Source organism: Nicotiana tomentosiformis, chromosome 2 (assembly GCF_000390325.3).
Source record: "Nicotiana tomentosiformis chromosome 2, ASM39032v3, whole genome shotgun sequence".
In the NCBI taxonomy this organism is placed as follows: domain Eukaryota; kingdom Viridiplantae; phylum Streptophyta; class Magnoliopsida; order Solanales; family Solanaceae; genus Nicotiana; species Nicotiana tomentosiformis.
The window spans coordinates 130,875,692-130,947,780 of NC_090813.1; the positions used below are offsets into that span (position 1 = coordinate 130,875,692).

The 72,089-nt window shown below is 38.4% G+C and overlaps 3 protein-coding genes across 4 annotated transcripts; 2 read left to right on the forward strand and 1 right to left on the reverse strand.

Moving 5' to 3' along the window:
• The first annotated feature begins 721 nt into the window (after positions 1-721).
• On the forward strand, positions 722-1,567 carry LOC138905617 (uncharacterized). The gene has a single exon (XM_070194137.1). The coding sequence runs from the start codon at positions 722-724 to the stop codon at positions 1,565-1,567; it is 846 nt and encodes a 281-aa protein (XP_070050238.1).
• Positions 1,568-17,274: 15,707 nt separating this feature from the next.
• LOC104087060 (phosphoglycerate mutase-like protein 4) lies at positions 17,275-23,425 on the forward strand. 2 transcript variants are annotated; one of them, XM_009591453.4, is made up of 7 exons: positions 17,275-17,518; positions 17,768-17,900; positions 20,549-20,599; positions 21,143-21,253; positions 22,171-22,302; positions 22,694-22,769; positions 22,856-23,425. In XM_009591453.4, the coding sequence occupies exons 1-7, from the start codon at positions 17,301-17,303 to the stop codon at positions 23,077-23,079; spliced, it is 945 nt and encodes a 314-aa protein (XP_009589748.4). In that variant the 5' UTR covers positions 17,275-17,300; the 3' UTR covers positions 23,080-23,425. The 2 variants fall into 2 exon arrangements, with proteins under 2 accessions (XP_009589748.4, XP_009589749.4); XM_009591454.4 differs by having other exon boundaries at positions 17,780-17,900.
• Positions 23,426-44,329: 20,904 nt separating this feature from the next.
• LOC104087059 (short-chain dehydrogenase/reductase ARMGADRAFT_1018421-like) lies at positions 44,330-46,961 on the reverse strand. Its single transcript, XM_009591452.3, has 5 exons — positions 46,568-46,961; positions 45,993-46,252; positions 45,579-45,672; positions 45,364-45,475; positions 44,330-44,797 (listed from the first exon to the last, which is right to left on the reverse strand). Exons 1-5 carry the CDS (start codon positions 46,704-46,706, stop codon positions 44,602-44,604), a joined length of 801 nt encoding a protein of 266 aa, XP_009589747.1. The 5' UTR covers positions 46,707-46,961; the 3' UTR covers positions 44,330-44,601.
• Between the last annotated feature and the right edge of the window lie 25,128 nt (positions 46,962-72,089).

Sequence of the window (72,089 nt, forward strand, 5' to 3'; positions counted from 1 at the left end):
GAATGATCCAGCTACTTCATGCGAATGGACAGTTTATGGGTCTTCCACATGAGGATCCACAACAGCATATCCTTAACTTCTTGGAGATTAGTGATACTTATATCACTAACGGGGTCACTCCAGACTATGTGAGGCTCACACTTTTTCCATTCTCTCTGTTGGGCGAAGCAAAGCGATGGCTAAAGGCAGAACCAGCTAATTCTATTACATCATGGAATGATTTGGCAAGGAAATTTCTGGCAAGGTTATTCCCTTCAGGCAAAACTGCAAAGATCAGAAGTGAGATAGTTGCCTTCAAATAGAAAGCGGGAGAGTCTTTATACTCAGCTTGAGAGAGGTTCAAGGGGCTACTCAGAGACAGTCCTCATCTCAATCAGACAAACGAAGTGTTAGCCCATACTTTCATAGAAGGGCTACATACTGAAACAAAAATTGTGGTAGATGCTACAGCTAGAGGTCAAGTGTTGGAGAAAAGCTTTGACGAGATATATGCATTATTGAACAAATTCTTCAAAAGCAATCCGGATTGGCAAGGAGAAATGGGCAGACACACGGTGCAAAAATCTACAGGGTTCTCGAGTTAGATGTCGTCTCGGCATTATCAGCGCAGATTTCTACACTAACCAACCAAGTCAATCAGATGACCATGGTTATTAACAAGCAACAAGCTCAACCAGTGCGACAGGTTCAAGTGTTTTGTGAAATATGTTGAGAGAGTCACATGAGCGACTTATGCCCAGTTAATCCAGAGTTTGTCTGCTTTGTGGGTAATGCAAATAAGGGTCAGAAAAACCAATATGGGAACACTTATAATCCCAACTGGAGGAACCACCCAAACTTCTCTTGGGGTGGAAATCAAGGTGCTCAAAATCAATACAAATCACAAGCACCTCAACAACAATATAGACCACCTCATACTGAACAACAGGTAATCTCAACAAGTCACATTGAGGAAATGATAAAGAAATTGATGGCTGACCAGCAAGCCCACACCGCAAAGATGATAAAGAAAGTGATGGTTGACCAGCAGGCCCAAGCCACAATAATGAGAAATTTGGAGCGCCAAGTGGGACAACTTGCCAGTGCCCAAAATACTAGACCAGTTGGAGCTCTTCCAAGTGACACTGAAGCTAATCCTAAGGTATTCATTAATGCCATGTCATTGAGGAATGGGAGACAATTAGAAGAAGTCCAGTCGAAAAAGAGAAAACATGTGACTTTTAATGAGAGGCCAGCCACTATAGAGTCAGAATCAGAAAAATCAAAGGAATCTGAGAAGCCAGCTGAAGAGGCGGTGGCTAAGCAACCTCCACCGTTGGTTGCGAGGCCACCACCTCCGTTCTCTCAAAGATTGCAGAAGGTGAAGGATAATGCCGCGTATAAAAAGTTTCTTGATATTTTGAAGCAGGTGCAAATTAATATTCCTTTGGTAGACATCTTGCAAGAAGTGCCCAAATATGCAAAATACATCAAGGATATAGTGGCAAATAAAAGGAGGTTGACCGAGTTCGAGACTGTGGCACTCACTGAGGAATGTATCTCAAGAATTCAAAGTAAGCTACCTTAGAAATTGAAGGATCCGGGTAGTTTCACTATCCAAATCTCGATTGGTAAGCGTACAGTCGGGCGAGCCTTATGTGATCTTAGAGTGAGCATTAATTTGATGTCGCCATCAATGTTCAGACAGTTGGGGTCAGGTGAGCCACGCCAAACAACGGTAATCATACAGTTGGTTGATCGCTCCCTTGCTTATCCTGAAGGAGTGATTGAAGTTGTGTTAGTTCAAGTGGGTTCATTCATATTCCCTGCTGATTTCATTATCTTGGACTACGAGCTTGATCAAGAAGTCCCATTTATTTTGGGGCGTCCATTTTTAGCCACGGGCCGAGCTACTATTGATGTTTGCGAAGGAAAGATGACGATGAGAGTAGGCGATCGAGTGGAGGTATTCAATGTATATAAAGCACTCAGACTGCCAGCCCACTATGAAGAGTTATCCATGATTTCTATGGTGGAAAGTGATACTACATCATTAGTGCCTTATATGAGCCCTATAGATCCTCTTGAACGAGCTTTGATTGGTGATGAAGAAGACAGTGAAGATGAAATGATGAGAGAAATTGAGCAAGTATTTAATATGTCCTGCAGTTATGTCCATGAGTTTGGAAAATTTGAGGAGTTGGACAGGCCTGTCACTCTGACCCCTCCTAAGCCATCTATTGAAGAAACTCTGAAGCTAGAACTTAAGCCCCTACCAGCGCATATGCGCTATGCTTATTTGGGGAACTCTGAGACATTGCCCGTGATTATCTCATCCAGCTTGACTAACACACAAGAAGAAAAATTACTCAAAGTCCTTCGCGAGCATAAAAAGGCTATTGGGTGGACAATTGTTGACATCAAAGGAATCAGTCCATCGTTTTGCATACATAAAATCTTCTTGGAAGATGGACACTGCCCTAGTGTTGAGCAGCAAAGGAGGTTAAATCCCATTATGAAAGAGGTCGTGAAGAAGGAAGTAATCAAGTTACTCGATGCAGGTATCATCTTTTCTATTTCTGACAGCAACTGGGTAAGCCCAATTCAATGTGTGCCCCAAAAGGGGGGATGACTGTAATTGAGAATGAGAAAAATGAGCTAATTCCTACTCGCACTGTGACGGGGTGGAGAGTCTGCATTGATTATAGAAGGCTCAACAAAGCAACCCGCAAGAACCACGTTCCACTTCCATTCATTGACCAAATGTTGGATAGATTAGCGGGGCATGAATATTATTGCTTCCTTGATGGTTATTCGGGATACAATCAGATTGTAATATGCCCACAGAATCAGGAGAAGACCACTTTTACTTATCCTTATGGCACTTTTGCCTTCAAGCGAATGTCGTTTGGCCTTTGTAATGAACCAGCTACTTTCCAGAGGTGCATGATGGCTATTTTCACCGATATGGTGGAAAGATTTGTAAAAGTTTTTATGGATGATTTTTCAGTCTTTGGGTCTTCTTATGATGATTGTTTGAAGAATTTGAGCAAGGTGTTAGCCCATTGTGAAGAAACAAATCTGGTATTGAATTGGGAGAAGTGTCACTTTGTAATGCACTTCTATTGAATAGGCGGTTGAAAAATTACCTTCACCTATTAAAGATTTTTCTAAAATTGCTACTCCTTTGTGCAGGTTGCTTGAAAAAAATGTAACTTTCAATTTTGATGATGCCTGCCTTATAGCGTTTGAAGAACTCAAAAACAAGTTGGTGGTTGCTCCCATTATTGTGGCATCAGATTGGTCCTTACCATTTGAACTTATGTGTGATGTGAGTGACCATGCTATTGGGGCAGTGCTAGGCCAGAGGAAAGACAATATGTTTTATTCCATCTACTATGCTAGTAAGACTCTTGATGATGCACAGCTGAATTACACCACCACTGAAAAGGAGTTGTTAGCCGTTGTGTGGGCCTTTGAGAAATTCCGGGCATACTTGGTGGGAACAAAAATCATAGTCCATACCGATCATACAACAATCAGGTATTTATTAACAAAAAAAGAATCCAAGGCTAGATTGATGCACTGGGTTTTGTTGTTGCGGGAATTTGATATAGAAATACAAGATCGAAAGGGCACAGAGAACCAAGTAGCTGACCATCTATCAAGGCTGGAAAATCATGACCACGTGGAGGAGGGTGGCCAAATTAAAGAAGTATTTCCTGACGAGCAACTTTTTGCTATCACCCAAGACCCTCCCCCATGATACGCAGACTATGTAAATTATCTTGTGAGTGGGGTACTTCCTCCTGAAATTGAATTTGAAGCTAGAAAGAGGTTTCTACATGATGTGAACTTCTACTATTGGGATGAGCCATATTTGTACAAGCAATGTGCTGATCAGTTGATGAGGAGATGCATTCCAGAAAAGGAGGCAGAATTAGTATTGTATGCTTGTCATGCATCACCTTATGGGGGCCATCATGGAGGGGATAGAACAGCTGCAAAGGTATTACAATCCGGTTTCTTTTGGCCAACTTTATTCAAGAATGCCAATGCATTTGTTAAGAAGTGTGACCAATGTCAGAGAATAGGAACAATCACTATGAGGCATGAGATGCCTTTGAATAACATCCTGGAGGTTGAGATTTTTGATGTATGGGGGATAGATTTTATGGGACCATTCCCATTGTCCAGAGGAAACAAATACATTTTGCTAGTAGTTCACTACGTGTCAAAATGGGTAGAGGCGATCGCATTGTCAATAAATAATGCCATGGTGGTAGCTGCGTTTGTGAAAAAGAACATATTTTCGAGATTTGGGACTCCATTTGCATTGATAAGTGATGAAGGGACGCATTTTTGCAATCGATTGTTGAATAACCTTCTAGCTAAATATGGGGTCCGCCATAGAGTTATGACAGCGTATCATCCTCAAACGAGTAGACAAGCTGAGGTGTCGAACAGAGAAATAAAGCAAATTTTAGAGAAGACAGTGAGTGCGAATAGGAAGGATTGGGCTGCAAAGTTAGATGATGCCTTGTGGGCATATAGAACTGCATACAAAATGCCAATTGGGGCGTCGTCGTATAAGCTTGTTCATGGAAAGGCATGTCACTTGCATGTTGAACTTGAACACAAAGCATACTGGGCCATTAAAAAGTTAAATATGGACCTTGACGTCGCGGGTGAGAAAAGACTCCTGTAGTTGAATGAATTAGATGAGTTCAGGCTGCACTCTTATAAAAATGCTAAGCTATATAAAGAGAAGACTAAAAGAAGGCATGACAAGCGTATCAAGCCACGTCACTTCGAGCCAGGCCAACAGGTATTATTGTTCAATTCTAGACTAAGGCTATTTTTTGGGAAGTTAAAATCGAGATGGTCAGGCCCTTTTGAGGTGGTGAGAGTCACTCCTTATGGTGCAATTGAGCTGCGAGCTTTAAATGGTGAAAGAAAATTTATGGTGAATGGACAAAGAGTCAAGCACTATTGGAGAGGAAACATTGATCGTGCGAAGACCAAAGTTGTACTCGCAGATGAGTAAGCGAGGCCCTGTGTCGTGCCGCGACGTTAAATCAAGCGCTTGTTGGGAGGCAACCCAATTTTTATTGTTTTTATAGTTTAGTTTCTTAAAGTTTTTTAGTTAGAGTAAAGTAGAGTTGCATTTTCTTTGTAGGCATAGAAATTATAAGTAGAATAGTGTAGGACATGTAAATTAGGTATATAAAAGGCTCGGGGAATCGGGATGTTATATAAAAATAAAAATAAAAAAAGAAAAATTTCTCGAAAATAGCACTCAGGCCAGCGCCTAGCGCTGCCTAGGGCGCTACAAGCAGAATGTGCAAGATCCCCCAACGCCAGGCATAGCGCTGAGCGCTGGGCTGGGGGGTGTCCGATATTTTTTTATTATTATTTATTTTCGTTTTTGTTTACTAAATAACCCAAATCCATTTAACCCAACCCAAATACCCATCTACACTAACATTATAACCCATCTTACTACCCATACCCATCCCCAACTTAACTTAAACCATAACCCAATTAAACACAAAAACCCAAATTCAAAATCAGAAACAAAAACGAACGCTCTCTCTCTCTCTGTTCTGCCACGACGTCTTCTTCTCTTTTCTCAAGTTTTCTCAAGTTTGTCTCTTGCTCTCATCCTAAACTCTACAGGTATGTTTTTCTTCTTCTTCTTCTTCCTCTTTTTTTTTTGTGTTTTAATTGGTAGATAACAATGTACATCCCATCTCTCAAGTACACTAATCCTCAAATTTTCCCCTATGTAGTTCTTAAGAAATTTTTATGGTGGGTGGTCCACATTGGTCGAAAATTATTTGGTTGTCTTGTATACGGAGTAGTAAACTAAAATTCCCTCTACTTTATTGAAATCTGGGAGGGCCACCATGTTCCACCATTGTTGAACTAGAATGCACACACTTTATGCTCACAAGATGTTTGTTAAAATGTTTGAATGAAGATTTTGGTGTACCAGTAAAGTCTGAGTAACCGAGTATATTTGTGTATGCATTTGGGCTAAGTGTGGGGTGTGTGGGGATGCGTTTACATGCTAGGGAGCTTGACTTCGATGCAAACATGTTCCTATACCATGTATCTTATATAATGTATGTTGTAGAATTTTGTAAATTTAGCTAATTTAGTGTAGTTGTAGTAGTGGTAAGAAGGGAAGTAACATATGCCTCTTGCTTACATTAAGGTGAATTCACTAAGCCATGATCAATCACTTGCATGTATGGCATTGATTAGTGCCTTTTAACTATTATGTGGCATGGGGAAGTCTTGAGTACCCATAGCTTTGGAGTGCAACACTTGAGCATTTTAGACCAAAGTTGTGAAGTATTGTACATTGCGCCTTCGGTTGTAAGTGTGGGGTCAGTGATGACTTGCGCGATAACCTTAGGCATACTTCTTGATGAGTTCTCACATTCATGCTTATTTGTGTGCAGGATATTATGGCTTGTGATAATACTTACAAAGGCAAGGGAATAGGAAAGTCCTACACTACTGCCCCCGCGTCGAAAAACCGCAAGCAGGGAGAAGGCTCTTCGCGGCAAGCAAAAGGGAAACAGGTTGTTGAGGCATCACAGCATGCTCAATTGCCACCAAGGCCTCGGTTGAAACTGGTATCTGATGCAGCTATTGCATGGCACAGTGATTTCGTGCCATATGGGTGGTATGTCTCCGAGATGGGGATAAATGTCAAAGCTTTAGAACGAAACTTCGCGGATGTCCTTGGCTGATTACGCGCATTAAATATGGACAAACTCCTAGAATGCCCTGGGCATATAAATTTGAGCATGGTTCGGGAGTTGTACGCTAACTGGGATTACAAATCGTCTATGTCATATGTACGTGGGAAGGATATGCCATTGGATAGGAGGGCCTTATGTAAGTTTTTAGGGGTTGAGAATGCTGACCCGAGGAGACTCCAGAAATTTGTGAGAAGCCCAAAATACACATTGATACATCACACTCTGTGTGGCGTGGATTCAAATGCCAAGTGAACCAAGAAGTAAGGTGAGATTCACAATCACTTGGTTTGCTCTGATTTTAACAAGACTGCCAAAGTGTGGCAGAATTTTGTGCAAGCCAGACTCATGCCAATGGAGCACATCAGCGACTGCACTTGAGCTAGAGTGTGTGTCATATTCTTTTTGATGAATGTCAAACCCACTAATTTGGGTGAGATTATGCTCGGTGAGATGGACCGCACGAGATTTAGGCGGCAGATTAAGAGGTTCTTCTTCGGCAACGTACTAATACAATACATGCTCTCCCGGGAAGTACCGGAATATCCAGGCTATGATGAGGTGGTGGAGGCACCTACAGGGTTATTGGACATCACATCATTGTTGGAGACGTCATCTAAGCTCACTCCGGCAGCAAGGAATGAACGAGACGAGAACTTCAACAGGTACCTCTATAACTCTTTGAATTTACTCATGAGCAGGGCTGGTATCACAGACGAGGAGCGTATGCACTTACGCAATGACCTGTCAAGTTCGTCCAAGGAGATGTTGGGGATTAAACCTGGCATCCCCGTTCATTCGTCGGAGGATGTAAACACTATCAAAGGCTCAGACACAGAGGACGAGGTTGATAATGATGCTACGGGACCCATGGCTTTGGTATCTCTAGGACCGGATGATGATTTGCACGGATCTGCTGATGGAGGGCACGCAGAGGAGGAGGACTCCGACTGACAGGGAGTTTTCTTTCTACCCTACTCTGTTTTACATTTTTATATGCATCGAGGACTATGCATAGACTAAGTGTGGGGTGGGAGGAATACTACATGTGATGTAGTTATATATCTTATATCAATTTATTTTAATTTGTTTATTTTATTAGTACTACTGAGTCTAGTGTTAGTTTAGTTTGTTTTAGAAAAAAAAAACAAAAGAAAAAAATATATATAAAAATACAAAAAAAATGAGAAAAAGCGAGGACTTTTCCCAACGATGGATCTTTTGAACAATTTTCTTGAGGGATAAAGTCCGAGAAAAAACATCAAAAAGTTTTTTTTTTAGGAGAGTTTGGTAGTATCCCTTGGTTTTTCTTTGGGCGCCGGTTCTTTTCCAAGGGTGTAGCTCAAACCGGGTACTTTATTTTTTTTTAGGAGTAGTATAGGAAGAAACTGAGTTGCTCGGAGCTACCTAGTGACATGTTTGGTGCTGGCACATTAGGCTATGACATACATTCTATCGTTCCGTGTATTTGTTTTGAATTGTGATGTCTAAGTAAAGTAAATAGCCTATTTTGTGACGCCTTGTCACAGTTGTTTAACTTGTATGCCACATAGTATAATATTGTTTAATTTTTCTCAATTATGTGTGCTTGCTTGACTTGAGAGTTGAACAAAATCGTCGTGATTGAGTCATGTGCAATGTGTGTGTGAGGATTTGTGATATTCTGTGCTATCTTGTGTAGTCTATAACTTGCCCCGTGTGTTAATCAAAGCGAAATTGTAAGTTGTGCCAATCTAGGAGATGACGTACGCATTTTCTTGCTTGATCATAGATGTGCTTGTCACATAAAAATAAAATTTTCCGTTGTTAGCCCCTTTGAGCTTATAGACCTTTTTTTTGGCACCCACATTACAAGCCATACCCATATTTTGTTCTTAATTTGAGATTGTTGAACCTTTACCTCCTAAGGAACTTAGTCGCTAAAAGAAGTAAGGTTAGAGATTAGGAAGGAGCTTTTGAGTGGAACCATGGAAGGGCCTTTTGGTGCACAAAAATTGATATCAAAAGTCACTAGCCAATGAACTTTAATGCATGGAGTGTGTGTAGAAAAAAAAAAAGAGAGAAAGAAAAAAAGAAAAATTGTAAGAAAATAAAAAAATGATAGTTAAAGTATGAAGAAAAATACACACCTCAAATTCTTATTAATTTGTGCTAGTGGGAGTATAGAAGTGCTTAATAAAAGTAAGGGCTATGTTGCATATAGTTTGTGGCAAGTGATTTGATTGAGGAGAATATGTGTTTGAATTGTGAGTGTAGTGTATTAAAGTGCTTAGAAGGGTTAGTCATTATTTCTGAATGTATCATACCCGTCCCTTAGCCTACATTACAAACTTAAAGTCCTAATTGGTCCTAGATTTGGCTAGCTTAAATTAGTAGAGATATATATTACGGGCAAGCTTATGGTACGACCACGGGATGCATACGAATTCTTTGTGAGAGTGAGCGAATTTTTGCTCAATTGTGTGATGTCCTTTATCTATATTCAAAAGCACATTTGAATGTGTGGACTAGTCTATTTTCACTCTTTTGTTTGTTGGTGAGTTCACATGATCTCATGAATGATTGGTAATGTTGTAAACTTTCTCGTTGGGCGGTACTCTAGTGGTAAGCACCATCCACTTCCAACCAAGAGGTTGTGAGTTTAAGTCACCCCAAGAGTAAGGTGGAGAGTTCTTGGAGGGAGGGAGCCGGGGGTCTATCGAAAACAGCCTCTCTACCCTAGGGTAGGGGTAAGGTCTGCATACACACTACCCTCCCCAGACCCCACTAGTGGGATTATACTGGGTTGTTGTTGTTGTTGTTGTTATTGTTGTTTCTCGTTGGGCGTGTATGTGAGTTGAGGGTGCTTAGTGGTTACAAGTCGGCTTTTGAGGTTGGGTAGTGACAAATAGGTTGTTGGAATTGATTGAATTGAAATGTTATACTTGGGCATGCTTAAACGGGAAGAATGTGAAATTTTGTATGTTCATGCTTGTGTGCCGGTATTGATCATAGTCAAGGGTAGAGTGTATGGGAGACTTGTACGTAGTTGGAGGGTTATTTAATTGTCCCATTTCTCGAGGACGAGAAAGAGTCTAAGTGTAGGGTGTTGATGTTTGGCTTAAAGTATATATATTTATATGTATATCGCCTCATCTTTTACTTTTGTTTCGTGTATTTAGGATGTAAAATGTGTTGATTTATATTAATTTGAGGTGTTTTTATGTGTAAGAATGATCCGGGAGCAATTGGGGGCGAAAGGTGCGAGATTAGAGCCAAAACGGACGAAAAAACAAAAAAAGAGAATTTCTAGCGCCACAGACAGTGCCTAGCGCTGCCTATGGCGCCAGAGGCAGTATACTCCAATTTGCTAGCGCCAGCGACAGCGCCTAGTGCTGGGCTGGGTGCTGGTGGCATGAATCCTGTCCAATTTTGCTTGGCACAGGGTTATTTTGGCCCTAGATCTACCCAACACATATAAAAGCAAGACTAAGCTTATTTTTAGGGGGACAACACTTTGAAGGGAGAATACACTCGAGAAACATCCGGGAGCGAAGAGATCTCAATTTTCTTCATCTTTTCTTAGTATTTTCAATTATCCAACACTTATGAAATTGTTTGTTATTATCATGAGTGGCTAAAAACCCATAGTTCTGGGGTTCTGATTTAGCCATGAATATTGTTGTTTAATGTTAACTTAACCTTGATTATAATTCACTAATATATGGTTGTTTCTTCAATTCTGTGATTAATTGCTTAATTGTCTGGCCAGCATTTAGGTTCTATTTACTATCTATTCTATGATTGGGAAAGCCATGTTTAGATTAGAGAAGAATTGAAGAGAGCATGATCTTAACTCTTAGGGGGCAGATTTGTGGTTAGGATAGGAATATACCTAGTCACCGTGTTTAATTAAATATCGTAATCTTAATGTGTTCTTGATAGATTGATTCCATAGGAATATAGGTGTTAATCTATCTTGAATAGGCGAGTAGTTTTTCGGGAGAAGGCTATGAGATCAATTATCGATTAATTAGCAACCATGAGTGAATTGTATGAAAGGGAGAATTAACTAGAACACAATAGGATTGGTGAATCGATCACAACCCTGGAATATTTGTCTCTACTGAATACACAACAACCATTTTACTGCTTGATAATTTAGTTAGTATATAGAAGTATAGTTTAATATAATCACATTCTTGAACTCGCATTTGGCTTGACTGAATAACAATCTTGGTGAATCTAGTGGGTAGTTGATACAAGTCTCTGTGGGTTCGACAATCGACTTATCATTTTATTACTTGTACGACCACGTATACTTGCGTGTGCGTTTGGGAGCAACAGACCTCAGTCTTTACCCGGCCCCGGCCTCTAGCGGCTCTAGCAGGAGGCGCGGGTGCCTAGTCATCAGATCCTTCGGTACGGGTCCTCACAATCTGTGAAAAATAATAGAATGCAGAAGTTTAGAATTTTTGATGTCAAAAAATTTCGTACGACAAGGAATCAAAGAAGTATAATTTTTCCTAATAGTTCCATAGCCTCCCGAAGATAAGTACAGACGTCTTCGTACCGATCCGCGGGACTATAATAAACCGGCTTGTGACTCACGATACCTATGAACCTAAAGCTCTGATACCAACTTCTCACGACCTAAATATCCCTCCGAGACATGTCGTGACGACACCTAGTCTCTACGACTAGATAAGCCTAACAGATTGCAGAAATATCAATAATGGAAGCAAAACTAAACAGCTAAATATATTAGATACTGAATAACCAATAACAATGTCGCTCGGCATATACAATAACCAAAACACTAGACATACATAGTTTTCCAAACCCCGGAATATCGTGAATCACAAACTACAGAAGGAAACCTAGTATCTTTATACATCAGAGTCTAACAAAAGAAATACAGAAGATAATGGATATGGGGAAGAGTAGAAAGGGACTCCGAGGTCAGCAGACGCGGCAGGTGTACCTTGAAGTCTCTGTACAACAGCAAGCACTCTCAGCTAGTAGCGGGGCTGATAAGAAGTACCTGGATCTACACACAAAAATATGTGTAGAAGAGTAGCATGAGTACACCACAATGGTACCCAGTAAGTGCCAAGCCTAACCTCGGTCGAATAGTGACGAGGTCAGGTCAGGCCCACTGGTATATAATAAATAAAGTAAGAGAATATACAGTATAATAAGAGACTAGAATTTAACAAAAGGAAACACAACAAGGCAACAGTGCAACACACAGGGGTAAACAGAAGGGGATCTCATGAGATACTGTCTCGTAATCCCAAAATAAATATGCAGGAAGAACTCCCAAGGTACCGCCTCGTAGTCTCAAAAGTAAATATACAAGGAGAACTCCCAAGGTACCGCCTCGTAGTCTCAAAAGTAAATATACAAAGAGAACTCCCAAGGTACCGCCTCGTAGTGTCAAAAGTAAATGTATAGGGAGAACTTCCGAGGAACTGCCTCGTAGTCTCCAAAGTAAATGTGCAGGAAGAACTCCCGAGGAACCGCCTCGTAGTCTCAAAAGTAAATGTGTAGGGAGAATTCCCGAGGAACCACCTCGTAGTCTCAAAAGTAAACACACAGCTCAAATCGATAAATACAACAGTTAATAGCAAGATTCCTATAGTTATACTAATAAAGAACAAGGAAAAATAGGAAATCAACTAGGCATGCTTCACAAAGTTCAAATAAGTAGTTAAAGCACGTAGACATGCGATATTAGACTAAAGAGGATAACAACACATATGTATATTTCATCATGTTTTACTTTTATTTCGTGTATTTAGGATGTAAAATGTGTTGATTTATAATAATTTAAGGTGTTTTTATGTTTCGGAATGATCCGGGAGCAATTGGGGGAGAAAGGTGCGAGATTAGAGCTAAAGCGGAAAAAAAACAAAAAAAAAAAAGGAATTTCCAGTGCCACAGACAGCGCCTGGAGCTGCCTGTGGCGCCAGAGGCAGTATACTCCAATTTGCTAGGGCAAAGGGACAGCGCCTAGCACTGGGCTGGGTACTGGTGGCATAAATCCTGTCCAATTTTGCCTGGGACAAGGTTATTTCATCCCTAGACCTACCCAACACATATAAAAGCAAGACTACGCTTATTTTTAGAGGGGGACAACACTTTGAAGGGAGAATACACACGAGAAACATCCGAGAGCGAAGAGATCTCAATTTTCTTCATCTTTGAACCTAGAGCTCTGATACCAACTTGTCACAACCCAAATATCCCTCCGAGACATGTCGTAACAGCACCTAGTCTCTACGACTAGGTAAGCCTAACAGATTGCGAAAATATCAATAATGGAAGCAAAACTAAACAGCTAACTACATTAGATACTGAATAACCAATAATAATGCTGCTCGGCATATACAATAACCAAAACACTAGACGTACACAGTTTCCCAAAACCTGGAACATCGTAAATCACAAACTACAGAAGGAAACCTAATATCTCTATACATCAGAGTCTAACAAAAGAAATACAGAAGATAATGGACATGGGAAAGAGTAGAAAGGGACTCCGAGGTCTGCGGACGCGGCAGGTGTACCTTGAAGTCTCTGTACAACAGCAAGCACTCTCAGCTAGTAGCGGGGCTGATAAGAAGTACCTGGATCTGCACACGAAAACATGTGTAGAAGAGTAGCATGAGTACACTACAACGGTACCCAATAAGTGTCAAGCCTAACCTCGGTCGAGTAGTGACGAGGTCAGGTCAGGCCCACTGGTATATAATAAATAAAGTAGGAGAATATACAGTATAATAAGAGACTAGAATTTAACAAAAGAAAACACAGCAAGGCAACAGTGCAACACATAGGGGTAAACAGAAGGGGATCTCCCAAGATACCGTCTCGTAATCCCAAAATAAATATGTAGGGAGAACTCCCGAGGTACGACCTCGTAGTCTCAAAAGTAAATATACAAGGAGAACTCCCAAGATACCGCCTCGTAGTCTCAAAAGTAAATGTGCAGGAAGAACTCCCGAGGAACCGCCTCGTAGTCTCAAAAGTAAATGTGTAGGGAGAACTCACGAGGAACCGCCTCGTAGTCTCAAAAGTAAACACACAGCTCAAATCGATAAATACAACAGTTAACAGCATGATTCCTACAGTTATACTAATAAAGAACAAGGAAAAATAGAAAATCAACTAGGCATGCTTCACAAAGTTCAAATAAGTAGTTAAAGCACGTAGACATGCGATATTACACTAAACATGATAACTACACATATTGGAATAGCTCAATTAAAAATGAAAACAGACTAATACTCATTTAAACGGTATAACTCAAATTAAAGAAAAACAGGTTGCTACTCAGTAAAATAAATCGGGTTCTACAATAAATAGCCTGCTCGTCACCTCACGTACACGACGCTCACATATCACAACAGTACCAAATCGTAAGGGAATTTCCCCCACACAAGGTTAGGCAAGCCACTTACCTCGAACCAAGCTCAATCAATCGGTAACAATACCTTTTCCACGAATATCCGACTCCGAATAACCCAAATCTAGCCAAAATCAATTACATACCATAAATACAACTATAAAAAACTAATCTAATTAATAAAATCAAAGCTAAAGCAAGAAATTAGAAAATCGCCCCAAAAGCCTCCCCGGGCCCACGTCTTAGAATCGGGTAAAAGTCACAAAATATGAACACTCATTCACTCACGAGTCCAACCATATAAGAATTACTTGAATCCGACCTCAGATCGCCATTCAAAACTCGAAATTTTAACTGAAGAACTTCTTCCCATTTTCCTCAATTTTTCAACCCCAAAATCGAAATTAAAGAATTAATTAATGATAGATTAGTGAGATATAACCAAAATAGAATGTAGAATCATTATCCAATCGATATATCTGAAAATCTCTCAAAATCTCGTCCAAATCCGAGCTCCCAAACTCAAGTTTTGATAAAAATGGCCAAACCCTCGTTTCGAAATGATATAAGTCTGCACAGTGATTCCTTAATCGCGATCGCGGAAATAGCCTCGCGATCACGAAAAACAACTTCGCTGCCCCAGGATTTAACCCTATGCGAACGCGCAAAACATCAAGCGAACACGATGTGCTGGCTCTCAGACTTACGCGATCGCAAACGTCCTCACACGTTCGCGATGAGCAAAGTGCGTGGCCTAACTTTAGCCTCCTTAACTCTACGTGAACGCGACCTTGGCCATGCGTTCGCGAAGCACCACTTCACACCACTACGCGTTCGCATCCGTATGCCCGCGAACGCGAAGAACAAAACTTCCTCTGCCTAGCTGAGCCTACGCGATCGTGGCCCCTCTCTTGCGATCGCGTATAAGGAAACCAGATGCACTAAATCATAGAACTTTACCCATTTCTCTAAGTCCAAAACGCATCCGATAATGATCCGAAACACACCCGAGGTCCCCCGAGACCTCAACCAATGATACCAACAAGTCCTAAAATACCATACGAACTTAGTCGAGCCCTCGAATCACATCAAACAACGATTAAAACACGAATCACCCTCTGATTCAAATTTAATGAACTTGAAACTTTTAGTTTCTACAACCGATGCCGAAACCTATCAAACCACGTCCGATTGACCCTAAATTTTGCACACAAGTCATATTCAACCCTACGGACCTACTCCAACTTCCGAAATCCGAATTCGACCCCGATATCAAAAAGTCCACTACCGGTCAAAATCTCCAAAAATTTGACTTTCGCCATTTCAAGCTTAAATGAGCTTCAGACCTCCAAAACACAATCCGGATATGCCCCTAAGTCCAAAATTACCCAATGGAACTAACGCAATAGACGAAACTCCATTCCGGAGCCGTCTTCACACAGTTCCGACTACGGTCAAAATCCTAAGGCTTAAGCTTCCGTTTAGGGATTAAGTGTCCCAAAACACTCCGAAATCAAAAACAAAACCTCCCGGCAAGTCACATAAGCAGAAAAAGATAAGGGAAAAGCAGTTAATAGGGGATCGGAGCTAATACACTCAATTCGACCAGCCGGGTCGTTACAATTTTGAGCTTGCACTTTTAAAAAAAAATTTATTTTATAACTCATGCACATATTTTAACAATGTACATGTAATTTTTTTTTAACTATTTGATATGAGATATATGTGTGATGCACGTTTGACAAATACAAAATATAGTTTTATTAAATATACTTGACAAAAGACAACATGTGTTTGCACATAAGTCTGGAAGTTTTAAATGTAATCCTTTTAATTTCTAGAACTAATAATACCTGCTAGTACTAAATATTAGAAAAATAATTAAATTACGATTTTGTCTAATATGAAGTTTATTTTTAAAAGGCATAAATGACGGATGACATTTCACCCAAGATTTTCGTGCTTTTAATATAGTATAGATAGATAGATAGATTTAAATTGTAAACAGTTGAATTAGACCAAAGAAAAGGTTGCTTGGCATTACGTGCGATACTTTTATAATGTTATAAATATAAAAAGAATGATTTAAGTGATACTAAAACATACAGACCCAAAAATGATTCCCGGAAAAACAAAAGCAAAGCTAATATTATATAAAACAAAAAATCAAATACAAAACACTAAATTCCTTCATCATTGGAAAAAAAATCAGAAATAACATGATTTACATCCGCTAATTGAAAATTAGTTATAGTTTCAAAAGTAATTAAAATTTAGTTATTTTTTCATGTGAAAATAAAATTTGAACAAAAACATCATTAAAAGTTCGGAAAAATTCCAGCACAATATATTAGAATTCGAATTTTTCTACATATGAGATTCTAGCATAATGCGCTGGAATTCATAATGTATTCGAGTTCCAACATAATATGCTGAAAGTTTATACGCAAGAGTTCCATAATCCAACATATTATGCTGGAACTTTTTGTGTTATAGCTAGGGTGCTTCCGCCTTAAATAGTGGCTACGTTTCAATAAATTTGCAAAAAACTAGCTATTTTTCAATAACCACCCGTAAATATGACAATGCCACGCTATTTGTAAAAATAGCACGGGCTAGCCAGTTTTCGGACTGGTAATTCAAAAATAGCCAGCGTTTGCAAAGTTATTGAAAAATAGTCATTATTTTGCTGCAACACGGACCGGTCCAGCATAATATACTGGAGATTGGTTCACCTGTATATGAACTTCCAGCATATTATGCTGTATCTCCAACACGCGAAAAGTTCTAGCATAATATACTGGAGATTGGAGCACCTATGTATGAACTTCCAGCATATTATGCTGGACCGGTATATTATACTGGAACTCCAATATATTATGCTGGAATATTTTCCGAATTTTGAACAGTGTTTTCGTTCAGATTTATCTTTACATAAAAAGTGGCTAAATTTTGATTATTTTTGAAACCGTGGTTATTTTTCAATTACCACTTGTAAATCTGGCTATTTTTGAATTTCGACTTCATTATTGAACATTGACTAATTTTCAGCCCATCACAAGTTTTGGAGCAATTTACTGATATTTGGCTGGCCCAAATCAGTAAGCCCATCCAATTTTGCTATTTTCAGGAATAACAGGAATACAAATCCTCTACGGATGGAAATGACCTCATTACGCACATTGCCTAATGGAGGATCACTAAAACCTGACAATCTCCGCCATTCTCAGATCGGTAAGCCCGTGAATTTTTGTTACTCAAAATATTTACAAAGTGCTGCAATTTCCAAGCATATACTCAGACCAGCTTTGAGATTCAATTCGGTCCGTCATCTCACTCACATTTCCAGTACTCCTATGGCTGATTCTACTTCTAGGTCTGCAATTACATTGTTTACCTTTCTTTTTGTTTTACTTTGTTATACATCTGTATATAAGCAGTTGATGCACTTGCACCTAGTGTCTCGTGCTCAAAATACAAATAAGCAATTGATGCGCGTGCTCCTACTTTCGGAATATATATGTTTAGAGGAAATTTAAAGATTTAAATATATATATATATATTTATCGTCGCGTGTTGTTTGTTTATCTTCTAGCTTTTTTCTGATTGAAATTGATTCTGCAAGTGTCTTAAGCAGGGTTGTACCGCAGCCTGAGTGTGGCGGACATGCTAAATCTGACAATGTGAGTCCTAATTTGACTGAAATTATAGTAATCCGTCATGGTGAAACGGAATGGAATGCCGATGGCAGAATTCAGGTCATTTCCTGCCTCGTTTTAGCTTTCTGCTGTCTTTTCTTTGCTAATGTGTCTGACTTTTTCTATCTGGAATTGTATTTTCTTAAAATTTTGGGGATCTATGCACAACAAAAGTGACATGCAAAACGTTATATTCCCTCCCTCCCATTTTATAAGGCCTTGTTTGACTGGTAACGGGTATAAAACAAGCCATGGGCATATGTGTAGCTATAAATTACCTCATTAAAGGTAAAATGAGAACTTTAAAGTTAATTGTTTCTAAATATAAAAATGTGTCGGTCTTTTTGGAACATACTAAAATGAAAAGTCTGCTACATAAAGTGTGATAGGGGAAGTATCTTGATTTTGGAGTATTTCTAATCTAGAAAACTCCTTTCACGCTAGCATTCCATCTAGTTTGTTACAATTGTCATAGCAAAATAGAGTGCTTAATCTAATGTTACCTTATTAAAAAAAAAAAAAAAATGTTTAGTCTCCATTGTCATTATTGCTCGTATTTAGTCCATCATCTATATTTTGGAATCAATTGAGGAATTCTGACTACCAAAATTTATGTTCGCCAGAAAATGTTTACCGAAAACATGTGAATGTATGCAAATAAAAAGACATCTCAAAATATTGAAAAGGTTTCATATGCATTCCATTGTTTGTAAATGTAATCTAAAAAAGCAACTTGTACCTCTATGGCTCTTTGTATACAGTTCGAAAGAACCCCTTGCTGCATCCCTGATGCAGTCCATTATTTGTAAATGTAATCTAAAAAATCCATTATTTTAGATTACAACCCATTATTTGACAAGAGTGGGTTGCTCTAGTTGTGAGCACCCTCCACTTCCAACCAAGAGGTTGTGAGTTCGAGTCAGCCCAAGAGCAAGGTGGGGGAGTTCTTGGAGGGAGGGAGCCGAGGGTCTATCGGAAACAGCCTCTCTACCCCAGGGTAGGGGTAAGGGCTGCGTATGCACTACCCTCCCCAGACCCCACTAGTGGGATTATACTGGGTGGTTGTTGTTCTAATCTAAAAAATCAACTTGTACCTCTATGGCTCTTTGTATAGTTTTGCTCATATCTAGTCTTTCACCTCTGTACCTCATTTCTCAATTGCAATAGTTAATACGTTTAGGTATCATTTTCCATCACCAGAGATTGGTAAGGATTTGCATCAGGGATGCAGCAAGGGGTTCTTTCGAACTGTTAAAATACTGACTTCATCCTCATTTACATTCATGTGACGATTACATGGTCTTTGGAGAATGAGCTCCTATTGTTAGATCACCTCAGAATTGGTTGGGAAAAGATAGATGAAATACTATGCAATTGCTCTTATTAATAAACATAAGGGACTAAATGTGTATATTTTTCTTTTCGTAAATGTGACCAAGTTTTTCATTACTTATATATTGACATCATATTATAGTTTTTCGGCAAAACAATTGAATTCCAGTGATTGGAATTCTTCATATTGCAAAAAATACGTGAGGCGATAAATTTTAGCAAAATTATCTACCATGTGCTCTTGTTTTAACATTTTTAAAATTTCTTCTCGCTAATTTTGAGCTGCCTCGTTTCTTCTCCTCTAACTCATATATAAGACTTAAATGTCCTAGTTCGCTGGGAATGATAACCGGTTTATTGAAAACCTCATTGAGATTGTTACATTGTACATGAAGGATCAGATCTAAACATAGAGGATATATTAGTTTCATTTTACATAAACCCATAAATAAAGCAATTTGCTCTAAATATGAAGACTCTCATTTAATTTTGAGATTACACTAATCATTCAATTTCATTTCAAAGACCTTCACAGCATTAACTTCCTTTGAGGAACAACTCGGAATCACCTTGCTTATTTATATAAAAGTGAAACAAATAGTACATTTACCTTTTAATTAGACTGAAGTATAGTGTTTTTACTTTTATCGTTCAAGTTTCTTTATATGACCTGCAGAAAACTGTAAACCTACAGTAGCTGCGTTAATTATTATATCAATTGACACTTTAGGTGTAGAATGTTTCCTTTCTTTATTATCGAAGAATTAAAAATTTGTACAATGGTTCCATTTTTTCAAAAAAGATATTCCTTACTTTGCTAATTATATTGGCAATGTAAAGGATATGTACTTTGCCATGTCCAATATTCCACCCAGAACACCGCCCAGAAAAACATAAGCCCCACTTGCCTCAGAAAGCGTGTGAAAAAGGTGGAAGACTGAAGGTCATTCAGTAAAAGCTGTGACAGGGGAACCATTCATTGTAGGGTAGATACACATGTTTTAGCCAGATAGCTGCAATTTGATAAACTGTGTCGGTGTTTTAATGGGAAGATGTCAATGGTGCGATGCTTCTTAAAGATTGAAGATGATAAAGTACAACCTCATAAAGCTAAAATGGCATATGTAAAACCAGAGGAAACACAGATAGAAAAATTTCAAAAACCTACACCTAAGGTGGTTGAAAGTCCTTGACGATTGGGTGCAATATGTTATGTAATACTCTCCCTGTTGGTGTATGATTCTATGGGACAAATCGTATTCACTTGAACTTCTTGTAAATTGTCAGCATTTGGCCTTTTATGGTAAATCCTATAACAATATATGGATCATAACGAGAGGATGCGATAACTGATACTTGTTTCATCTATTAACCAGGGGCATTTAGATGTCGAATTAAACGACAGCGGGAGGCAGCAAGCTATGGCGGTAAGTCACTGTAGGACAGTATTTGTTTGTTAGTATTTCACTTAAATGCTTTGAACTGTTGGGATGTATACTACACCCTCATATAATTTTTGAGATGGACACATGAATTTGAAAGAGAAGAAAGGTCTTATGGCTTCACGCTTGGCTTAAGTACCAAATTTGTTTCCCCTTCTCTCTGTCTATCCTTTTGCTGCCAATCTTTGCCATTAGTGGGCGTAGCCCGTAGGTATGTTTTCTCACCTCGTTATGAACAATATGTGTAATGAACTTATATTAATGTGATTGTGAAAAGATTCAACTCCTCAGATATCACTATGTTGGCTGTTGAACAGAAGTTAAGTGAGATAATCTGTTTCCCTTTTTTATTCTCTTTGTTTTCATGATGGGGATTGGGGGTGGGGGTTGGGACTTGGGATGTTACAGTTTCCCAGCTTAAAAACTTTTAAGGGAGTTATATGAACTTCAACCTTTTGTTTATTTCATTTCATTTTTCATTTTCTTTTTCGGCGTTTTGGTGCAATGCCTGAAGCTAATTTCTTGAAGGTGGCAGCCCGGCTCTCTAGGGAGCCAAGGATCTCTGTCATATATTCATCTGACTTGAAACGGGCACATGAGACAGCAGAGACAATAGCAAGGAGTTGTGGGGGTCTAGAGGTATGAATTCACTATAAATTTGCATTGTCAGAATTGAGACTAGAGATATAAATTCAAATTCATCACATCTTTCACATCATGTCTGATTGTGTATTTTTGGTTTTGTTACTCAATTGGATAATGCGATAAATGAGAAACTTCTGCAAGTTCTTTAACTTATTAGTTAGTATATGGAAGAAAGTTTGCAGCAACTGTTTCATGATATCTATTTTACTTTCAAAATCACTTTCTTTTATCATTTGTTTTCGAACTATATTTTTCCTGAATACTCTTGTTTTTCCCAGTAATCAACCTGTGGTATCAGTTCTGTTTCAACTGTTTAGAGACTTTTGTTGTGGAATTCCTACTGCTTTTAACTTTCACCCTTTCTTGAAATTTTATTATGTAGCTTTACCTTTTCTATGAAGCCATCACAACTAAGCTATTGTTGCTTCACTTCTTTTTCTTGTTAATGTGATTGTTATGAGCATGAGCAGAGGAGTTCAGTGATTCTGTTATATGTTGTTGTCCATTGATGTTCTCTGTATGCTCTAAGGAATTGTATGATATAGCTCTTAGCCTCTTAGTAAGAAGGTCTTCCATAGTTCCATAGATGGATATTAACTCGAAAATAACATGCAATAATATGAGGTAAAATATGCTTGAGAGGCCAAGAAAGGGTTAGTTGATATTCAAGATCTATGGTATGAGTCTATCTTCTGATTCAGTCAAGCTTAGATTCCGGAGGCAATATAAGCTCATTAACAATGTTAACGAGCAATGTGGAACAGATGCAATTCTCTGATATGCATGGATATGAGGGAGGGAGAGGGAGGTGTTGAGGGTTTTATAGCTGTTTGTAATCTCAGATAAAGCTGACTACCAAACATATTGGAGTAAAATAGTTACTTGTATGTCTCGGTTTGTGCTTAATATAGGTCATTAAAGATCCAGACCTTCGAGAGAGACATCTAGGAGATCTTCAAGGTATTTCTCTCCGTGAAGCAGCCCAAAGCCAACCGATGGCTTATAAGGCTTTTCTATCTGACCGGAGTGACCAAGTAATTCCAGTGAGTATTCCTTTTCTCCTTTTACTATTACTGCCATGATCAGCTTTATCCTAATTCATTTGAATAAACTTGTAGTCATATTAAAAATGTGCTTTCTTCAATTTGCTTATTTCTTTATTTCTTCTTTTTGGCAATTCGATCTGCTTCGTCACATATACATGTAATAAATATGAGCTCTAAATTGGCAAATCGACCTAAAATCCATCTTCAAATGTAAGTGTTAACTGCCAGAGGTGTAACCAAGTTAGAATCTGGATTCCTTGGGCATAGGATCGAGCACCCACTCCCAAGGTAAAAAAAGAAAAAAGAGGGGAAGGAACATAAATTGCATGATCTAGTCTATCTTATGAAGGGTTTGCATGTATTCAATTCTCCCACAACTTATTTGCAGGGAGGAGGAGAAAGTTTAGATCAACTTTATCAACGGTGCACTTCTTGTTTACAGAGGATTGCAAAGAAGCACAGAGGTATTCTTTTAACTATTGGATTGATAAAAGAGTGATACATCACAAAGATGTTTTTTTTGGCATTGAAATGTGTATTTACCATGTAGGAGAACGAGTAGTTGTGGTATCTCATGGGGGTGCAATCAGAGCACTTCACAGGCGGGCTTCCCCGCATAGGCGGTCTAAAAGTAAGATCTGGAATACATCTGTCGGTATACTTCACTTGTCTGATAAGGATGATTGGACTATTAAACTCTGGGCCGACATAAGTCATCTCAACGAGACAGGATTTCTGGACTCGGGTTTTGGTGGGGACAAAACTTCGGGTTGATTTTGCATGCCACTCTCAACGTTCCGTTTGCTGGCAAAGAAGTACTTTACATTGTTTGGCATAAATGAAAATATAGAATTATTTATGTCACCCTGTTCGATAGCTTCCTCACTAGATATAATTCAAACCTCTAGAATGTGGATGAGATGATGACCTGCAGTATACGTTTTGACATTATGTAGAAGGCTAGATCCCTTCTGACTTGCAAATGGGACATTGCGCATCTTTGATAGTTGCCATTCTCTTTGGTGGAATAATTATTTATGAACTTGCAGTAGTCAATGTTTATAGGAGAAGACAAAGGCTTTTGTTGAATCATTCGAGTGATAAAGTCATGCCCCGCGTATATAGTATCTGCTTACCACAAGTTATTAATGTTTTTATCAATGTACATTACATATGTAGTTGTTTGACCAAATAGGCATTTGTCCCAACTGTCTATAGCAATTATTTAGACCAAATAAATTATGAAAGCACAAACTTAGTAACATGCAATCAGTATATGGGTGATGAACTATCAAAGCGACCAACTAACGTTTCCTGCTGAGGATCAATCTACAATACTGAGGTGAAGATATTAGTCGTGAGATCTGAATATCTGTAAGTTTTATGCTATCATATTTGTAGACAAATTATGACGTACTAAAGTTACTGAAAAGAAAACTTGCCTAGCAGTGTCAGAATCAAGGTAAGACGTCCAAAATGAAAAGTGCACTTCTTCCAGCTGCTGGTCCCAGTCTTCCCACCAAAGGATTGAAGTAAGATTTGACAGCTTAAAGTTTCAAAGGCAGCTTAATTGTGCCAAATACATTAGAAAATGACCGTAGCAGTGCTGGGTCACCTGCACTGCAATATTTGAAGTCTGAATTAAAGGTGTTAAACAGGCCGGGCTAGCCGATTTGACAACATGGTTCGACCCAATACAGCCCGGGTCAGCTCGAGTTAGCCCGATCCGGTAAGGGGCGGGACAGGTTGGCTTGTGTAAGGGGGTTGGTCCGGACGGGGTCGGGCTTTTTTTGGTTACTAGTGCCCCAGAACTCGGCTAGCCCGTTCAGGAGTTATCGAGTTTTTACTCGGTTCCAGTCCGGTAACTGTTACACTTTTTTTTTCTTATAAAAAAAATCTGACCGTTGCCAACGGTTAAAATCTGGGAAGACCGTTGGCCAATGGCTCTTTTTCGCAAAAATGGCGATTTTGGCCTACTCGATTAAAAAAATAGCCTCCACCCCTAATAATTGATAAATTACATCTTTAACATTTTAAAAACTATAAATAGCCTCTTTCTTCTTCATTTTTTCTCACAATTTGCTCTCTTCTTCTACTCTAATTCTCTCTTGATTATTGTATTGCTCTCAATTAAGTGTTATTTTAAGTTTTATCAATTTTTTTAAGGTATCCGCTATAAAATTACAATTATCAAGTGAATTGTAGTATTATCAAATTTCAATTGAAGTGTGATATTATAAATTTACAAGTGAAGTGAGTGGGTTTTCAATTTTCAAATCTCAAATTTAGTGCGGCATCCTGGACTGACGCTACACTCGTTCCATCTTTTTCTCTTCTTTGATGTTCATTTTTATTTTATTATTTAGAATTATTAATTTAATTTTTTTAAAAAAAATTAATTTGCATGATGGATATATCTAGAGCAGCCAAAAAAACGTGTACTGGTAGGGGTGGTACTAGTAAGAGTAAAAAAATAAGAGGTGATTCTTCTACTAGCTTTACACATGTTTCTGAAAGTTCACCTGAAAATATAAATATAGATTATGAGCGACTACAAGAAGATTATGGTATAGATGATACTATAAATAACATTGAGTCACCTGATAATCTTGAAACACCAGCACCTACACCTGGTACTGCTAGTCAAACTACTAAGGGTGACGCTAGTATGAGTAGGTCTCCTCTCCTGTCATGGCCCAAAATCTCAATCTCGGGGTCATGATGGCGCCTAACATCTACTTGCTAAGCAGGCCTACGTGAACTGAAAATTTATCGATTTTTAACAATTTATGACAATTTATTAACAATGGAACAATATGAGTCTGAAGTATAGTATAATAATTGGTGTCACGAGTATATGGACATCTAGAGTGCTACAAACATGGTCTGAATAAAATACACTAATTGGAAATTAAAAAAAAAACAGTAAAGATAGGAGGGAAGGGTACTTCAGGTCTGTGAATACTGTGCAGCTGTACCTCAAGTCCCTGTCAACGACTGGATTCGAGCAAATCTACTGAACGCCGCTACGACTCACTCCGAAATCTACACAAGAAGTGCAGAGTGTAGTATGAGTACAACCGACCCCATGTACTCTATAAGTGTCAAGCCTAACCTCGATGAAGTAGCGACGAGGCTAAGACGGGCCACTTACAATAACCTGTACTAATGATAATAATAACATGGAAAGAAAACATGAATGAAAGTAAAGCAGTTAATTTATAAAAATGAACTCAACCTCACAATCAGAGAACCCAAAATAACAGACCTCGTAATTTCATATACAAATGCTGAAAACTAACACAATAACAATAACGAGTACAATACACACAATCCATTACGGCGCGCAACCCAATCTCACCGTACATATACAATCCTCCCTTATTTCATCATAGCATCATTTATCAATATCAAGAATCACGTATATAATTCGTAGCAGCGCGCAACCCGATCCCACCGTACCATCATAATCAATATCATAATTCTTCCTTATTTCGCCATATCATCATTTATCAATACCAAGTATTACGTACACAAACCGTTGCGGGGCGCAACCCGATCCCACCATATCGTCATTTATCAATATCATAATCCTCCCTTATTCCACCATATCACAAACCGTTGCGCCGTGCTACCCGATCCACAAACAATTTCAATAAACGTAAATAATCTAATAACTCAATTTACAAGAAGTTTCTACAATCAAAGAGTATAAGTGCAAGGCAATAAAGGAACCACATAATAATCAGAGGAATGCAATAAATATTATAAAAATAACAGGACAAGTAAATCACGTGACAATTAAGGTGTGCAAGTAAAACAGTTAAGGCAAGTAGCAATTAAGCACGGAGTCAAGGAAGGGACGATCAATTCGATACAAGAATAATTAAATAACAAATAACAAATTACGGCATATAAAGCAATTAAAGCATGTAACAATTAAGGCATGGAATAAAATAAGTCATGAAATAACGAGAAACATGAAAACAAATATCTTAACGGCGTATATTCACTCATCACCTCGCATATATATTGTTTTCTCACACAATCCATATAACACATGATACAAATTTCCTAATTCCCTCAAGTCAAGGTTAGACCCAACACTTACCTCACTCCGCAATCAAATCAAAGCTCAACCGGGCCATTCCTCTAAAATTCGCCTCCAAGCTAATCGATCAAACCAAATATAGTTCAAACAATTCAAAATAAGCTTTAGAAACTACCCACGAGTGAAAAAGATTAAATCTTTAATGATTTTGAAAAAATTTAACAAAAGTTGATCCAGGGCCCGCTTGGTCAAAACCCGAGATTCAGACCAAAACTCGATTACCCATTTACCTTCGAGCTTGGTTATGTGATTAGTTTCGAAATTTGACCTCAATTCGAGGTATAAATCTCAATTTTACAAAAACCCCAAATTCTACCCAAATCCCTAATTTCCACCATGAAAGAGCATAGATTAAAAGTTAAAAATTAATGGGTGTTGATGAAAATGGAAGAAAACGAATTAAAATCTACTAACCTATGAAGTGGAGATGAAACTCCCCTTCAAAATTGCCTCTAGGCCGAGCTTAAATTTGGAGATGGTGAAAAATGAAGAAATCTCGACTTTGGGATATTTAATTCACTGGGCGTCAGGCGTTCTTCGCGTTCACGAAGGGCCTGACGCGTTCGCGATGCACACCAACCATAATGGCCTACGCGTTCGTGATGTTCCTTACGCGTTCATGAAGGATTCTCCACCCTAGCCTTCGCATTCATGAGCCATGGCTCGCATTCGTGTAGAGTAATAGTGATGTCCATTCCTAGGTCCCCTTAACCCTACGCGTTCGCAATGGCCTGGTCGCGTTCGCTAAGGGAAACCCCTCCAGTGCTTCACGTTCGCGGCCTAGACATCGCATTCACGATGAAGAAATACGCCCCCAGCCCAACTTCACCTTCGCGATTGCGAGAGTAGCTTCGCGATCGCGAAGCACAAAATGACAGACACCAGATATCAGCAAACCTGCAGTTATCCAAGTCCAAAAATCGATCTGTAACCTATCCGAAACTCACCTGAGCCCCCGGGCTCCAAATCAAATATGCACACAAGTGTAACAACATCATACAAATTCGCTCGCATGATCAAAATACCAAAATAACACCTAGAACCACGAATTAGACATCAAAATATATGAAAATTTCAAAAAAACTTAAGAACTTTCAAATTTACAACTGGACGTCTAAATCACGTCAAATTAACTCCGTTTTGCACCAAATTTTTCGGACAAGTCATAAATAGTTAAATAAACCTATAGCAAGTTTTGGAACCAAAATCCGAGCCCGATAGTAACAAAGTCAACTTACGTTCAAACTTAGGAATTATTTAAACTTTCAAATTGCTAGTTTTTAACAAGTCATGTTAAATCAAGTTAGGGACTTTCGAATTCAATTCCAGGCATACGCTCAAGTCCCAAATCATGACACGGGCCCACTAAGACCATCAAAATACCAATCTGGGTCCGTTTACACAAAATGTTGATCGTAGTCAACTCAAATCATTTTAAGGCAAAATTCACATTTTCTTTAATTTCTCACATAAAGATTTTCCGGAATAAAACCCGGACTGCGTACGCAAATCGAGAATCGCTAAACAGGGCTAATCGAGGCCTCTAAACACAGAGATAAAGGATAAAACTTAAAATGACCTATCAGGTCATCACATTCTCCACCTTTAAAATAAACATTCATCCTCGAACAAACATAGAAAGGTACCTGGACTTGTGAAAAGGTTTGGGTATCTATTCTGCATGTCGGACTCAGACTCCCACGTGACTGCCTCGATCGGCTGACCTCTCCACTGCAATCGAACTGAAGGATAACTCTTAGATCTCAACTTCTAGACCCGCTGGGCTAGGATGGCCACTGACTCCTCCTCATAAGTCAAATCCTTGTCCAATTGGATTGAGCTGAAATTTAATACTCCCTCCGTTTTAATTTATGTAAACCTATTTTCTTTTTAGTCTGTTCCAAAAAGAATGACCTCTTTCCTTATTTAAAAATAATTTACCTTTATACAATGATTTATAGCCACACAAAATATATGTGCCTCATACACCACAAGTTCAAAAGTCTTCTCTCTTTTCTTAAACTCCGTGTCCAGTCAAATGAGTTCATATAAATTAAAACGGATGGAGTATGTGGGACGGATCACCGTGATACTTCCAGAGCATAGAGACATGGAACACTGGGTGGATTGCTGATAAACTAGGTGGCAATGGAAGCTTGTAGGCCACCTCACCCACTCTCTTAAGAATCTCAAAAGGTCTGATATACCTAGGGCTCAACTTTCCCTTCTTTCCGAATCCTCATCACACCCTTCATGGGTGAAACCCAAAGCAATACCCTCTCTCCAACCATGAATGCAACATCACGAACTCTCTGATCGGTATAACTCTTCTGCCTAGACTAAGCTATGCGAAGTTGATCCTGAATCATCTTGACCTTTTTCAAGGCATCCTGAACCAAATCGGTACCCAACAACCGAGCCTCTCTTGGCTCAAACCAATCAACTGGTGAACGACACCGTCTCCCGTATAATGCCTCATAGGGAGCCATCTGAATATTCGATTAGTAGCTGTTGTTGTTGGCAAACTCCACAAGCGGCAAGAACTAATCCCAAGAACCCTTGAAATCCACAATGCAGGCTCGAAGCATTTCCTCCAAAATCTGAATGGTGCGCTCGGACTGTCCGTCCTTCTGGGGGTAAAATGATGTACTCAACTCAAATCGTGTGCCTAACTCACGTTGTACGGACCTCAAGAAGGGCGAGGTGAACTGCGTATCTTGATCAGAAATGATTGACACCGGAACATCATGAAGACGAACGATCTCGCGAATATAGATCTCAACCAACCGCTCCGAAGAATAGGTAACTGCAACTGGAATGAAATGTTCCGACTTGGTCAACCTGTCTACAATGACCCATACTACGTTGAATTTCTTCGAAGTCTATAGGAGCCCAACAATAAAATCCATGGTAATATGCTCCCACTTCCACTCGGTAATCTCAAGCTTCTAAAGCAAACCGCCAGGCCTCTGATGCTCGTACTTTACCTGCCAATAATTTAAACACTGAGCCACATATGCGACTATATCCTTCTTCATTTTTCTCCACTAATAATGCTGCCTCAAATCCTGATACATCTTGGCGGCACCCAGATGAATGAAATACCGCGAACTGTAGGCCTCCTCAAGAATCAACTCACGAATCCTATCAGCATTGGGCACACAAATCTGACCCTACATCCGCAATACCCTATCATCTCCAATAGCAACCTGATTGGAACCACTGTGCCACACCGTGTCCTTAAGGACGAAAAAATGGGGGTCGTCATACTGACGCTATCTGATGCTCTCATACAAAGAAGATCGAGAGATTGTGCAAGCTAGGACACGACTGGGCTCTGGAACATCTAACCTCATGAACTGATTGGCCAAAGCCTGAACATCTGATGCTAGTGGTCTCTCACCAACTGAAATATACGCAAGGCTACCCATACTCATAGCCTTTCTACTCAAGTCATCGTCCACCACATTGGCCTTCCCAGGATGATACAAAATGGTGATATCATAGTCTTTCAACATGTCCAACCACCTCCGCTACCTCAATTTGAGATCCTTTTGCTTGATTAGATACTGTAGACTCCGATAATCCATGAACACCTCACACGACACGTCGTAGAGGTAATGCCTCCAAATCTTCAGTGCATGAACAATGGCTACTAACTCTAAGTCGTGAACATGGTAATTTTTCTCATGCACCTTCAACTACTGCGATGCATACGCAATCACCCTACCATCCTGCATCAATACTGCACCGAGCCCAATACGCGATGAATCACAATACACCATATAGGATCCTGAACCTGTAGGGAATACCACCATTGGCGCCGTAGTCAATGGAGTCTTGAGTTTCTAAAATCTCAACTCACACTCATCCGACCACTTGAATGGAGCACCCTTATGGGTCAACCTAGTCAATGGGGCTGTTATGGATGAAAACCCCTCCACGAACTGGCGATAATAACCCACCAAACCCATGAAACTTCAAATCTCTGTAGCTGATGTAGGTCTAGACCAGTTCTGAACTGCCTCAATCTTCTTAAGATCCACTTTTATGCCCTCGGCCGATACAACATGCCCCAAAAGGCGACCGAGTCTAACCAAAATTCACACTTTGAAAACTTGGCATATAACTGACTATCTCTTAGTGTCTGAAGCATAACTCGAAGATATTTCTCATGCTCCTCTTAAATGTAGGAGTAGATCAAGATATCATCAATGAATATGATCATAAAAGAATCCAAATAGGTCTTAAATACCCGGTTCATCAAATCCATAAATGTTGCTGGGGTATTTGTCACCCCAAATGACATTACTAGGAACTCATAATGCCTATAGTGAGTCCGAAAAACTGTCTTAGGGACATCCGATGCCCTAATCTTCAACTGATAGTAGCCAGACCTCATATCAATCTTCGAAAACACTTGGCACCCTGAAGCTGGTCAAATAAATTATCAATCCTCGGCAACAGATACTTGTTATTGATAGTGAATTTGTTCAATTGCCTATAGTCTATACATATCCTCATCGAACTATTTTTCTTCTTCACGAACAACACGGGCGCACCCCAAGGTGAGACACTAGGTCTAATGAATCCCTTATCAAGTAAGTCTTGCAACTTCTCCTTCAGTTCCTTCAACTCAAGCGGGGCCATACGGTATGGTAGAATAGAAATTGGCTGAGTGCGTGGAGCCAAGTCAATACAGAAGTCAATATCTCTGTCGGGTGGCATCTCCGACAAGTCTACAGGAAACACCTCTGGAAACTCACGCACAACAGGTGCCGACTCCATGGAAAAAACATCCGCGCTAGAATCGTGAATATATGCCAAATAAGCTAGGCATCCCTTCTCGATCATATGACGAGCCTTCACAGAAGATATAACCATGCTGATAGAATGGATAAGAGTTCCTCTCTACTATAATCGAGGCAACCCTGACATGGATAAGGTCACCATCTTGGCGTGACAGTCCAATATAGCATGGTATGGTGGTATAGAAATGGGCTGAGTGTCCGGAGCCAAATCAATACAGAAATTAATATCCCTGTCGGATGGTATCCCCGGCAGGTCTGCAGGAAACACCTCTGGAAACTCACGAACAAGTGGCACTGAATCCATGGATGGAACCTCTGCACTAGAATCATGGACATAGGCCAAATAGGCTAAACACCCCTTCTCGACCATACGTCGAGCCTTCACATAAGAAATAACTCTGTTGGTAGAGTGGCCAGGAGTACCCCTACACTCTAATTGAGGCAAACCCGGCATGGCTAAGGTCACCATCTTGGCGTGACAGTCCAATATAGCATGATAAGGTGACAACCAATCCATACTGAAGATGACATCAAAATCTACCATTTCAAGAAGTAGAAGGTCTACACTAGTCTCAAGACCCCCAATAGTAACTACAAACGAGCGATAGACACGATCTACTATAATATAATCTCCCACAGGTGTGGACACATATACAAAAGCACTCAAAGAATCACGAGGCACAACTAGATATGCAGCAAAATAGGATGACATATAGGAGTAAGTAGATCCCGAATCAAATAGAATTGAAGCATTCCTATGGCAAACAGGAACAATACATGTGATAATGCGTCAGATGACTCGGCCTCAGGCCTAGCTGGGAAAATATAACATCGGGGATGGGCCCCACTACTCTGAACTACATCTCTTGGATGACCTCTAGCTGGCTGGCCTCCCCCTCTAACAGCCTGACCTCTACCTCTAACGGCCTGACCCCCACCTTTGGCTGCCTGACCCCTGCCCTTAGCTGGCTAAGAGAGCGGTGGAGAAACCAATGCCGGAACCATGGCACGAGAACTCTATTGTGGCATGCTGCCCAATAACCTCGGACTTGACTTCCGGATGTGCCCAAAACCACCATGCTCAAAACACCCATCCTGCTGTTGTGGCTGCTAGAACTGAAGCTGGCCTGAACAGGCCGGATAACCATGGTTATAGCTCTGAACATAGCGTGTGACGCTTGGGGATTTTTAAATTGATGATATTTTGTTAACGAATTTCGTTGTCTACTATTCCTTATTCTATTGATCCTGTTGTATTCCATTCCTGCTTATGATTCCTGCATTTATTTATTGGACCACTAGTAAGTGTCAATGTCGACGCATCATCACTACTTCTCCGGGGTTAAGCTAGATACTTATTGGGTACGCGTTGATTTACGTACTCACGCTATACTTCTGCACTGAACGTGTAGGATCTGACATGTTTATTTGGCTGTCATCTTGGCGCGTAGGCGCAACTACTGAGGGGACTTTATGGTGAGTTGCTTCCTATGCTACGCACCGCAGCCCTCAAAGTCTCCATCTTACTTATTTACTTTATTCTGTCTATTTCATTTTTCAGATAGTTGCTGTATTATTATTGCACTCCTTAGCAGACGTTCATGCACTTGTGATGCCAGGTTTTGGGATGTTCCAGCATTTGTTTATGGTTTGCTTTACATTGACAAACTTTTACTTTATATTTTAACCAAAATGTATGTATCTACATTTTGTATCTATTGATCCTGTTGTATTCCATTCCTGCTTATGATTCCTGTATTTATTTATTGGACCACTAGTAAGTGTCAATGTCGACGCATCATCACTACTTCTCCGGGGTTAAGCTAGATACTTGCTGGGTATGCGTTGATTTACGTACTCATGCTATACTTCTGCACTGAACGTGTAGGATCTGACATGTTCATTTGTTTGTTATCTTGGCGCGTAGGCGCAACTGCTGATGGGACTTTATAGTGAGCTGCTTCCTATGCTACGCACCGCAGCCCTCAAAGTCTCCATCTTACTTGTTTACTTTATTCTATCTATTTCATTTTTCAGACAGTTGCTGTATTATTATTGCACTCCTTAGCAGACGTTCATGCACTTGTGATGCCAGGTTTTGGGATGTTCCAGCATTTGTTTATGGTTTGCTTTACATTGACAAACTTTTACTTTATATTTTAACCAAAATGTATGTATCTACATTTTGTATCTATTGATCCTGTTGTATTCCATTCCTACTTATGATTCCTGTATTTATTTATTGGACCACTAGTAAGTGTCAATGTCGACGCATCATCACTACTTCTCCGGGGTTAAGCTAGATACTTGCTGGGTACGCGTTGATTTACGTACTCATGCTATACTTCTGCACTGAACGTGTAGGATCTGACATGTTCATTTGTTTGTCATCTTGGCGCGTAGGCGCAACTGCTGATGGGACTTTATAGTGAACTGCTTCCTATGCTACGCACCGCAACCCTCAAAGTTTCCATCTTACTTGTTTACTTTATTCTATCTATTTCATTTTTCAAACAGTTGTTGTATTATTATTGCACTCCTTAGCAAACGTTCATGCACTTGTGATGCCAAGTTTTGGGATGTTCCAGCATTTGTTTATGGTTTGCTTTGCATTGACACACTTTTACTTTATATTTTATCCAAAATGTATGTATCTACGATTTTAATGCATTAATTTCTCTATCTAATAAGATTCATGATTTCAAAAATAATAAAATAAATAATTAAGTTAGTAGTTCACCGTTGGCTTGCCTAACGGCGACGTTGGGCGCCATCACAACCTATAGTGGGTTTTGGATCGTGACAACAAACACGTGCAACGCCATCACTATATATATATATATTTAGGATGTTAAATATACGTAGATTGTAAATAACAATAATCAACCACTAATACCGATCGAAATCAGTCAAAGTTCATAATTATTTTAAAAATAATTTTTTTATGGAGAAAAAAAATAATTGACATTGAGTGGGGAAAAAATTAAGATTTTCGACCTATATCAGTCGGAATTCTTGAAATTTTTAACTAAACTTTTTTTTGATAGATAATATGCAAGTCTGGCCAAGTTTTGGTCAAATATTGACCATTTTTCGACTGACATTGGTCGAAATTTTCAAATGTGTCAGATAAAGCAGAGTTTTGCGGGACCGCATTTTCCGATCGATGGTCGTCGGTATATTTATTTGAAATTTATTATTTGACTTTTGCGACCAATTTACTTATTTTTCGACCGATTTCCGTCGATTTTCTCTTTCGATCGATATGCTATGGACGATTTTTTGGCAGTTTTCTAGTAGTGAAATATCGAGGTAAATTTCAGAAAACTAATGTGTCAAGGCAATGACTAACTGTTTTAATAACCAGTCAGGAGCCAAGAATTTTTATAAGTTAATTCAAGAAAAAGGAATGCCTAAATCTAATGCATAATTAATGCATGTATATAATTAACGTTAATTCAGAAAAAATATCAACAGATCCATATTTATTACTACTATTGATTATACATTAACCAATCAAGCACTTCCATGCCACTGTACCATTTTAATCATTTAGATAGCATATTATGCGACAAAAACAATTGCGGACCAGTAAATGACGGCTAATTCTTTTCCTTTGGCCCCATATCGTAGATGACATATTGACATATCATAACCATATATGACAGACTGACACACACTCGGCCCCGCAGCTCCTGCCCTAGTTTTTCCGTTTGCGTTAATATGATTTAATTTAAGGAACTGGAAATGAAAGAGACATAGGAGAAAAGATGGAAGCCTTCTGAATTTCAGATCCGAATGTACAAAAAGCGCCTTTGTGTGTTCTCTACTAGAACACGATTCCCTTTTCTAGCCATGCAACTGTTGGGAGATAATATTAACCATACGGTTTAAACATAGTATTTTATTTTATTTTTTATGAAATAATTATTTATTTAATTTATTCAATTCAATAAAGTACCATTTTAAATAGATCATTTATTACATGTGTGCTGTTTTAGTTATGTAATAGACAATTTAGTGTATGGAGTCTTAGCTCATGCACATAAGATTAAATTATCGGTTCAAATAATTAATAAACTATGTTCACAATCAAAGATATTATTGGACAAAATATCTTGATGATTGTAACACAAGATTATGGTATAATTTGTCTCTATTATGGGAGTGATTTTACTCCGACTTCTTGTGCTAGTATACTTAGTATATATTGAACGAACAAAGTAGAGAAAAGATATTTTTGTACTGAATATATATAAAAAATATTTTCTCTAATTCATTAAATAAGCTTATACTCCTAATCTTGATATAATTATTATGATCAATGTAATTTATTTATTATTTTGATTTATCAAAAGGTACGACTCTATTCAGAGTTAGTGTATGCCTAATAGATTGGACAATAACGAATAAATTTGTGAAATAATAATTAGTTGATAGAATCCATGACTTGGTTTTGAGTTTGACGATACCCCTTTATGCGAGCTTATAAGTTTTCATGTGAAAATCCGGCCAGTGAATTTTGTATCCGTCACATGAAATAGTTTAAGCGAAATTATAAAGGATTTAATTAGTTGATTAAATTAAATTTTCAGTAATTTAATTTAATTAACTGGTATTTGAGATCTTAACACGGGGAGTTAAAATAAGTGCTACTGAATTTTTGAAATTCATATTGAGGAGTTCAATTGCAGTTTTTTTGGTGGAATAAACTGTAATTAATTATAGTAAGAATTAATTCATGATAATTTCGAATTAATGCTATAATTAATAGCCTCTTATTATTTCCGTGGTCCCTGCTATACCTAGTAAAAACCTAAACTTAACTTGGGTAAAAAGTGACTTGGAAGACAAGTCATCCGCTAGAGTTAGAGTAGGATTCTACTTGTGCAAGTAGAATCCTACACGTTCTTGGAGAAGATTTTTGGCCAAAAACTAGTCTACTTAAGGAAGACTAATTTCACCCGATAACTCACTTTTTAGAGTTGTATTGTTCTTGTCCACTCAAAGCAAATTCATACAAGGTTTTACTAGGCATATAGCAGAAGACTGCAACCCTGGATTCTAGCTGTGTGGAGAATTTGTGCAACGATTTCAAGAGGTTAGTGCTTCTAATCTAGCAATTATAGCATTGTCTAGTTTACATGTATTTGATGCCTGGATTGTTTGCTTGCTTCTGCTACGCATGTTCTAACAATTGGTATTAGACGCCGTCTTACATCTAACTAGATAATGCAATACAACATGAATAGAGTAATATTAAAACGTATTGTTTAATGATACATGTTTGGTATGATTATTCTATGTCAAAAACGTGATTGTATTTATTAGTATTTTAATTCTGAAATTATGAATTAATATACATATGCATAAACAATGGTGTTATATTTAATGACAATCTGTTTAATTATGTTTTTGATGAATAGCAGTGTTGGTTTTAATAAAAACGTGACTATTTTTTCAAAGTACTATTAAATCTGTAATTATGGATTAATACATATATGCATAAACAGTGGATTAATACTATTAATCTATTTTAGTTGTATTTTTTGTCCATAATCACAGTGTTATATTAATAAAAATGTGTCTGTTTGGAATGCTATTAGTTCTGAAATTATGGATTAATATACGAATTATGAACAGTAGCATTTGGAATGGTGAAAAGCATTCAACAATTCTGTTTGAACACGTTTTTATTAAATAATAATAAAAAATATTATTTTGAGTTATGAAATCGTATTTTAACATACATCAGTATATTATGTGATTTGAAACAGTCAAAATAATTAAAACCCTTAAAAACGCCAAAAATAGAATTCTACGAATAGGTCATGAATTTGGAATTCTGAAATTTTGTCGAACTCCGATTGACCTCAAATTTGGTAGGTTCATCGAAAACGGCTCAGTGAGCAATACACGTCAGTTTCGCTCATGAGTACGTCGATTTTTGGGCATTCGGGGTCGTTTAGATGGGTTTTTGGCCATTTTTCTATTTTCTGGAAATTTTATTTATAAAAGAAGTTTTCTTAAAAAGAAATCAGTGATGGTAGGATTCAATTCTCATATTTTTCAATCATGTTTTACAGTAATATAATGAATTTATATGTTGACATAGGTCTTCTTTCACATCGGATAAGTTCATTATAGATGATTACTGTAGTTTTACCTATAGTTATTTGATTACTTGTATTAACTCTCCAATTGAGTTACATGTTGATTCAATGAAACTAGTGTTTATAAAAGTGATATTTACCTATCTTAAATTAACAATTTACTCTCCATCTGAGTTGGTCCTGTTTTAATTTATGAGGTAAATATCTTACATAACTCATATATTTTGCATGAATAGTTAAGTTTTCCTAACGAATCTAACTATTCAATGAGCATGGTTATATATGTAATGTGCTATTTTTGAATTTAATTATCCTAAATACATAACTAATGATCTATTTAATGTGAATATCTCTCAGATTAACCATGTCTTCATTCAACCCACTTACCTCAATTTTGAATCAAAACAAGTTAGAAGGACCGAATTATGTTGACTGGAAAAGAAATCTTGATATTGTCCTAACTGTTGAAGGTTACAAATTTGTAATCACCGATGAGTGCCCAGAAAAACCTGAAAATGCTACTGATGATCAGGTTAAGGCCTATGACAAATGGTTCAAGGCTGATGAGATGGCACGATGTTACATTCTTACCTCTATGGCGAATGTTTTGCAACATCAGCATCAGTCTATGGGGTCGACTTACGACATGCTTGAAAGAATCAAAGAGATATTCAGTGAGCAAAATCGTGCGGCTAGGTAGACTGCCATGAAAGCCCTTTTGAACACCAAGATGGCTGAAGGATCATCGGTCAGGGACCATGTTCTGAAGATGATGAGTCTTCCGAATGAACTGGAGGTCCTTGGAGCTGTGATTGATAAGGAATATCAAGTTGAGATGGTCTTACAGACTCTGCCTGACAGTTTTCAACAATTTCGCTTGAACTATAACATGAACAAAATGAATTTGTCACTGGCGAAATTGTTGAATGAGCTGCAAGCGGCAGAATCTATTATCAAACAGCAAGCTCCAGTTGTGGCACTCAATGTTGAGAAAGCTTCAGTTTCTAAGTCGAAAGGCGGTAAGAAAAATAAGAAGGCCCAAAATGTCTTGGCAACTGGAGGTGCGACTGGTGTGAAAAACCCCAAAGGAAAGTGCTATCATTGCAAGCAACCTGGGCATCACAAAAAGTAATGCCCTGCCTATCTGGAAAAGTTGAATAAGCAAGGTAAATCAAATTTACATGTCGTTAAAACTTGTTTAGCGGCTGTCTCTACCATATTTGGTGTGTAGATTCAGGAGCCACTAATCATATCTACACTACTTTATAGGGGTTTCAGGAAATGCAATGGCTAAGTGAGAATGAAATTTGCGTTTTTCAAGCCAATGGCGAGCCAACACCAGCTTTAGCATTAGGAGATATTAGAGTTTCGTTTAGTAGTGATAGAGTTTTAGTGTTGAAAGATGTTCTCTATGTACCTTCTATTAGAAGGAATTTGATTTCGGTTTCAAAAATAATGGATGCTGGTTATAATGTTTATTTTGCTAATAACTCTGCTGTTATTAAGTTTAATAAACGTTTTATCTACATTGCTGCTAGAGTACATGAACTTTTCATTCTTGATATATCTCCTCCTCATGTGCTACAACAACCAAAATAATTAAACAACATTAATCTGCCACATAAAAGAAAACGTATTTCTGAATTGAGCCAAACTTATTTATGGCACTTACATCTAGGTCATATAAATCTAAATAGGATTTCGAGATTGGTCTCTGATGGACTTTTGAGTTCATTGAAAGTAGAGTCACTGCCAACATGCGAATCCTGTTTAGAAGGTAAAATGACCAAGAGACATTTTCCCTCAAAAGGAAATAGAGCCAGCAATAAGTTAGAATTAATTCACTATGATTTGTGTGGCCCTATGAATATACAAGCAAGGGGTGGTTTTGAGTATTTTGTGACTTTCACAGATGATTACTCAAAATATGGATATATTTATCTGTTGCCCCGTAAGTCTGAATGCTTTAAGAAATTCAAGGAATTTAAGACGGAAACGGAGAAACGACATGACAAATATATCAAAACATTGCGATCTGATCGTGGTGGTGAATACCTTTCTGCGTAATTCATTAAATACTTATCAGATTCTAGAATTACATCTCAGTTATCTGCTCCAGGAACACCACAACAAAATGGTGTGGCAGAAAGAAAAAAAAAGACCCTTATGGAGATGGTTAGATCAATGTTAAGTTATTCCGATTTGCCTTCTTCCTTTTGGGGATATGCTTTAGAAACAACAAATTTCATTCTAAATTTGCTTCCTTCAAAGTCAGTACCTTCAACTCCAGTAGAATTATGAACTGGGTGCAAGCCAAGTTTACGGCACATTCGGGTTTGGGGGTTGTCCAACACATGTACTGAAAGGGAAAACGAATAAATTAGAATCTAGGACAAAAGTATGTATTTTTATTGGATATCCAAAAGGAACTAAATGCGGTTTATTTTATTGTCCCAAAGAAAAGAAGGTAATTGTTATGATAAATGCCAGATTTTTAGAAGAGGACTATTTAATTAACCATATTCCTAGAAGTAAACTAGTTTTACAAGAATTAAGTAATGGAGTAACTAATGACTCATCTATGGAACGTATCCCGGAAGCGAGTATTGACATACCACTGCATTATCGTAGTGGGAGAAATGTCAATACGCAGCAGAATGCACAAGAGCAATTGCCTGACATCTCACTATCCCAAAGTAGTGGGAGTAATGTTGAGCAACCTCAGATTGTTGAGCAACCTGAAATTGTTCTACAGCCTGCACTCCAGGAAGAAGTTAATGATATCCCAACACCGCAAGGTATGGAGGATAACATTGCCACTTCAGTTCCGAAAAATGATATTTTAATTCAACAACAAAATACTGCACCTGTAGTGACTAGTCGCAGTGGGAGAATTATAAGAAAATCTCTCCGTTTTGCGCTCTTGGGAGAATCTTATGATAGAATCCCTGAAGAGCCCAACACAAAACCTATTAGTTACGACGAAGCACTAAAGATACATATGCTGATAAATGGGTTGCTGCTATGAAATCTGAAATGGAGTCCATGTACTCCAATCAAGTCTAGGATCTTGTAGAACCACCTACTGGAGTCAAACCCATTAGTTGTAGATGGGTCTATAAGAAAAAGAGAGGAATGGATGAAAAAGTGCAAACTTTTAAAGCTAGGCTTGTTGCAAAAGGGTTTACTCAAAAAGAAGGGATCGATTATGAGGAAACCTTTTCGCTAGTAGCCATGCTTAAATCCATTAGGATTCTCTTATCCATTGCTACTCATTACGATTATGAAATTTGGCAAATGGATGTCAAGACGGCTTTTCTAAATGGAAGTCTTGATAAGTGCATCTATATGGCACAACTAGTTGGTTTCATAAAAAGTGACAACGAGCACATGTTGTGTAAATTAAAGAAATCTATTTATGGATTGAAACAAGCTTCTAGAGCATAGAACACAGTTTTGACGCATCGATTAAAACCTTCAGTTTTGATCAATGAGAAAATGAGTCTTGTGTCTATAAGAAGTGGGGTGGAGATAAAGTTACATTTTTGGTTTTGTACGTAGATGATATTTTGCTCATAGGAATTAATGTGAGTATGTTGAATTCAACAAAGGAATGGTTGTCCTTACGTTTCGATATGAAAGACTTGGGACATGCGGCACATATCCTTGGGATCAAGCTTATGTGAGATCGCAAGCGAAGGATATTAGGCTTATCCCAAGCACTTTATATTGATACTATTCTCACTAGGTTTAGCATGCAAGATTCCAAGAAAGGCTTTCTCCCTTTTAGACATGGAATCTCTCTGTTGAAAGATCAATCCCCAAATATGACTGATGAGATAGAAAAGATGAAGGCGATCCCTTATGCTTCTGCTGTAGGGAGTCTCATGTATGCTATGTTATGCACTAGACCTGATATCTGCTTTGCTATTGGCATGGTTAGTAGATTTCAATCTAACCCTAGACGAGAACACTGGACTGCCGTTAAGTATATAATCAAGTACTTGAAAAGGACTAGGGATTATATGTTGGTGTATCACTCAGGTGATCTTGTACCCATTGGCTATACTGATTAAGATTTTCAGTCAAATAGAAATTCTAGAAAATCTACCTCAGGATATGTTTTTACCTTAGGAGGTGGAGCCATAAGTTGGAGGAGCATCAAGCAATCATGGATTGCTGATTACACTATGGAAGCCGAATATGTGGCTGCATCTGAGGCAGCTAAAGAGGCTGTTTGGCTCAGGAACTTTCTAAAAGAGCTTAATGTAGTTCCTTCGGTTCAAGTACCGATTGTACTTTGTTATGACAATAGTGGTGCAGTTGCAAACTCGAAGGAACCAAGAAGCCATAAAAAGAGTAAGCATATTGAGCGTAAATATCACTTAATTCGGGACATAACTCAGAGAGGTGATGCAAGAGTGTTGAAGATTGCATCAGAGGACAATTTGGCAAACCTGTTTACAAAGAGCTTGACACAGAAGATTTTTGACAACCATGTAGAAGGAATGGGTATTAGAGTAGTAGACGCATGGTTATGAGCCTAAGTGGGAGATTGTTGGGATATACTATTAACCATGCAGTTTAGACATAGTATTTTATTTTATTCTTTATGGAACAATTATTTATTTAATTTATTCAATTCAATAAAGTACTATTTTAAATAGATCATTTGTTATATGTGTATCCTTTTAGTTATGTAGTAGATAATTTAGTGTATGGAGTCTTAGCTCATGCACAAAAGATTAAATTATCGGTTCACATAATTAATAAACTATGTTCACAATCAAAGATATTATTGGATAAAATATCTTGATGATTGTAGCACAAGATTATGGTATAATTTATCTTGATTATGGGAGTGGTTTTACTCCGATTTCTTGTGCTAGTATACTTAGTGTATATTGAACGGACCAAGTAGAGAAAAGATGTTTTTGTCCTTTTAGTTATGTAGTAGATAATTTAGTGTATGGAGTCTTAACTCATGCACAAAAGATTAAATTATCTGTTCACATAATTACTAAACTATGTTCACAATCAAAGATATTATTGGACAAAATATCTTGATGATTGTAGCACAAGATTATGGTATAATTTATCTTGATTATGGGAGTGGTTTTACTCCGATTTCTTGTACTAGTATACTTAATGTATATTGAACGGACCAAGTAGAGAAAAGATATTTTTGTACTGAATATATATATAAAATATTTTTTCTAATTTATTAAATGAGCTTATACTCCTAATCTTGATATAATTATTATGATCAATGTAATTTATTTATTGTTTTGATTTATCAAAAGGTACGACTCTATTCAGAGTTAGTGTATGCCTATAGATTGGACAATAACGAATAACATTTGTGAAATAATAATTAGTTGATAGAATCCATGACTTGATTTTGAGTTTGACGATACCCATTTATATGAGCTTATAAGTTTTTATGTGAAAACCCGGCCGGTGGATTTTGTATCCGTCACATGAAATAGTTTAAGCGGAATTATAAAGGATTTAATTAGTTGATTAAATTAAATTTTCAGTAATTTAATTTAATTAACTGGTATTTGAGATCTTAACACGAGGAGTTAAAATAAGTGTTACTGAACTTTCGAAATTCATATTGAGGAGTTCAATTGCAGTTTTTTTGGTGGAATAAACTGTAATTAATTATAGTAAGAATTAATTCATGATAATTTCGAATTAATGCTATAATTAGTAGCCTCTTATTATTTCCGTGGTCCCTGCTATACCTAGTATAAACCTGAACTTAACTTGGGTAAAAAGTGACTTGGAAGACAAGTCATCCGCTAGAGTTAGAGTAGGATTCTACTTGTGCAAGTTGAATCCTACACGTTTTTGGAGAAGACTTTTGGCCAAAAACTAGTCTACTTAAGGAAGACTAATTTCACCCAATAACTCACTTTTTAGAGTTGTATTGTTCTTGTCCACTCAAAGCAAATTCGTCCAAGGTTTTACTAGGCATATAGCAGAAGACTGCAGCCCTGGATTCTAGCTGTTTGGAGGATTTGTGCAACGATTTCAAGAGGTTAGTGCTTCTAATCTAGCAATTATAGCATTGTCTAGTTTACATGTATTTGATGCCTGGATTGTTTGTTTGCTTCCGCTGCACATGTTCTAACAGCAATACCTGCCCCCCATCCAATTCCTATTACCCTTTAAAGCATGTGAGGGCGGAGGGAGAGTAAAAGCTATGAGTTCAGTCGAACCTACTAGCTTTGGTCCAAATTATAGATTTGTCTTAAGAAATTCATAGAATATATATAAATTATTAATTTAAATTTCAGTAACTTAAAAAATTTAAGAATCTGGATCCCATATATAAGCTTTAAATCCTAGCTGTGCTTCTGAATGCATGTACCTTTTTCATATTAGATCTGTTCGCTCGGAACTCAAGTTGAACAGTAAGATACAGTTTAATTATAAACAACAAATGTACATGCATAGCTTGTATATTATATTTTCCCTCTATAGAAGAAATATATAGCACGTGATTTTTCTAACAAATTTGAATCAAATTCAGAATTTAAAGTTGGTAAATACATTTATATGTTCTTAAAATATTAATATACAATTATACGTACATACATAAACATATATAATGCGATTTAACGTTCAAAATAATATATGAATACACTTGCACTTAGCCTTTAGTCAGAATAGCGTGACTTCTCTTGTTTCCCATATAAGAGAAGTGTGCCTGAAAACTCAAAAGCGAGACCTACTTTCCGTTAATTCATAGCGGGTTTATTACACACCGAGAGGTCAATCACATTCCTTCAAATTCTCGAATATTTAACTTCCACACATAGATAGTGAAAATTTTTCTCACATATTGTCAGATCATTCAAAAGATATCCACAAATAAATATCAATAATAAGTCAAAGAAGTAATTTAAAAAATAAGACAAACAACCTACTATAATAGGTAAAATTACATTGGTATTAAATAAAAAATATCACCGTTAGTCTATACAAGTTAAATGCAATTATTATTCCATTGCCAAACCAAATTGAGTTACAATGCCACAATTGTTCAATCACACTCTAATAACTAAAATGTACGTATATGTTCATATTAAAATTCTCAACGATCCTTTTTGATACATAAGGGCAACAATGGCAATGATGCGGCTATGATCTTGCCATTTTGCAGGTAACTAAAAATATAATACAGGAAGAAGAGAGGATAATATCACACCACTATATATAAGCCAGAAATATAAGTTGTTCATTATTTGATTTACATGTATCTTTGGTTGGAGGAGTGGAGATCAATCTCTTGGGTCCAAGCGGATCGGTCTTGGATGTGCAAATACCAGTAGGTCTGAGCCAGCGCATCTGGGTCCATCCACCCCTCCCTCGCCCCTCCACCGGTTTGTTGGTGCTGTTGTTCCCCAACCAACAAACTCTGCTGCGAACTTGATGCTATTGCCCCCCTGCATATTACAATTTATATTACATCATTTGAAGACTCCATCAGTCATGTTTCTTTTGGAGGTTAAGGTCCATGTCCCCTTCCTTTTTGTAATTTTTTTCATGTGAGTAGAAATGTTAAGGGTTGAGCCTAACCCCAACACCAACGGCACTAGCCTTGGTGATGGATTAATATTAAAAAAAAAATTATATTACCGCAAAGCTTTTAAGTTTTATGCATTATTGACCTAAAAGTTATTCACGACGTAATCAGGTTCCATGTAATTAGTAAATACAAATAAACATTTATGATAAGCATTATTGATAACTGAATCCATCACTGAATGCATTAAATGATAAATTTATGCCTCGTTGAAGGCCAAAAGGCAAAATGAAATCCAAAAAGATATCCTAACTTTGCCAGGAATGAGTGGACATTGTTATAAAGGTAAATACAGCTAAAATATATTGTGGAATATAGAATCTTGGACAGGCAGTTTGAGAAATTCAAGAGGAAACTATATATATATATATATATATATATATATATATATATATATATATAAAGGTGTAGAGAACAAAGACAAACCGAGGCGTGCCAACGATGCCGTGGATGATGACATGCGCCACGTGTACTCCAAGAGGTTGAAACTCCTTTGCTAGACATTGAGATAAGGCTCTCATTGCAAATTTCCCACAGCCTGACATTTTTTCTCTTTAGTATCATCAAATTGAGTTGTAGATTTAAAGTGCAACAAAACGAAAACAATAAAAGGAAATCAACCCCAGAAAATTATCACATACATAACTCAGAATAACCGGCAATGCCACTAAGAGAAGCTGAACAACCAGTAAAAAGAATTGTCCCTCTTCCTCTTTCTACCATACCTGCAAGTACCTGAGACACGTTGGAAGTCAACTCAAATATTCCTATTAGGTTAGGCAATGCACCACGAATTAACCCGACTAATCCAACCAAACCAATGGCAGTGAATATTGAGTTTAATTGTATACATTAAGAGTGTAAAATAATTCTACACTATTAGGTTACTTAAAAGAAAATTACTAGTAATTATTTATAATAAGTGTGCTTAGTGATATGAAAATAAAATATTTCACCTACTACAACAAATTAAGATACACTGATAGAACAAAAAAACTTTTACACAAATCAATACATACAAATTAATTACATGTTGGTATTTAAAAATTTGAGACCTGTTGAGCGCAGTGGAAGGCGCCGACGGAGGAGACGGCGAGAGATTTCTCAAAATGTTCTATTTTAATGTCTGTGAAGTTTGTGGGGTGCCAAGATATTGGCTGGTAGGCGTTGTAAACCAACACTTCCACAAAGCCCAGTGATAGAACTCCCTCAAATGCTTCTCTTATGCTTCGGGAATCGGAACAGTCTATCCTGATGGCAAAGACCTGAGATTTTTCTTCTCTCGCTATCTCATCTGCAAATCTTGATAATCTACCTGTTGGAATAAACAGCATAAAATATAACTCTAGTAAATTGCACTTGTATCATCTATACATATTGCTTTATCGCTAAATAGAGCTTCATTCTTGTTTAATTATACCAAGAAACAGAAGCGAATCAACGATTTAATTTGAGTCACTAAACGAGCGTGATCTAGTTATATGTAGCCATTTTAAACTACTTTAATCACACATATATAATTCGAAGTAAAAATAATGAGTTCAGTTGAACTCCCAAATTACCTCTCGAGAGATCGTCTCTGCCAAAAGATGTAAGAAAGAGAGGTTGATACTTGATAGAGATCACTAACCTAAGTCACGGGCGAGGATGGCAACAGTATAGCCTTCGTGGGCGAACTTGCGGGCAATAGAGCGGCCGAGTTTTGGCCCCACACCAACAATGGCAGCAATATTCCCTCTGGATGAGGCTGAACTCGCCATGCTCCGCATCTTCTAATTTTGGCCCTCCGTTTTGTTTCAATTTTATTGAATGTCCCAAAGGTATCTATTTTCACTCTGTATTTGTGTACTTAGATTAATAAAAACACTAGACCCACAACGTACGAAACAGCAAAATCAAATGCAGCTACTTGTTCTTAATCAATCCAACTTCTCGATCGCTTGCTGCCTCCTACGGAAGAGGCAATAGTGAACAAGAACTGTAGGATTAATTTACAGAGTTTCTACATATATATGCAAGCGATCATCGGATGAATATTTATGTGGCGTATACATATACCTCTTTGGCAGTCTCATAGCTAGTGTAGTACACTACTCCCTCCCTCCGTTCACTTTCATTTACAGCCATTTGACTTTTCATGTCCTTTAAAAAATAATAAATGAAGTATATAGATTATCATGATATTCATATTAATTGATGCATATTTTATTGAATTTGAGAAAATAATTTGAAATGAGTAATAAATAATATGGGTATAACAGGAAAAAAAATTTTGTCTTCTCTTAATATTTATAAAGTGACAAGTAAAAATAAAAATTTATTTTTAGTATAATACGTAGTGAGGTATGTACAAGAATATACTGCACGGTGCTCACTGCACAGCTCACTCGCTAATGATTGCGCCTACTGACAAGTTTGAATAGTACTTATTAATTAATAACTGCCGCATGGTCCCATTCTAAATTCATTACAACAGTATAAACTGGAAAACCTCCAAAGGTAGTTATTACATGGAACTATTGAATTTACCCAAGCTTCATTAGGTTTTATAGAAAGATTAGAGAGCCAATAATGGATTCATACATTATCTTCCTAAATTTTGTTTTTGTACACTTCTACAATTCTATGTAATGTATAGTTAATTATATATATACTAATGATGCTTATTTCAAGGAGTGTTAATAAAAATCCTAAAAATTAAAATAATGACAAAAAATTATGATTTGTAAATTGAGAAAGTAAAAAAATGTAGATATTAGAAAGACCACTTTCTCTTTGCCCTTGCCACAATAATTTGAAACTTTTCTGAAACTTTTAGTACATTATCCTCCCATTTAAAGCATGCTTTTATGAGATACATTTCGTTGAGTAACTACAACATTACATTAGAGATTAAAACAGAATTTAAGGAAGAAAATTAGCAAGTATTCACGTAATATTTGAATTGAAAAACTGATTTCGTTGAAATCCTAAAAGCAGAAAAATAATTATTGTATGGCAGTTGATCATGCTCTTCACCCATTGTACAAAATCGAACTTTCAAAATTATAAAAGCATTAGTTAGCGCATTAGACTTTAAAGAAGATAAGGAACCAAAACTAATTTCATTTCCTAACTATAAAAAATATAATTACGATCTAATCTACAATTTTATTTTATTTTCCCTCATGCTATTACTAAGGCGAGACTTCTTATCCTTCTAAATTGTTAGTACATTTGGATCCCCTCTAAAATAGCTATTACGAGTTCACATCTATAATAAAAACAAAATCTTACTCGCTTCATATTATCAAACAAACCTGACCTACTGGCGACCTTCTTAGAAGTTCTTATTGTCTCACACTCATTTTAGTCAAATGATAATAATTTTTTTATACTCAATCAAAATATTCACAAAACTTACCATATAAAAAGAACTAATAATTCAACCATTCTCTCTAAATGATTTCCTCATTGTAAATCAGAATAGTATTGAAGTTAATTAGTTAAGTAATGAGTGATGTCTTATTTTATTTAAATTGAATTTAATTTATATATACTTAGATACTGTAGAAAAATTTACTCTATAAATGTCATGCAACTTATTGTAACATATTATTTTGTTAAATTATGACATTATATGCCTTGTTAATTACCTTCTATATGGTTAATTGGTTTAAATTTCTTGGCAAGACCTTCACAATGCAAGTCAAGCTTTAAGACAATGGTGTGATAGAGTTGTCATTCTTTATTTTTCCAAGGAAGTCACTACCAAACTTGTTCTCCTGGAATCATTCTTCTTTTCTCCTCCTTATTTGCTTTTCCTTCTTTTGTTTGTTTTTTCAAAACCAAAAGGAAAAAACGAATCTTTGAGTATTATGAACCAAATGAAAACAAACTAAAATATTGAGAAAGAGTTCAGAAAGTGTTGGAGACAGACATGTTATGAATGTATTTAAAGAATTATGAGTATTAGAAGAGAAGTAGATTAAGACAGAGAATAAAATCTAAAGTAAATTGGAAAAAAGATTTAGTCGTGTAAGATTAAATGCAATGACCCAACCGGTCATTTTAACTTGTAGAACCCCGTTTCCTAAAATAAAAATTTTCGTATGTGCTTTTAATGATTATTGACTTGCGGGGATAGTTGGTTTGGGATTTGGAAGTGTTTGGGTTGAAATCGGAACACTTGGTTCTTTAAGTTGGCTTTAAATGGCCAAGTTTGACTTCGGTCAATATTTTGAGAAAACGATCCCGGAATCGGTATTTGACGGTTCCAATAGGTTCGTATGATGATTTTGGACTTGGGCGTACATCCGAATCGGATTTTGGATAATCCGGGAGCGTTTTGACGCTTAATAGTAAAAATCAACTATTTAAAGGTTTAAAATTCTTTAAATTTGGTTTGGAGTAGATTTTTGAGTAATTGAAGTTCGGTTGAAATTTTGAGTTGGGAAATAGTTCCGTTTAGTGATTTAAGACTTGCACGCAAAATTTCGTGTCATTCCGAGTAGTTTAAGTATATTTCGGCTCATTGGAAGTAAATTGAAGAACTTGAAATTTCTTAAGTTTGAATCAATTTGGTTTTAGGTATGATTCTTGGATTTGATGTTGTTTTACATGTTCCAAGAGTTCGAGCGAGTCCATTTTATGATCTCAAACTTGTTGGTATATTTGGACGGGGTTCCGGGGGCCCCGAGTGTCAATCGGACGAGGCTCGGACCAAGTTGAAAGTTGGGAGCCAAAACTGAAGCTCCCAACTACTGTTAGAATTGCACCTGCGCTTGGACAGCCGCAAGTGTGACATTCGCAGGTGCGGCAATAGCTCGCAGGAGCGAACCTCGCAGATGCGAGTCCTTGTGCGCAGAAGCGGAAAAAGGGGATGGGGCAGTGGACCGCAGATGCGGAGGATTTGTGCACATGCGAACGCGCAGGTGCGAAAAAGGGTGCACAGAAGCGAACTTGGCCCAGGCGAGTGAAACTCGCACCTGCGAGAATTTTCCGTAGATGCGAAAGCCGCAGGTGCGGAAATGCCTGTTGGGCAGAATGGTTAAAAAGTCGGGGCTTAGACGTTTTGAGCCCATTTTCCTTCATTTCCGAGCGATTCAGAGCCTTTGAGAGGGGGATTTCAACTAGAAATTGGAAGGTAAGTTAATTCTACACCCCTTGAGTTAAATACATAGATTATGGGTAGATTATAACTACTAAATCTTAGAAATCAAAGGTTTAGATAAAAAACCTAGATTTTTATAAAAAATGAGATTTTAACTATGAAAATGGTTATAGAATTGGATAGAAATTATATAATTGAATTCTTGAGATTATGGGTAATGTTTTCATTCTAAAATTTCTCGGGTAAATTTTAGGAATATTACCATTTTAGATAGGGTAATTTATTTAATAGATGAATTTCGAATTATTGAACATTTATTAATTATTTTGTATGATATTTGGATAGCTTCGGATTTTTCGGCGCTGAATCGAGAATTTTACGTGACGCGGTAATCGGAAAGTGGACTTTGAGACAAGGTAAGTCTCTTGTCATCTTGTGAGGGAAAAATTACCTCATAGGGATTAAATTGAATAATTGTTGCTAATTGCGGGGGCTACGTACGCACGAGGTGACGAGAGTCCGTACATAGCTACTATTAATGCTAAAGTCCGAGTAGTTTAGGACTCAAAGCATGAATTACTTGTGTAAATTATATTCTTTATTTAATTAATATTATTTGGTATATATATATATATATATATATATATTGTGAATTGTTAGATAAAAATATTAAAGGATGGAAATCCCTTATATACTTGATTTGTTTTCTGATTAAATTAATTAATTATTAAGAGAAATTGTTCTTCCTCCTGAATTTATCTTATAATAAATATACTCTCCTTCCGGAGGTACATAAGAAAGTGTCCTCCTTTCTTGTGGAGTGGGCCGAACGCCTCGGCAGGATAGATGCATCTATGAATCGTGCTGCACGTCTCTCGGCAGTGTACACGACACTCTGGATCGGGCCGTACGTCCTCGGCAGAAATTGTGCTTAATAATAATAATCACACGATACCTTAATAGTTTATTTCAGCTTGCGAAGCTAATTGATAAATTGGAGAATCCTTGAAATTTAATGAATTATCATGCCTACTTGTTAAGGAATTAATTGTTATTCCTATAAATGAGAGTAATTGATAAATTAGAAATTATTTGAATTAAAGGAATTTAATTAATATATTGAGAATTGTTGCATTTGAAGGAATTTGATGATTTCTGCTAGTTAAATAAACTATTATAAATTCTGTGAATCATGTTGATTTAGATATTCTAGTTGTATTTCAATTATTATTATTATTGACACATAGTGAGTGTCAAAGTCGGCCATCTCGTCTCTACCACTTCGAGATTAGGCTTGATACTTACTGGGTACACGTTGTTTACGTACTCATACTACACTTGCTGTACTTTTTGTGCAGGACCTGAGGCAAGTACTAGTGGGGGACCTATCGTCTTACACCCACGTTATCTAGGGGCATAGTGGTGAGGTGTCTTTCTGAGCCGTTCTGCAGCTACTAGTGTCCTCCTTGTATTTTTTGTTCTGTCTATTTTTATTTCAGACAGTATTAGAGGTTTTGTATAATCTACTAAATGATCATACACTTGTGACACCAGGTCTTGGCACACACATTGGTAGAATTTGGTATTTATATGATTCTTGGATTTAAATTTTATCGATATATGTTTAATTTATTAGTTGGCTTGCCTAGCTATAGTGTTGGGCGCCATCACGGTCTATAGGTGAAATTGGGTTGTGACAACATGGTATCAGAGCACTAGGTTCACGTAGGTCTCACAAGTTATGAGCAGGCCTAATAGAGTCTTGTGGATCAGTACGGAGACGTCTATACTTATCTTTGAGAGGCTATAGGGTGTTAGGAAACTACCCTTCTTCATATTTCATTGTGCAATTAATGTAGTACTAAATATCCTTCTCTTATTCTCTCACAGATGGTGAGAACGCGCTCGGATGAGGTTCCAGACCAGGGAAGAGCTACTCCCCCAGTTGCTAGAGGCTGAGGGAGGGCTCCAGCCCATGGTAGAGGGCAAGGACGTCCCAGAACTGTTCCAGTTATGCCGCCAGTGGGTCTAACAGAGAACCCCATTGTTGAGGAACAGGATGAGGTGCATGTGGCAGAGCTAGCTCCGGTGGATTTCACATCTGCACCAGGATTTTAGGATGTCATGGGTCGTATGTTGTGGTTCATGGACAGTATGACTCAGGCAGGTTTATTTCCGGCAGACCCAGCCACATCTCGGGCGGGCGAGGGAGCACAGACCCCTATCACACAGGCTCATGGACATGCAACTGCTGTATATCAGACCTAGGGTGCACTACCCGTGGGTGGAGCCCAACCAGTAGCAGCAGCTACACCTGAGCCCAGACCAGCTGTAGCCGGTGACCCACAGAAACTATTGGACTGATGGACTAGACTACATCCTCTTGTCTTTGAGGGATGAGCGACATGAGGATCCACAGGACTTCATTGATCGTTACAGGGATAGACTACACAACATGAGGATATTGGAGTCTCATGGGGTTGCTCGTAGATATTGGAGGATATTGCTCGTAGATGGTGGTAGTATTATGTTTTTGGCGGACCAGCAGATTCTCCTCCCATGACTTGGGACAGGTTCACCCGTATCTTCCTGGACAAGTATATTCCACCCTCCCATAGAGAAGAGTTGCGGTTTTTGTTTGAGCAGCTCTAGCAGGGTCAGATGTCAGTGACCGATTATGAGGCGAGGTTCTCTGAATTATCTCGCCTTGCACTTATGATACTCCCTACTGAGGCGGAGAGAGTGCGGAGGTTTGTAGCTGGTTTACATACTGGCATTCAGGCCACTATATCTCCAGAGGTTGAGATGGGTACTTCTTATGAGCTAGTTGTGGAGATAGCCCGGAGGATTGAGGGTGTGCGTCAGCGGAGCCGAGAGTAGATTATGAGAGATAAGCAGTTCAGGTACTCTGGAGAGTTCAGAGGTGCTCCGTCTAGGGACAGAGGTCAGTTCGTGAGGGGGCAGTCCCAGCAGGCCCCCATATCCAGCACCATCACCTCCTTGAGGTGCTCCAGTGCGACCTTATCTCAGTGCTATACCAGAGAGTTCTTACCGCCCAACAGCTATTCAGGGTCCTCCCAGTGGGTATTCAAACCCCCAGGGCCAGACACTTAGTCAGTAGCCCATCGCACCGAAGAGTTGTTATGAGTGCGGGAATCCCAGTCACATACGGAGATTTTGCCCCAGGCTCCGAGGTAGACCAGTATAGCAGGGTTAGCAGCCTATGCTTACCAGACCAGTTCCTTCATCAGTAGTCCGACCACCAAGAGGTGGAGGACAGGTGGGTAGGGGTCGTCCTAGAGGTGGAGGTCAGCCAGGCGGAGGCCAGCCAGTTGGCGCTCCAGCTCGGTTCTATGCTTTTCCGGTTAGACCAGATGCAAAGGCCTCAGATGCTGTGATTACAGGTATTATTTCTGTTTGCGGCAAGGATGCCAGTATTATTTGATCCAGGATCCACATATTCATATGTGTCATCTCTATTTTCTCCATTCCTGGGTGTTTCTCGTGAGTCCTTGAGTACTCATGTTTATGTGTCCACTCCTGTAGGCGATTCTATTATTGTGAATCAGATCTACCGGTCTTGTATTATTACATTATGTGGTTATGAAACTAGAGAAGATCTCTTATTGCTCGAGATGACTGATTTTGAAATTATTCTGGGTTATCTACATATCATGCGATTCTATATTGTCATGCCAAAACTGTTACTTTGGCTATTCCATCTTTGCCTAGGCTGGAGTGGAATGGTTCGTCTGTTAGTTCATTTAATCAGGTTATTTCTTTTATGAAGGCTCAACACCTGGTTGAGAAAGGTTGTTTAGCTTATCTAGCTTATGTTCGGGATACTATTGCAGAGACTCCAGCTATTGATTCAGTGCTTGTAGTTCGGGAGTTCCCCGATGTATTTCCTTCAAATCTTCCAGGTATGCCACCTGATCGTGATATTGATTTCTATATTGACTTGGCTCTAGATACCCAGCCTATATCTATCCCACCGTATCGCATGGCTCCGAAAGAATTGAAAGAATTAAAAGAACATCTTGAAGAGTTACTAGTAAAAAGGTTCGTCAAACCGAGTGTATCGCCTTGGGGTGCACCGATATTATTTGTGAAGAAGAAGGATGGAAAAATACGGATGTGTATCGATTATCGCCAATTGAACAAAGTCACTATTAAGAACAAGTACCCGTTGCCGCGTATTGATGATCTATTTGACAAGTTGCAGGGTGCTAGGGTGTTCTCTAAGATCGACTTAAGGTCGGGGTACCATCAATTGAAGATTCGGGATTCAGATGTTCTGAAGACTGCTTTTCGGATTAGATATGGTCATTATGAGTTTCTGGTGATGTCCTTCGGTTTAACTAATGCCCCGACAACGTTTATGGATTTGATGAACAGGGTATTCAGGCCATATATTAATTTGTTTGTCATTGTCTTCATTGATGACATCTTGATTTACTCACGCAGTAAGGAAGAGCACGAGTAGCATATGAGAGTGGTGCTTCAGACATTGCGGGAACAAAAGCTATATGCTAAGTTTTCCAAATATGAGTTCTGGCTAGAGTTTGTAGCATTTTTGGGGAATATTATATCGGGCGAGGGTATTAAGTTTGATCCCAAAAAGATTGAGGCAGTTCAGAATTGGCATCGTCCCACTTCGGCGACCGAGATCAGGAGTTTTCTGGGTTTAGCAGGTTATTATCGTCAATTTGTGGAAGGTTTTTCATCTATTGCAGTGCCTTTGACCAAATTAACCCAGAAGGGTGCTCCGTTCCGATGGTCCGATGATTGTGAGGTGAGCTTTCAGACGCTCAAGACAGCATTGACTACAGCACCAGTGTTAGTGTTGCCTTCTGGCTCAGGGATGTATACAGTGTATTGTGACGCTTCACGTGTTGGTTTGGGTTGTGTATTAATGCAGGAAAAGCGAGTTATTGCATATGCTTCACGTCAGCTGAAGCTCCACGAGAAGAATTATCCAATACATGATTTGGAGTCAGCTGCAATTGTTCATGCTCTTAAGATTTGGAGGCATTATCTTTATGGGGTGTCTTGTAAAGTTTATACTGATCATCGCTGTTTGCAGCATTTGTTCAAGCAGAGGGACCTAAATTTGAGGCAGCGCAGATGGCTGGAATTACTGAAAGATTATAATATTACTATCCTATATCATCCGGGTAAAGCAAATATGGTTGCAGATGCCTTGAGTAGAAAGGCGGAGAGTATGGGTAGTTTGGCTTTCATTTCAGCAGAAGAGAGGACATTAGCTTTGGATATCCAGTCCTTGGCCAACAGACTTGTGAGGCTAGATATTTCAGAGCCTATCTGAGTTCTTGCATGTGTCGTGGCTCAGTCTTCACTATTTGAGAAGATCAAGGCTCGCCAGTATGATGATCCACACTTAATAGTTCTTCGAGAAACGGTACTACGAGGTGGTGCCAAGAAAGTTACTAATGGTGCGGATGGTGTTCTGCGACTCCAGGATCATCTGTGTGTTCCTAATATGGATGAACTGAGCAAAAAGATCCTGGAGGAGGCACACAGTTCTCGGTATTCTATTCATCCAGGTGCTATGAAGATGTATCGTGACTTGAGGTAGCATTATTGGTGGAGACGAATGAAAAAGGACATAGTTGAATTTGTAGCTAGGTGTATAAATTGCTAGCAAGTTAAATATGAGCACCAGAGCCCAGGTGGCCTACTTCAGCAGATGACTATATCAGAGTGGAAATGGGAACGCATCTCTATGGACTTTGTAGTTGGGTTGCCGCGGACTTTGCAAAGTTTGATGCAGTTTGGGTCATCGTTGACAGGTTGACCAAGTTGACATATTTTATTCCTGTTGTGACTACATATACTTCAGAGAGGTTGGCCCAGATTTATATTCAGGAGATAGTTCGGTTGCACGGTGTGCTGATTTCTATCATATTAGATAGAGGCCTTCAATTTATTTCACATTTCTGGAGAGCAGTACAGAGTGAATTAGGGACCCGTGTAGAGCTCAGCACAACCTTTCATCCGCAGACCGACGGGTAGTCAGAGCGGACAGTTCAGATTTTGGAGGATATGCTCAGGGCATGTGTGATTGACTTTGTAGGTCAGTGGGATCGTTTCCTGCCTTTGGCCAAGTTTGTTTATAATAACAGTTACCAATCCAGCATCGAGATGGATCCATTTGAGGCTTTATATGGTCATCGATGTCGTTCGCCTATCAGATGGTTTGAGCCCGGTGAGGCTAAGTTATATGATACTGATTTGGAGAAGGATGCCTTGGTAAAGGTAAATTTGATTCAGGAGCGACTTTGTACAGCACAATCCAGACAGAAGAGTTACGCGGATCAGAAAGCGCATGATTTATCATTTATGATAGGTGAAAAAGTTCTCTTGAAGGTTTCGCCGATGAAGGGAATTATGAGATTCGGGAAGAAGGGCAAATTGAGCCCAAAGTTTATAGGCCCATTTGAGGTGTTGAGACGAGTTGGGGAGGTTGCTTATGAGCTTGCATTGCCTCCCAGTCTATCGTGAGTTCATTCGGTTTTCCATATATCTATGCTCCCAAAGTATCATGCCGACCTATCACATATGTTAGACTTCAGCATAGTTCAGCTAGATAATATCTTGGGTTATGAATAGGAGCCAGTTGCCATTGTTGATAAACAAGTTCGCCAGTTGAGGTCCAAGAGGATTTCTGCAGTAAAAGTCCAGTGGAGGGGCCAACTAGTCGAAGAAGCGACTTGGGAGGCTGAGGAAAACATGTGGAGTAGATATCCACACTTATTCAGCACTTCAGGTATAATTCTAAACCCGTTCGAGGAAGAACGTTTATTTAAGAGGTGGAGAATGTAATGACTCAACTGGTCATTTTAACTTTTAGAACCCCGTTCCCTAAAATAAAATTTTCCATATGTGCTTGTAATGATTATTGACTTGCGGGGATAGTTGGTTCGGAATTTCGAAGTGTTTGGGTTGAAATCGGAATACTTGGTTCTTTAAGTTGGCTTTAAATGGCCAAGTTTGACTTCGGTCAATATTTTGAGAAAACGACCCCGAAATTGGGATTTGACGGTTCCAATATGTTCGTATGATGATTTCTGACTAGGGCGTATGTCCGAATCGGGTTTTGGATAACCTGGGAGCATTTTGACGCTTAATAGTAAAAATTAACTATTTGAAGGCTTAAAATTCTTTAAATTTGGTTTGGAGTAGGTTTTTGAGTAATTGAAGTCCGTTTGGAATTCCGAGTTTGGGAATAGTTCCGTATAGTGATTTAAGACTTGCACGCAAACTTTTGTGTCATTCCGAGTAGTTTAAGTATATTTCGGCGCATTGGAAGTAAATTGAAGAACTTGAAATTTCTTAAGTTTGAATCAATTTGGTTTGAGGTATGATTATTAGATTTGATGTTGTTTTACACATTTCGAGAGTTCGAGCGAGTCCATTTTAAGATTTCAAACTTGTTGGTATGTTCGGACGGGGTCCCGAGGGCCCCGAGTGTCAATCGGACGAGGCTCGGACCAAGTTGGAAGTTGGGAGCCAAACTGAAGCTCCCAGCTACTGTCAAAATCGCACCTGCGCTTGGCCAGCCGCAGGTGCGGCAGTTGCTCGCAAGAGCAAACCTCGTAGATACGAGTCCTTGTGCGCAGAAGCGAAAAATCAGAAGGGGGCAATGGACCGCAGATGCGGAGGATTTGTGCACCTGCGAACGCGCAAGTACGAAGAAGGATGCGCAGAAACGACCTTGGCCCAGGCAAGTGAAACTCGCACCTGCGAGGATTTTCCACACGTGCGAAAGCCGCAGGTGCGGTACACTGTCCGCAAGTGCGAAAATGCCTGTTGGACAGAAATGTTAAAAATGTCGGGGCTCAGACATTTTGAGCCCATTCTTCCTCCATTTTCGAGCGATTTCAGAGCTTTTGAGAGGGGGATTTCAACTAACAATTGGAAGGTAAGTTAATTCTACACCCCTTGAGTTAAAACATAGATTATGGGTAGGTTATAACTAGTAAATCTTAGAAATCAAAGGTTTAGATGAGAAACCTAGATTTTTATAAAAATAAAATTTTTACCACGAAAATGGTTATAGAATTGGATAGAAATTATATAATTGAGCTTTTGAGATTATGGGTAACGTTTTCATCCTAAAATTTCTCGGGTGAATTTTAGAAATATTACCATTTCCGATAGGGTAATTTATTTAATAGATGAATTTTGAATTATTGAAAATTTATTAATTATTTTGTATGATATTTGGATAGCTTCGGATTTTTCGGCGCCGAATCGAGAATTTTACGCGACGCGGTAATCGGAAAGTGGACTTTGAGACAAGGTAAGTCTCTTGTCTAATCTTGTGAGGGGAAAATTACTTCATAGGAATTAAATTGAATAATTGTTGCTAATTGCGGGGGCTACGTACGCACGAGGTGACGAGAGTCCGTGCGTAGCTACTATTAATGCTACAGTCCGAGTAGTTTAGGACTCAAAGCATGAATTACTTGTGTAAATTGTATTCTTTGTTTAATTAATATTATTTATATATATATATATATATATATATATATATTGTGAATTGTTAGATAAAAATATTAAAGGATGGAAATCCCTTATATACTTGATTTGTTTTCTGATTAAATTAATTAATTGTTAAGAGAAATTGTTCTTTCTCTTGAATTTATCTTATAATAAATATACTCTCCTTCCGGAGGTACATAAGAAAATATCCTCCTTTCTTGTGGAGCGGGCCGAATGCCTCGGCAGGATATATGCATCTATGGATCGTGCCGTACGTCCCTCGACAGTGTACACAACACTCTGGATCGGGTCGTACGTCCTCAGCAGAAATCGTGCTTAATAATAATAATCACACGATACCTTAATAGTTTATTTTAGCTTGCGAAGCTAATTGATAAATTGGAGAATCCTTGAAGTTTAATGAATTATTATGCCTGCTTGTTAAAGAATTAATTGTTATTCCTGTAAATGAGATTAATTGATAAATTAAAAATTATTTGAATTGAAGGAATTTAATTAATATATTGAGAATCGTTGCATTTGAAGGAATTTGATTATTTCTGCTCGTTAAATAAATTATTGTAAATTTTGTGAATCATGGTGATTTAGATATTCTAGTTGTATTTCAATTATTATTATTATTGATCCGTTGTGAGTGTCAAAGTCGGCCATCTCGTCTCTACCACTTCGAGATTAGGCTTGATACTTACTGGGTACACGTTGTTTACGTACTCATACGACACTTGCTACACTTTTTGTGCAGGACCTGAGGCAAGTACTAGTGGGAGACCTATCATCTTACACCCACATTATCCAGGGGCATAGTGGTGAGCTGCCTTTCTGAGCCGTTCTGCAGCTACTAGTGTCTCTCCTTGTATTTTTCATTCTGTCTATTTTTATTTCAGAAAGTATTAGAGGTTTTGTATAATATATTAAATGCTCATACACTTGTGACATCAGGTCTTGACACACACATTGGTAGAATTTGGTGTTTATATTTTTCTTGGATTTAAATTTTATCGATATATGTTTAATTTATTAGTTGGCTTGCCTAGCTATAGTGTTGGGCGTCATCACGACCTATAGGTGAAATTGGGCCGTGACATTAAAAGCAGAAAAGATCTTTGTGCATTTACCTTAGCTTGTTCAAAAAACAAAGAAAGAATATCATAACTTTGTTCATTTCTTGGTGTCAGAATATCAAAACTTTGTTCATTTCTTGGTGTCGTTCTTCTTCTGCACTCGATAGCCTTTGATATAGAGAAAACCCAACCATAGTAAGTAGGTAGAATGAAGTTGTTGCAAGAGTAAGCCACTCCAGTTCCTTTGTAAAATTTTCAAGAACTTCCTTATATCTTGCTTCGTCCCTTCCACTGCCATTAGAAACCATAATCTTGGTGTATATAATCATGCCTTAGCCATCTAAATCAAGTGCACGTCAGTTTTGAAAATTATTTATTAATGATATAAACAATAACTTTCTATAGTTACAATCTTATCATGTAACTGTAACTAATACTTGAATTTTGTAATTATTAGTAGGGTTGATTTCTTAACGGAACAGGTGTAATTAAGTGTTTCAATGAAAGGGTGTGACTTTGATTTTTAACTACTATTAAAATAGGAGAAAACCTCAAAAACGGAGGAAAAAGATAAATATAATTCCTAGCATTTGAGACATACCACATCACCTTTCTCATTCCCACAGTTATATATAGATATAGATTTCATTATTTGATCCTACCCTTTAATATTATGAGTTTTAAGTTAATTTTATGAATTGATAGTATAAAGAAAGTTATATTATCAATCCACTAAAAATATAACTACAAGTAGAATCTTTAGTAGGTAATCTAATATGATATGTTAAATTTCACTTATAATGTAAGATTTTATTTTTTTGGAACCCCAGGAAAATTCACAGCCGCTACAAACTCTGCCCTACGGGTGAGCACTCTGTGATGAGCACTGTGTGCTCACCGGGTAAATCTCCACTACGTAATAGCATGCAAACCATACAGGGGATGCGAACCGCACTAGGCAAACCCTGTACGACAGGCTCGACCTAGAAGGCAGTGAGGGGGATTGATCCCAGGTCATCTGTATGGATGAGCGCCTTCCAAATCAACTGGACCATCTCCGAAGGGACTGCAAGAAATTTTATACTTGCGATGTATATCCAATGTTTCTCATCCTTTGGCACTGCTAGAAATTTGGGCTTTGGCAACGATTTTATTGGCAACGGATCTGTAACTGTTGCTATAGATATTCTATTGCAACGATTCTAATCGTTGCGTAAGGGTATTGGTACTACCGGTACAGTTTAGCACCTGAACCATTACAGTATTCCAAAATTCGTTACAATAGAGGCTTCTGTGGCAACGTTTTAGACGACCGAGGCAATAAGTCAATCTATGGTAACAATTACTTAAAGTTTTGCTTTATTGCAACGGGTTTGAATTCCCTCTCCATTTTTTTCTAAATTTTAGACAACACCCGCTAAATTAAAATAGGCACACTCGAATTAGTATTCTATTATTTTTTATTAAATAAATAAGAGTATACCTACTGCAGATCGATCTCTAGACTTAAAGTACCCCCACTCACATAAACTCTTCCACACTTTCTCTCTCCTATTGCCGGAGATTACGAGGAGAAACCAAATCATCATCGGCGGCACTGGCAGCATCAACACCGAAAAATCCCTTTAAGGCTAATATTAGTCTTCCTATATGGCTTCTCAAAATGGTGTTCGATTTCATCACAAGAGAATTGAAGATGTTCGTCCGGTGAAAGACAAGTTGGAAACGGAGTGAATGGCCCTCATCTTTCTTGTTGAACTTATTAGTTTCTCCCTTTCATAAACTTGTGAGTATTTTCTGCGGAAGTTTTGTTCCGATTACTTAGGTAGTTCGACAAGACCTACAAACCGTTCCATAATGATCTATAAACGATTGCAATAACTTAAAGAAATCGTTGTCATATTCATAAATAGCCGTAACAATAGCTTACACAACTGTTATATTAAATGATATGGTTACGGTAATCAACTGTTGCATTAAACGTTATGGTAACGAACTTTAACCATAGCAGTTGATAAAAATAATAGTTCCAAGAACCGTTGCTTAACGAACAATGCTTATGCGAATGTGAACCGTTGCAAGAACCTTTCCTTAAGCTCTATTGGCACGTGAGCTGGTGGAACGGGCACTAAACCGTTGCAATAGATCTATGGCAACGGTTTACAGTCTATTGCAACGGTCTTCCATGCGTTGCCATAGGCGCATTTTCCAATAGTGTGGCTATGTGATCGGGTCCAAGCCTGCAATACTATTGAGTAGCGAGGATGGTCGATGCAGTTTTACCCAACAAGGTCAGGATCGAATCCACATGGAGTTAATTGATTTAGAATTAAGTTTATATCTAAGTCTAGATACGTGCTTTGTTCCTAATTGCACTTCCAAACATGAAGGTGTTGATTCTACTTCTATTTCTATTTCTATTGTATGCTAAGTACAATATTTTTTATGTTGGTGTTCAAGTGCTTAAAAGGACTAGGGTAGCGACTTCTGCCTGGGTGAACATCTAACGGGTAGTAAGAATCTAGGGCAAGCTTGATTAATTTGGGATCGTAATATAGCTATCACACCCAAGTACTCACTCTATATCTCTCGATAGTTTAAGTGATTTTGCCCAATTTAGCTTTCTCAAGTCCAACAGGGTATTCATGCAAGTCATGTGATATTAGCTCAAGTCGGGTATTACTATCTTTAGGTTTAACCCTTTAATTGGGGCTATCAATTTCTTGAGTTCACTCAAATTCCTTGTTAGCCAAGTTTTCCCAGACTTAATCCCTCTTTCTCAAGAAGAGACCAAATCATAAAGGCATGAATCAGTGTTTGCAACTACTAATTCTATAATTCTAGCAAGAACTAGGCTAAATATCACTAACCCATAAAAATTTAAGCCCTAAAATTCAAGACCCATTAAATACCCACACTAGGGTGGAGTCACAACCCTAGCTATGGGTCTAGCTACTCATAATAATAGCAGAATTCAAAGATAAAGAGAAGATATAATCCATAATACTAAATTAAAAGATGAAAATCTAATGTTATAAGGTAAATCTTGTACATAATTTCCCAAAAAGAAAAACCTAGCCGTCTCACATACTCACCAAAAACATAACATAACCTAAAATTAACAAAAAGATCTATTTATACTATGCTAAAATTTTTGGACAAAAATACCCCTGCGAAAGTTTCGCGGTCGCGTAATTCTGACCGCGGCCGCACACTTGCTTTCGCCGCCGCGTAATTCTGATCGCGGTTCGCATTTCTTCACATCTGGACTTGGGTTGAACCTTGTTTCGCGGACCGCGTAATTTCCACCGCGTCCGCGTGAGAGACTTTCGCGGCCGCGTAACTTTGACGCGGACCGCCATTCTCATTTTTTCTTGAATTATGCACTCTCTGGACCTTAGCAACCGCAGTCCGCGAAATTCCCATCGCGGCTGTGCTGGTACTTTCACGGCCGCATCTTCTTGTCGCGGTTCGCGTTCATGTTTGTGCCCAAAAAATCATCTCTCTGATTCTTCATATCGCGAACCTCGAAATAATGGCCGCGTCCGCGTTGATACTTTCGCGGCCGCACTTTTTTGTCGCGGTCCGCGTTTCACACCTTTTGGCCCAGTTTTAGTTTTTGTTCAAGTTTTGACTCCTTTATGAGTTGATTATGGCTCATTTTGAACAATCCCTGCAAGCAAGCATATTAAGTTAGTTTTCGGGAATACCTTCACGCATTTTTGGCCCAAAACACAAGTAAAAGAGAGCAATTAATAGGTTAAAATCCCTACTTATCACTATGCTGCTACTTGCATCCTTTGGTTGATATGATCATTTCTAACTTTGTCTAATCTCTTATCAACCTCATTTTTACCTTTCTCATCTAAGGGACATGTGCCTGAGAAGCTCAATTGGTCTCATAACCATCTTGCATCAATATTTTTATATCTTATCTATTTTTTTGTTGTTCCTTATTTTCTTTTTAGCCACTATAGTTTCTTCATTTTGTCATGACCCCAGTTTTCCTTCGTAGGATGTTGTGACGGCACCTAGTCCCTAGGACTAGGTAAGTCTAGCACTTACTAAATAATTAGAAAAATTCAACCATCAAATGAAAAATACGAGATAAAAATCTTATACAAATTACAATTCCCAAGCCCGGTAGTACAAGTCATAAGCTCTACTTAGTTTGCTAGAAAATTCCTAAATACAACTGTACGGATGGAATTAAACAATACAATAAAAATATTATATGGTGACTCCGAGGCCTGCGAACGCGACGACAGGTTTACCTTGAGTCTCCATAGCTCGACCAGCCAGCTAATAATCAGCAACAACCGAGACACTTAGATCTACACAAAAATATACAGAAGTGTAGTATGAGTACATTACACCGGTACCTAATAAGTATCAAGACTAACCTCGGTGGAGTAGTGACTAGGGACAGTCAAGACACCTATCGGACTAAACAACATGAACAAGTATGTAGATGTACTAATAGAGATACAATAATGATATAAAGCTAAGAAGGATAAGGAATACAAGACAATACTTGCAATGATACACTAATAACAACAATATTCAACAAAAAGCAGTGAGGTAATAATATTGTAGAATAACTAATCACGGTCTAAGTCCGGGAAAACCAAATAAAGGGAACACCAACAACAACTCAATAAGGATAACCATTTTCACAATAGATCTGTTCAAGCATTTTCATGAGGTACCGAACCTCATAATCACAACTCGCGGGTCCCAATTAATGAACCCTAATAACTTGGCATCTTGTGCCCATATTTCAACTCATAACTGCACGGACAACTCACGTGCTAATAGAATAATCCTCACACAGAAGGCAAGAAGACAAGAGTACATATAATGGTTAATGTCGTCGGGATTCACCTTTTAAAACTGATATGGGTGATTTAACTACGTGTATGCTTGTGCAAGTATTCTACCATAATTTCAGTCAATAAATAAGAGTAGAGTTAATGAATGGCACATAACCAATGATCACCACGAAATGTACGTTGTAACAGAAGCAGTGACCAACACAACAAGATTAGCTACACAGAGCAGAGCAAATAGTGCAACACGGAGTAAAATAATTAATAGTATGCTAAGGAAAACAACAATCAGAGACAAGCGCACAGAAAATGGGAAATGACAACAAGAGCACTCCCGAGGTACCGCATCGTAGTCTCAAATCGTAAAATGAATAACAACTTTTCTTATATCACCGCGGGCGCCTTTATATTTGGTTTTTTGAAAATTATTTTTCCGAAATAGCATCACGCGTTTTAGCCCACCTTATCACACCACATGACTTCTAGTAATTCTCCTACTAGCCATGCATTTCAAGCCCACCTTATCTCACCGCATGCGTTTCAATACCTAAACTTTATACCACCGCATGTATATCAATAACAACAGTACGACAGAAACCTCGTGCAACATAATAACAACCGCACGACAGACATCTTGTGCAACACAATAACAATTTTCTCAACAGAATACTTAGGCGGAAAACATAACAACTCAAATAAATGACTTTCACCATCTGTGACCACATGCCACAATATTTCCTCAAAACAATTTCAATATCACAACCACCTATAGCCCTCGGCTCAAAAACACTGAATACAACAACAACAACAACAACAACAACAACAACAACAACAACAATAACACGATAATACGACAAGTAAATCAACACAAGAACTTTAGATCACAAAGAAACGGAAGAATGAACTCACAGAGAAAGACACAACAGGGAAATAATAGTCTTAACAAGAATAGTTCAACATGGGAGAAGTAATGTGAAACAATGATTCCACGAAAGTGCAATTCGACAACAAGAGAGATAACATGAATCAATGACCCCAAATAAGAATAATTCAACAATGAAAGGGGTAAAAAACTTCCATTAAGGCTAAGCAATTACGGAAGAGATAATAATAATTTCAATTAAAGTTTAAGCAATTAATGAAAGATAGCAATGATTTCAATTAAGGTTAAGTAATTTCGGAAAGATAGCATGAAGATAAAAGAGGCAACAACTTAAGTTAAGGGACATAAGAGTTTAATCGGCAATAAGGGTAGAACATGAAGCAATTAATTCCAATTAAGATACGTAAGGGTAAATTTAGTAAATGAAGAATTTAACATGACAAAATAACTTCATATTTAACGGACATAAGAACCTAAGAGAACCGGTCAAATTTCCAAAAATAAGTCTGGGCACGTACTTATCACCTCGCGTACTCGGCTTCACGTGATACAATTAGTACAAAAGACTTGAATCCTAAGGGGTAGTTTCCCCATACAAAGTTAGGCAACTTACCTCAACCCACGCACAATCAATCAATTAGAAGGTTTTTCCCTCGATTTTCTAATTTCGAACGGCTCAAATCTAGCCAAAACAATTTTATACTTTAAATAAAACTATAGGAAACTAATTTAAATAATGAAATAGTGATCTTACCTAAGAATTGAAAAAAATCACTCCAAAAAGTCAACTCGAGCCCGCATCTCGGAAACCCGACTAAAAATTACCAAAATCAAAAACGCATTCGATATCGAGTCCAACCATACAAGAATTACACAAATCCGATACCAAAATCTCACTCAAATCCCCAAAGTTCGGCCTAAGAACTTTCCTCCATTTTTTTCCAATTTTTTAAAACCTAAATCACTAATTGAATAATGAAATCAAAGACATAAACATGAAATTTAACCAAACCTAAGTAAGAAGCACTTATCCCAATTACTCCCTTGAAACTCTCTCCAAGAATCGCCTCCAACCAAACTCCCAAAATCAAATTTGTGAAATAAACTCAAACCCTCGTTTTGAAATATTTATTTTTTGCCCAGACGACCCTTCATCGCGATCGCGAAAATTGCCTCGCGATCGCGAAGCACAACTCAGCTTCCCAGAAATTCAAGCAAACGCGAACGCGTCACTACACCTGCGAATGCGGACCACTGCCTCCTCAGACCTACGCGATCGCGTACCTCTTCACGCGGTCGCGAAGAACAACGCGTGAACTCAACTGCTGCTTCACTTCTTCTATGCGAACGCGGCCTTTACCACGCGTTCACGAATCTCATACTCCTCCAGCTTACGTGATCGTATGCCCCAACTGGCGATCGCATAGAACAAACTTCCCAGCTGCCCAAAATAGCCTACGCGATCGCGGACCTTCCCACGCGATTGTATACAAGAAAATCAGATACAAGCAACAAAAACACTTCAGCACATCCCCAAGTCCAAAAATTGATCCGTTAAATATCCGAAACTCACTCGAGGTCCCCGGGACCTCAACCAAATATACCAACAAGTACTAAAATACGATACGAACTTAGTCGAGCCTTCAAATCACATCAAACAATGCTAATAACTTTTAATTTCTGCATTCGATGTCGAACCCTATCAAATCAAGTCCGATTGACCTCAAATTTTGCATACAAGTCATAAATGACATAATAGAGCTAATCCAACTCTCGAAATCAAAATCCGACCCCGATATCATGAAAGTCAACTCTCGGTCAAACCTCTTAACCTTCCAAAATTTTAACCTTTTCAATTTTTGCCAAAATGCATCAAATTATCATACGGGAATCCAAATTCAAATCCGGTCACACGCCTAAGTCAAAAATCACCATACGAAACTATTGAAATCTTCAAAATGCCATTTCGGAGTAGTCCACACAAAAGTCAAATTGCGGTCAACTCTTTTCATTTAAACTTCAAAATATAAGAATTGTTCTTTTAATTAAATCGCGAATCATCTGAAAATCAATCTCGACCACGCTCGCAAGTCATAATACACATTACGAAACTTCTCGAGACCTTAAGCCGAACGAGACGTTAATTCCCAAAATGACCGGTCGGGTCATTACACATTTTTTTTTTGAAAAACCGGTCCAAACCAATTGCTTTTACCTTAAGTTGTTTTATGAAATATATTTGTAACAAGAAGAGAGATGAATATGACAATTTTATACAAATAAATACTGCGGAAGAAGTCCGGAAAATAATAATACATGGAGGAAATTGTTGGACGACTCAAAATTTAGGGGCTCTCTCTGTCTATATTTTTTGTTTTCTTTTCAATAATGTATCTGCAATATTTCCGTTCGAAGTAGCACTATCATATAAATTCCTCAATTTTTTAAATACTAAACAGGCACTAAATAAATCAGGAGGCAACATACAAGTCACATCTCTAGTTTACTTTTTGAATTTTCGTTAAAGAGTTCTATCTAAAGTAGAATATGATGCTATTTCACAAATGTACCTTTTCCTATATGCAAAGTTAGTATTCTAAAGCAATATGCATGTATTCCATTGGTTGATTGGATAGATTTCGCTGGTTACTGCAAGTATGTCTACGATAATCAGTACAGTGCTCGGATACATGCATGCATGTGCGTGCTTTTGGGGCCACAATCATTCGGATATACATTTTCTCACATCTTTTAGTTAAGATAACATATTATTTACCCTTAAAATGAGTAACAATTAAATTTGTACGCGGTTTAAAGAATACATGACTTTAATTTAGCACGAATGGTCAAAGAACAATAAGTAATTGAATTAAAAGAAAGCAAAACGATCAAACCAAATGTGACGGAGTAATTAAGCCTGCTGTTAGATTTGAACGCTAAAAACCGGTTCCAATCGAGCCCTCGAAATGGAGCTCGGTTGCAACTGAATGGATGAATAGCTGAAGAACACTTGAACAATTGCTAAAAGATAAAAATAAACTTTATTACTTTGATATGCTGCCAACAGTGACCCAAAAAATAAAAAGGTTCTCCTCTTTATATAGTAGAGGAGTTCCAACCCTAATACAAGTCTAAAAGGGTAAAAATCTTTTCTTTCCCTTTTTACCAAGAAAACACGATCCGTAGTTAAAATCGGGTGTGATTCGCGATGTAATATTCGGCTGATGACGAATATTTCGGCACCTCGTTTGCCTTCTTTAACCGTCTTTCCTTTAACCTTGATTCTTCGTTCGCTCGAGCTTGACCCTTCTCGTGTTTGGCCAAGCTCAATTTTCGACATATCATTCATCCATTCCCGGGCTCCGATCCGCTGGCACCCTCAGTTTTACCCGAGCCAGCGACGAATCACATTGTTCCTCATTCCTTTATCATGAAATCGGGAATAACTTTGTCCCTGATTTTACCCGTACATAGATAGTCCCCTCACTTCTTGGAGAGTTGATTTATAGGAACGATGACAAGTTACTAATTTACCACGGTTCCTTCCTTCGTACAGCTACAACTAACGAGCTGAAACGTCCCATCAGTCACGTTACTCTGATTTTGGACACGCGTTAGCTGCCAGTTGATCATCCTCGACAGTTACTGAATGTGAAACGTCAAGCATTCATTACTTCTTCCCTATAAAAGCTCTGGTTTCCTTTTTCACTTTTTTACTTTAGGATTTCGAACATTCTTGAGTTACCCTCAAATTTTCCATCTGTTCATCAATCCTTCAAATCTTCATAACTTGGTCTTCACATCTTGATATCTTCATCTGTTATCTTCAAATCTTCATACATTACCTTCAAATCTTCAAACCTCATACCGAACTATCAACCCTTTATATTTCCAGATTGTGATAGCTAAGACTTCAAAATCGGTACCCTAAAATACTACACCTTCGACTTCTTCCTCGGCCACCGACACCGAGGCAGCACTCCCAGTAGTAGCCCCCAGACCTCCTCTTACAAAATTCATACTCGGAGGCTGCTCCATATATATGACTTCAAGGTCGAAAAAACCTCCGCATAAGGAGACCGAGGTAAAGTGGAATGGAGGTATGTTTTCTCCATCATTGAGGAGACGCTCCAAGCGGTCCGAAAGGACTGCAAATGGGAAGGCAAAGACATATCATTCCCAGCCTCGATAAGGACATCACGACACATGTGGAAGGATATCTCAGTGTTTACACGTATCCTTTCATGTTCGGTTTGGTGGATATGGTGATCCTCGAGTTCTGTAAGAGGTACAAAATCTGCCTTAAGCAGATTCACCCATCTTTTTGGAGGAGCATGACCCTTCTCCGTCACTTCGCTAACAACACAGAGGAGCCTCGGTTCACAGTCGACCATCTGCTCTGAGTTTATAACCCGCGAATCTTTCGAGGGGGGTTAATCAAGCTCGCCCGTCGGGTAAAGAAAGCTCCCTTCTCCTTCGTAGATGAGGACAGGGACCGAGGCTGGCAGGGAAGGTTTGTTCGGATAAAGACCAAGGACCTCGTTCCTTTCGAGTTCCTGCCATTCCCCGAGAAGTGGAACTCAAAGCGTAAGTTTACTTCCTCCTAAGTTATCAAAGTACTTTTTTGAATCTACTCTTCTTTCTCATTATTCATCTTATTTGACATGCAGCCATCGCCCTAGTCCCCGACGCGGTCCCCCATTTTAGGGAGTGGGTCGAGAGCATCTGCAAATAACTCACCTACCTCAAGCGTGAGTGGCACAAGCTTTTTAAAGGCAAGTGGGAGGTTCGTTCACATGGTGAGTTCCCCTCTTCTTTTGGTTGAATCTTCTTTTTTCCATTTTTCTTTTGTCATTATTTTGACCAAGTCTTTTCCTTCCACAGGTTTGCCCGAGACCACTAAACTTCGGGAAACCACCGAGGTTGTGGCCTTGACCCTGTCTACAAAGCCCCTCACTTCACTTCGGCCTACTGTCGAAGATACTTCGAAGAATGAGGAGAAAAAAGAAGAAGAAGAAGAAGAAGAAGAAGAAGAAGAAGAAGAAGGAAAGATCTCCTGACTCCTCGAATGCTCCTACCATGGCTAAGAAGAAGAAAAGAATCGTGCTCAGGGTCAGGAAGATCACCAAAAAGGCTTATGGTGCCCGAGTCCTAGATTTGGAGGCTCTTTACTAGCTTAAGGACTTTCCTAAGAATGACAACAACATGGATTTCATCACTCACAAGCTGATTGGTGTCGACTTGGAGTACATGCCCCCGGAGGGGGATGCTCAAAAGACTGAGTCCCCTGTAACTCGGGGGCTCCAAGAAGATCAAGTAGCTATTGCTTCGTAGAAAGCTCCCCTAATTCTGAGGGAGGCCACCTCGAAAAACACCGACGTTATCTACATTCCGGAGTCACTGCCTCATACGGAGGCCATTTTAGACGAAGCTCGGGTCGCCGTAGAAAAATCGACAGAGGCATCCCAGGCCGTAGATGAGGCCCTTAAGTCATTTTACGAGGATTACTCTGTCTTTGGCCACCTGGAGATCCCGAAAAGGGTTGTGCAACAGGGGTCAGGTGGGCCGAGTTCAAGCCCAATTCTCGAGAAGCAGTTTCCCGCCGTGAGTGTAGACCCTGAATTGAAGAAAAAGGTCATGTTTACATTATTGGCAGATACTAGCATGCTATTCGAGCCACTCAGAGTGGCCATCTATATCCATTTCTTTGTAACCAAAGAGGACCAAGTGAAGATGAAGGAGGTAGATGGGCCGAGCCTGGTCAACGAGACTCAGTAGGCACTGAATAGGGTATACCTTCCTCTCTTCATATCTTAAAGAGTTCTTTTTGCCTTAACGACATTTTAACAATTTTCTTTCTTTATGTCTCAGACCTTGGTGCTTCACCATGAAATCTTTCACCGGTCCATGATGGAGGTGAGCCACCTCTTATTCGAGCTCAAGGAGCAGGTCTGGCAAAAAGAGATGTACAAAGCTCTCTGCGAGCAGAAGGACGAAGTCCTCAGGGATATGGTCGACCGCCCTGCCCTCCAAGCCAAGCTGGAGAAATCCCAAAGAAGGCTTCAAAAGCAAAACAGGACCATGCCCTTCTTACTGAAAAAGTAAAAGTGCTCGAGATAGATAACAACAGATTGAATGCAAATGCTAACGCCATAACCTCGCAGTTCCAGGAGAAAATAACCTTGATCGACCAGTTTAGGTCCAAGATGGATGAGGTCAAGGCTTCAACTGACGAGCTAAGGGGCAAAATGGGCCTCGTAGCATCGGAGCGTGATGCCACCAAAGAGGATCTGGCATCGACCAAAGTGCAGCTCCAAGTGATGAGAGAGAAGGCTGACAAATGGTCTCAACTGAATGAGGAGATCCGGACACAGCCTGCCTCGGCTGTTGTAGTATGTGACTCTCTCGGCCAAGAGTACACGACGCTGAAATCTAGATTGGAGATGGTTTCGAATAAGGCCTCGGAAGCCCAGAACATGCTGGCCCAGTACAATAATGATGTAGAGGTAGCTGAATCTCGTATTATAACTAAGGCCAAGTAAGTGAAGTGGCTATCTCGAAGATAGACTCTCGAGGAGATCCAATCTAGAGGAGTTGAATTAGCGGCCAAAATCGAGGAGGTTAAGAGGCTCGAAGTTGAGGCCAAAGCGAGGTACCAACTAGATGGCTCGGATAGCGAGCTAGGCTTTCATGAAGACTACGCAGGAAATGCCTTAGCTTATTTTTGTCTTTTCTTATAGTTGTACGCTTTGTACTTT

Excerpts from the sequence above, each read along its gene's own strand:
- LOC138905617 (XM_070194137.1), top strand. The coding sequence starts at position 722 with ATGAGCGACTTATGCCCAGTTAATCCAGAGTTTGTCTGCTTTGTGGGT.
- LOC104087060 (XM_009591453.4), top strand. The coding sequence starts at position 17,301 with ATGGAAATGACCTCATTACGCACATTGCCTAATGGAGGATCACTAAAA. Across the intron at positions 20,600-21,142 it reads GGAGGCAGCAAGCTATGGCG|GTGGCAGCCCGGCTCTCTAG; the intron begins GTAAGTCACTGT and ends AATTTCTTGAAG. Across the intron at positions 22,770-22,855 it reads GATTGCAAAGAAGCACAGAG|GAGAACGAGTAGTTGTGGTA; the intron begins GTATTCTTTTAA and ends TTTACCATGTAG.
- LOC104087059 (XM_009591452.3), bottom strand. The coding sequence starts at position 46,706 with ATGCGGAGCATGGCGAGTTCAGCCTCATCCAGAGGGAATATTGCTGCC. Across the intron at positions 46,253-46,567 it reads CATCCTCGCCCGTGACTTAG|GTAGATTATCAAGATTTGCA; the intron begins GTTAGTGATCTC and ends TTATTCCAACAG. Across the intron at positions 45,673-45,992 it reads CCTTCCACTGCGCTCAACAG|GTACTTGCAGGTATGGTAGA; the intron begins GTCTCAAATTTT and ends AACGTGTCTCAG.